At 43.3% G+C, this 71,224-nt stretch overlaps 4 protein-coding genes across 4 annotated transcripts in view; 2 read left to right on the top strand and 2 right to left on the bottom strand.

Moving 5' to 3' along the window:
* Positions 1–20,319: 20,319 nt before the first annotated feature.
* On the top strand, positions 20,320–22,917 carry dlx6a (distal-less homeobox 6a). The gene is made up of 3 exons (XM_056298697.1): positions 20,320–20,801; positions 21,434–21,627; positions 22,298–22,917. Exons 1-3 carry the CDS (start codon positions 20,495–20,497, stop codon positions 22,535–22,537), a joined length of 741 nt encoding a protein of 246 aa, XP_056154672.1. The 5' UTR covers positions 20,320–20,494; the 3' UTR covers positions 22,538–22,917.
* Positions 22,918–27,049: 4,132 nt separating this feature from the next.
* Positions 27,050–29,301, bottom strand: dlx5a (distal-less homeobox 5a). Its single transcript, XM_056297838.1, has 3 exons — positions 28,609–29,301; positions 27,840–28,024; positions 27,050–27,609 (listed from the first exon to the last, which is right to left on the bottom strand). The coding sequence occupies exons 1-3, from the start codon at positions 28,964–28,966 to the stop codon at positions 27,286–27,288; spliced, it is 867 nt and encodes a 288-aa protein (XP_056153813.1). The 5' UTR covers positions 28,967–29,301; the 3' UTR covers positions 27,050–27,285.
* A 1,625-nt stretch (positions 29,302–30,926) lies between these two features.
* Positions 30,927–51,820, top strand: ago2 (argonaute RISC catalytic component 2). Its single transcript, XM_056297837.1, has 20 exons — positions 30,927–31,137; positions 32,791–32,838; positions 34,867–35,047; positions 35,179–35,299; positions 35,450–35,631; positions 35,889–36,025; positions 36,121–36,255; positions 36,581–36,668; positions 36,967–37,114; positions 37,229–37,348; positions 37,559–37,681; positions 37,828–37,961; positions 44,909–45,093; positions 46,096–46,255; positions 46,513–46,603; positions 48,959–49,153; positions 49,370–49,504; positions 50,920–51,021; positions 51,273–51,472; positions 51,640–51,820. Exons 1-20 carry the CDS (start codon positions 31,119–31,121, stop codon positions 51,746–51,748), a joined length of 2,613 nt encoding a protein of 870 aa, XP_056153812.1. The 5' UTR covers positions 30,927–31,118; the 3' UTR covers positions 51,749–51,820.
* Positions 51,821–64,060: 12,240 nt separating this feature from the next.
* pals2b (protein associated with LIN7 2, MAGUK p55 family member b) overlaps positions 64,061–71,224 on the bottom strand; it is a 25,363-nt gene continuing 18,199 nt past the window's right edge. Inside the window, exons 6-13 of the mRNA XM_056298406.1 lie at positions 70,784–71,011; positions 69,434–69,565; positions 69,187–69,283; positions 68,764–68,832; positions 68,517–68,678; positions 67,198–67,400; positions 66,672–66,800; positions 64,061–64,361 (exon numbers count right to left, since the gene is read on the bottom strand). Coding sequence (XP_056154381.1) covers positions 64,185–64,361; positions 66,672–66,800; positions 67,198–67,400; positions 68,517–68,678; positions 68,764–68,832; positions 69,187–69,283; positions 69,434–69,565; positions 70,784–71,011 — 1,197 coding nt within the window. The 3' untranslated portion in view covers positions 64,061–64,184. The remainder of the gene's footprint in view (positions 64,362–66,671; positions 66,801–67,197; positions 67,401–68,516; positions 68,679–68,763; positions 68,833–69,186; positions 69,284–69,433; positions 69,566–70,783; positions 71,012–71,224) is intronic.

The raw sequence follows: 71,224 nt of genomic DNA, 5'->3' as shown, positions 1-71,224 counted from the left end.
ATTTTGCCTTAAATTTCCATCTCTCGCCCAACTCAAACCATTTAACATCAAGTGACGACCTTACAGCATCAAACAGACCTGATAACGTTGGATAGGTATGTCAGATCATGGTAGAAGTATGTCGTCGAGGCGGGTTGATATAACCTATTGATTCTGGTTTCTTCATTTTCTGCCTAGGGGAGAGAGGGCTGTGGTTAGGGGTGAGGGTGCCAACAGAGGCCATGTGATAGGCATTACCTCAGAAGTAGGGTCTGCGCAGATGATTATGCTTTAAGAGCGTTTTAATGCTCATTAACACTTCTGGCACTCTGGCCTGGGTTTCACTCCTGGCTACTACTTACTCCCTGTGGCTCGGAGAAATTTATATGCATGCACAACACATACACGTGCACACATGCAGGCATGCATGTTCACATGCATGAGCACATGCAGAATCCTGGTAGCTATTCAGCCGTGCACCCAGCCTTTGCATTGTTATTGTATTTATGTGGGCCTACAGTGAAGCACTGACAATAGTTGTTACTTAGAGGGCTTGAAAATGACAAACATTAGATAATGTCACAGACAAAAGTTGACGTGCACTATCCTCTAAATTGAAGAATAGGTTAAGTGTCACTCGTATAGAAATTTATTATTTTGGGGGATGTGGGTATGTGTCCTGGTCGCTGCACTCCTGCCTCCTCTGGTCGCTTCGCGGCGCCTGTTCAGGAGGAAGGCGGAACGCGGGGAATAGCGTGATCCTTCCACGTGCTACGTCCCCCTGGCGAAACTCCTCACTGTTAGGTGAAAAGAAGCGGCTGGCAACTCCACATGTATTGGAGGAGGTATGTGGTAGTCTGCAACCCTCCCCGGATTGGCAGAGGGGGTGGAACAGCGACTGGGACGGCTCGGAAGAGTGGGATAATTGGTCGGGTACAACTAGGGAGAGAGAAAAAAGGGGGGGGAGGGGGAGAAATTTATTGATTCAACCCTCAAATTTGTCAGTTCCTACGGAAACGTCCATGGACATCAGATATACATGGACATGTGTGCGTACAATTCTGACCCAGCTCAACGACTGAGCAGATGCCACAATCCCGAGATATTATCCAGACCCTCTTAAGCCTCCATAAACCAATACTTAGAAGCTGCTACTGGTATTTCAGTGAAACCACTTAAGTCAATGACTTATTCCACATTCAGCAAAATTTGTCACTAAGAACGTTGAAGGAAGGCATCGACTCAATGCGTCAGCAATAAGTATATCTCCCTGGTAACATAAGATTCAGTTCATTTTTTGGATGGTTATGTGACATTTTTGGGAAATATGCTACATGTACGAGATTTTCAGCTCACTATTCCTCTAAGTTAAAACATAATTTTTTGTGACAACCAACTTTCTTTTTCTATGAGCTGTCTGATAACCATGGGATCAGCTCTCTCTGTCTCTCTGTCTGTCTCTTGATCAACCGCCTGTCAGCTTCGGGATCTAGGACCCTGTCTGTGTTGTGTCCTGTGTTTCCTTGGTCACAGTCCCATCCACCCAGAGACCTAAGGTATCATTTGCGTTGTTCTTGTCCGTAATTGCGTTTACATCATTTGTTTTGGCAATGACTAATCTGCGACGCTGTCATCAGTTCTCAGGTCTCGTCCGCTTTCTCCCTCTGTGGGAACGCTGTGTCTGAGTCTGCCCCCTGTGTGCATGTGAGGTCTATTCTCTTGACTGCGTCTGTGGCGTTGCCTGATGTTGTCGTGGATGGTCACAGATTCACCAAATATGCCTTGCACTCTCTCCTTACAATGTGTATCACCCAATGCATTGAAATTGGCTTTGCTATAATCTATGTATTAACTGGATATATTGTAGCGAATTCGGGGGACAGTACGGGAAACGCCGCACCCGAGACACGAACCCGTATCTCCTGCACCGCGGGCGACAACGTTAACCAGTCGACTAAAGGATCCGACGAGTTAGCCAAGGCCTAAGCGAGTCTATTTATCCGTGCACGACACACTACCCCCCTCCCCCGGCCTCACGGTCGGTCCTTCATCCGTGATCGTTACATTGTATTCTACATTACATCTATGATGGTACATTATAATGTCTGTTACTTGTGTGTACTCTGTGCATTCGACACCTATTGCACGTCTGGGGTCCTTCCTCTGTTGCTCTTCCTGAGGTTTCTCCTATTCTTTTCGTCTGATGAGGTTTTTCTTGTGGAATTTTTCCTCATTCGAGTTGTGGGTCTAAGGATTGGAGGTGTGTTGTATATTGCACTGATTGTAGGGCCCTTCAGGACTACCTTGTGATTTTGGGCCATACAAATAAACGACTTGTTGTAAGACGCAAATGCTACACATTCTGAACGCTGCTTTGGGATGACGTATATGTAGCTGATTGGTGTGTGCTGTTGTCACTAGCGAAGCATGCTAAGAATAAAAAACGGGCATTTTCAGGAGCATCCTGGTGGCATGGCGGTCTATTCCGTTGCCTACCAACATGGGGATCGCCGGTTTGAATCCCCATGTTGGCTCCGGCTTGGTCGGCCATCCCTACATACTCAATTGTAGGGAATGTTGCCTCCGGCTTGGTCGGGCTTCCCTACAGACTCAAACTCAGTCTTAGGGTCGAAAGCCGGATGTGGGTCCGTGTCCTGGTCGCTGCACTAGCGCCTTCTCTGGTTGGTCGGGGCGCCTGTTGGGGGGGGGACTGGGGGAAATAGCGGGATCCTCCTACGCGCTACGTCCTCCTGGTGAAACGCCTCACTGCAGTGTTGCCAGGTCCGCGGTTTTGCATGCAAATTACAGTAATTGTCTATTTAAATAAAATAATTTAAAAATAGGCTACATTTTAATTTAAACACATTTCAAATTCAGCAATTTACACAACTATAGCACTGATGCGATCGTACTCAAATCCTAATCTTAACCATTAGTGAGAAACAAGCCAAACTGACTCCAGATCAGCACTTGCACACGTGGTCATGGGACACGCCCCTCACTGGTTGGCACACAGGGTGAGCCTGCGCTCCTGCCTGACTCCCACTCTGACAGTGACTTGTTGAGCTAACGGACGGTACGCTACCTAGCTATCAATCCGGGAAGAAAGAGATGACACCCGGTAAGTGGGCAAAATATGGAAAGAGATACAATAACGAGTGGGAAGTGAAAACGGCCTGAAGGATTGGATAGAACGTGTGGCCGGGGATGAACCCACGCTTTCTGTCGGTACTGCAGAACCGAGATTCGAGCGCATCATGGTGATCTCCAAACCCACAGCAAAACGGGTAATGGGTATTTTTTGGGCTAGCTTTAGGTGTCATTGGGCTAGTTTTGATTGGCCATTGGGCTAGTTTTATCACAAAGACCTGGCAACCCTGCCTCACTGTCACGTGAAAAGAAGCGGCTGATGACTCCTCATGTATCGGAGGAGACATGTGGTAGTCTGCAACCCTCCCCGGATTGGTAGAGGGGGTGCAGCAGCGACCGGGACGGGTCGGAGGGGGTAATTGGCCGGGTGAAATTGGGGAGAAAAGGGCGGGCATTTTCCACCATGTATGGATGCATAAATGCTGTTATGTAAAACAAAAAAGGAAAAAAGTGTTGGATTTACATTAAAAAAAATTATGTCCATCGATTGCACATATTAAAGTTGTGTTTTCTAAAAATAATGTATTTATGTTCAATAAACTAAATTCTTATCTGTTTAACAAACGTGATTTTTTTGTTAATTGAAACCATTTCTTTCACATTCAGGTTTTGTTTAAACACATGGTTTTGTTTGTTGTATTCTCGGTCTAGATCAGTGGTGGCTAACCATGTGCCATGGAAAGCCATGCGTATGCAGATTTTCATTCCATCTCGACTCCACACCAGGTGAGCTTTATTGGGCTTTTGTCTGTTTTAATGAATCACCGTCGTCCACTGCTTCTCGCATGACCAGCGACAAGCTTTTATCATCCAGAAACTGAATTAGCTCTGCATATGGCTCGGCATTTCTCTCCTCGTCTTCTGCTGGTTCCGCTTCCTCATCGTCGCCTGGCTCAATTAAAATGGTGTCCTTTAGCCCTTGCAGCTGAAGATGGCCCAAAATATTCGTCTCTCACAGTTCATAATTCTTTTCACCTCCGTCAAAAACTAGCCGAGACCAGCGGCTACTCGACTCGGCGGCTCGCCTGATGGTGCTAGCATAGCATGCTAACTCTCATCAGACACGCTGTGCGACGCGACTTTTCTCTCGGTGGTAAATCGCTTGGTAACTCTGGGCCCATAACCTGTTTGCAGAGTTGGATTACACAGCGATTCTGGCGTGTATACTGACCCGGTGCTAGACCCAAAAACAACCTCGGAGGAATAAGACACAGTGGGGAATCAGTCCTGTTTCGACCGGAACACGAGCGAAAAGGGGGTGGCCAATAATTCCGCTGCACAAGTTTTCGCTGTTGGAAGGGGGCGGGGCTTCCAAAGAAAACATAGCATCTTCATTTGTCCTTACCATGACTGAAACTTTTAGATTTTACATCCATCAAAATTAAAAGAATTCTACATGACTGAAATACGATCCGAGAAGTAACATAAATGAATCATGTCATACATACAAAAGGCATTTTTGTAAATTGTACAACGCCCCGCCTCTCCCCTTTTTTCAGTGTACTAGAATTAGAAGTAGCTTTATTGCCCTACTTATAAAACGACCACTCCTTATTTTACCACCATTCTAGTGTTCCTAGTCTCAATTTCTCCGTTCCACTTAGGCTTCATGCTTCCTATAGTACTAGCAACATAGAATAAATAATTTAGTGGTGGCCGCATACTTTGACTGCAGGAACATTTGATGGATGGAAAACAAAATTCTTTAAAGGTCCGTCCTATGTTGGTCAATACCTCTTAGCAGAAAGACCCTAAAAATGAGGGCCAAATTCTTGGTAGTGGTGTTAGCTTCTTAAATATGATTTATGATATCGTACTCGATGCTGAAACCTCAAGAGTTTTTCCCCGAGTCTGAGTTTATGGGTGCGGCCGTCTTTTTTTCTATCACCTTGAAAAATGGCGGCCTTGGCCTTCATATTTTGGTTTTCGGGGGACAATACGAGGCCTGTAAAAGCTGCCAGACCCAGAGAAACAGAGGCTAAAGGCTTAGCTAAACCAGAGCCACTAATCATTTGCTGCTAAACCAAGATTTGATAACTGGCATATTTATGAATGTGTGGAAACAAATAATTGCTTATGGTGTAATATTTTTATATCCTGGCAGACACAAGGATTCATGGTGTTGTCAGTCATTACTGGACTTAGCTGTCCCGGTGTATTAACGTCAAGTGAACATTTCAACACACCATCTCTTCCTCTTCCCTCCTCCTCTTTTTGAGTACTATGAGTGTGTATAAAAACTTTGGCGGCACCGTGGCCCAGTGGTTAGCACTGTTGCCTCACAGCAAGAAGGTCTTGGGTTCAAACCCCAGGCTGTCCCAGGTCCTTTCTGTGTGGAGTTTGCATGTTCTCCCCATGTCTGCACGGGTTTCCTCCGGGTGCTCCGGTTTCCTCCCACCATCAAAAAGACATGCATGTTAGGGTTAATACTCCTGTGCCCCTGACCAAGGCAATGGAAAGAAGAACTGGAGTTGGTCCCCGGGCGATGCAGCTGCCCACTGCTCCTATACAATAGGATGGGTTAAATGCGGAGAACAAATTGGCTTTCAATTTAAAATATCCATCATTTCCAGAACCCCCATCATTTCAAATTTAAAAACATAATGCACAATTCAGTAGCATCGAAAGTAAAATTCAACATTTTGATACCAAAATCATTTGCATCAAAAGTTCTTCACGGCCAGCTCTTCCACTGTGAGGGATTATTATCCCTTGCAGTCTCGATGCCAAACCGCTGGAAATCTCAACAGGAGCCGATATACTCGGTCAATATGGTTGATTTTCCTGTCAAACAATGGTTTATTCGGACAGCTATACAGCCGCCTGACTCTAACACATGGGCCCGGTAAAGCACCTTCCAGTCCTGATTAATTTGATTAATTGATAACACAAGCGAGGCGAGGCCCACCTCAGAAGATTTATTCAAGTCAGAGGCCTAATAAACATGTTATTGAGGAGCTGAGGTTAAAAAATGGCTAAGGGACACATTGGTTTGTTTTGGCTTCGGGAACCTTGTTCCATTCGGCACAGTATGAGCCGGCTTTGCAGACTACTGGTGTGGAGCCGCTCGCTTTTATTTGACTATGTGTCTCACTGTGAGAAAGGAAAGAAATGGCTTTGTATAATCACCAACCAGCCACACGGCCAAAAAAGTTTAAAAAAAATGCTGGCAATCTTTTTTTTTTTTGTGTAGAACATTAAAAAGAGAGCAAGAGCGAGAGGGGCAGGAGAGAGACGTTTCTGACCACAACTCATAAACTGCACTTTATTTAGACTGGCATGCACCCATTATTTGTTCACAGGGGCTTTTTCAGTCAGTCCGAGAGAAAAATGTTCCAGCATCTCGGTAGGAGGAGGGGTGGGGGTGGAGGAGGATGTGAGGGAAAGGGGTGGGGGGCGACGATGGAGGAAGGAGAGAGAGAGAGAGAGAGAGACGGACAGACAGACAGACAGAGAGAGAAAGAGACAGAGAGACAGAGAGAGAAGAAGATAGAGGAGGTGGGATGAACTCTTGCCAGGTGTCGGTTGTTGCCATGGCATTCCATCAGGCGACTCCGGTGCGGCGCAGCAGGCTCATCAGTGACTGAATGCCAATAGGAGGGTGGATGCTCTGTAGAGAAACCAGAAGTGGCTCTAAAGCACTCGCCTCCAGCCACCCCCCCAGGAGAATCTATAGGCTACAGTGCACCGTGTGACCCGTGCGTGTAATGCATGGCTGACAGGGAGAGTACATAACGCACTTAAAGACTTCTCTCCACTCGGCGTGTCACTGTGAATTCTGTGACATGCTGATGCTGAATGATGCTTCGCCTTTTGAATTGGATTTGATGACTTGAGCGTTGCACGGGTGATATGCTGGTGTGGAACCTTATGTGTAGGATTTTTTTTTTTTTGTTTCTGGCTAATGGTCTTCAGAGACAGGGATGCATGTCTTTGATTTGTGGGGAGAATGACATGCTCCATCTGTGGTGGTGGTGGTGGCCAGAACTGAGAGTGTCGTGTCTAACATTCATATGGCGAGACTTGTTCGAGATGTGCCTTCGGGGCTTGTCTCTGTATTGGTACCACGGTTATGATTGAATTAGATTATTATCCTCTCAACTCCCCATGGCTTTCAGCACGCTTTCTATTTTCACGGATAATACGTGGTATATTGTTAGAGATACCATACGATTATGACTGATTATGCAGTTACACACAAATATAAAACAGCCCTGTCTCTTTTCATCTACATGATGAAAACCTGAATAGGCCCCGCCATTGCCACAACTCTTAGCAACTGTTGCTATGTGCAACATTGTTGAACCCCACCTCTTGCTCGCTTTTCAAACACCAATGACTAATCCATGCATGGTGAAAGCTCTTGGTAAGGCCCCTTGCAGCCGCTCGACCCACCCCCTACCCCCACCCACCATGACCCTCTCCTGGATGTTTCCTCATTACTTTATAATGTATTCACACTTATGCTTCCATGCCGCTCGGCCTGGCCTTGCAACGGGAGGAAGCAGTGAGTGTGAGCTGTTCCAGTGTGTACTACAAGTGTATGGGCCAATTTACAATTGCATTTTATTAACGTTAAAAAAAAAAACGAGAAAGAAAAAGAAAGGCCCAGCTTCTGCTGTCGCCTTGCCAAAGCTCACCAGGCTCCAAAGTGCACCACTAACAAATTTCCTGCCATGTGACGACAGGATAGAGTGTCTCGGCACCAGTGGGGTACCTCCGCCAGGCCCCCGGGGATGCTGTCATTATGCGTGTTTGCAATCATGGGAGCTGAATACCTTGGCTGGAAGTGTGGAGAGAGGACTGACAGTGTTGCAAGGTAGAAGGGGAGAGAGAGGAGAGAGAGTGTTTCCGCTCCTCGGCGGTGTTTTGAGCGCTCTGAAAATTCATGCGCTATCATAGGCGGTGTTGTGTTTACCACAGCGGGAGGCAAACACAGAGTCACAGCGGAGAGGCGCGGAAACGCCAGACACAGTAAAATGAGCAAAATACATACATCAGGACCCTCTGTATTCCCTTCACACAAGCCGGGAGAGGAGGGAGAGGAGGAGGGAAAAACCTCATTTCAATATAAATGGAAGACAAGCGGGGAGTGTGTGTCTTTATATCGGCTTTTGAACGTCACTTTTTTTTTTTTTGCTCACCCCATGGAAATATCCACTGAAGCCCTGAGACAAGTTTTGCCGGGAAGTCAGGATGTCAATGTTAATTTTCTCCCCGTTGCTAAGGAGACCGTCTCTCTCACAGAGAGAGGGCCCGCGGCTTCCCTCCCCCATGGTCACTGCGTGCTCTGTCAAAGAGCCCTTTCTGTTTCCACTCTTCTCAGACAGCCGTGTTGTGCAATCAGACATGGAGGAACATCTCGAATCAGGCCGCCGCCTGGACCGGGACACCGCAACATCTGGGGGCTGTATTGATTTTCACTGGGAAGGAAAAAGGTCTCCCTGGCGTGCTCTGCAGAACAGCTATTGACCCCCCGTCATGCATGTCATGCACGTTTTTCAATAGCAGGGTACATTAGCACCCGTCTTACATAGTAGTAACATGAGCAACAGTTCAAGCTACTTTAAGATGTCAGTACCCCCCCCCCCCCAGACACACACACACATACCTTGAGCCAGTGACTTACCTTGTACAGTAGGTACCATCAAGGAAATATCGCTAATGCGAAGACAAGTGGCCCGGGTAGCACAGTAAACATTTTAGGCTGTCAACGCCTCATCAGAAGTGGACATCACTGACACAAATAGCTGTTGTGTGGCTGCCTCGAAATGAACCCTCTCAGCCTCCATAGTCACCTCTTTGACTGACACGCTGTGCTAGTTATCACGTAACACAACAGGAGCTGAAGGGCGCTTGGATGATATGCTGTATGGCATATACTGCCAGGCATAAAACACTTTCAGCCCTGAGACCCCCCCCCCCCACCCATCTCTCTCTCTCTCTCTCTCTCTCTCTCTCTCTCTCTCTCTCTCTCTCTCTCTCTCTCTCTCTCTCTCTCTCTCTCTCTCTCTCTCTCTCTCTCTCTATTTGATTGCATGGAAACATGACGGCCTGGGGTCAAATCACCTATCAGATCTCTAAGTCTGCAGCGATATTCAGTGCAGGTTTGTTGGTTGTTGGTAATGATATTTCACACTGGTAAAGCTAACTCCCATTTTTGATGCATTTCTCCGTAGGAGTTTCTGAAGAGGCGACGGCTGATATTGCTTGTACTGACTACCCAATGCTTTGGTTTTTTTTTTAGTATCCTAGACTAACAAACACGGTTATAACGGTTGCTTATACAAATAGTCCAGAAGAAGCCCAGATACGGTTATTGCATCGCTGTAACCTCCGTGTGAAGACAATGGAAATTGGACAGCCATTGGAGTGCTCCTCAGCTCCTTCTGCCAATGTAATTTTTGCAGGATGCAAATGTTGTGTTGCAGTGAAATGTTGCTTTGAGGTAACAGTGTTGTAAAAACAAGCCACTACCTGTGACTGGCATGAAACAGGGATTGTACACTGAATTTAGGCTATACTTCAGTACGGTCATATAATAACACTAAGGGCAAATTAATTGAGGCAACACAACTTGGTTTGCAGTCAACGTTAGCCTGTCGCACAAGCCTCCCAGTGTTTTTCCGTCTCCCTTTGAAGGGATTTGTGTTTCTGTGAAATATCTGCCGTTCCTCTCAAACAGGCGCTTGTTACATCACATGCTATCGCTATGAAAAATCACAGGCAATTTTCAAGAAAGACAGTATTCAAGAAAGCCAGTATTTTTTTCAGTGTACTTTATTACTCTTTTAAAATGCAAGAATCCTCCTAAATATCTCATTTTTTATATATATATGTAGTGTTGCCATGTTGCTACCGAGGAAATATATAGTTGTCTTGTGCAAACAAATTCAGCACATTTATTAATATACAATACTTTCATTGCACATTTCAGAAGAGTTAAAGATGACACAATGCAATGGTTATTTCTGAGCAGCAGCTCATAAAAATGTCAGATGCACATTTTGTTCATATGCCTGCCCTTTGCATGCAAATTGCCCGAGCCTTAAGACAGGACTGCAGACTGATTTGGTCTGAGTGCATATGCAGGGAACCCAGTTACCCAGCGAAAGGCTAAACAGGGAAAAGACAAAAATGACAGGGATTTCACCACCCAATCCTTTTAGCAAGGCCGCTGACACATGAATGAAGGGAAAGAGAAAACAAGGAGAGGAGAGGAGAGAAGAGATGGAGGGAGAGAGAGTGAGAGAGAGAGAGAGAGAGAGAGAGAGAGAGAGAGAGAGAGAGAGAGAGAGAGAGAGAGAGAGAGAGAGAGAGAGAGAGAGAGAGAGAGAGAGAGAGAGAGAGGAAAAAAGAGTAGACAACCAATTTGGGAGTAATGCAACTAAAAACTGACAAGTGTAATTTCATCCATCTGGGCCGATGTGTAAAAAGCGCTGCTCCGAACATTCCCCATGATTCCCCCTGATTGATCTTCCCCGGTCTGAAACACCTATTATTAGCCACGAGCCTAATAGCACCAGGATGGCTCAGCGCTCTCCCAGGGGCCAATTCTCCGGTCATCTGCCCCCTCACTCGCCGCAGCTGTGGAAACCAACCAGGGAGAGGGAGGGATGGGATGGGGGGGGGCAAAGAAGGGGGAAGGGAAGCTGGAAGTGTGTGTGCATGTGTGTGTGTGTGTGTAAGAGGTGATGTCGATGTGGGGGTGGGGGTGGGGAGGCGGGGCAGGTGGATTGGGGCATATTTAGGGGACAGGCGCATGGAGGGGAAAGGAGGGGATTGGGTGAGGAGGAGAGGATGTGCGGCGGCGGCGAGGGGGGCAAAGAGAGGGGGTGGGGGTTAAGGGAAGGGGGAGAGACGGGAAGAGTGGGGCAGGGTGGGCATGAAGAGGAGAGAAGCGGGGAGTGAGCGGGGAAGGGATGGATGGATGGATGGATGGATGGATGGACGGAGACTGGTGGTTGGACCTGGGGGATGGAGAACATGAGAAAAAGGTGGGTGGGATGGAAGGGAGAGAGGGATGTCGGGGAGGGGCGACAGAGAGAACAAAGAGAAGGGAAAAAAAACAACAGTTCATCATCAGATATTTACCTTCTCAGAAAAACGACGGTTTCCCCCTTGCCGTGTCTAACGGTGAACACTGAGAGGAAACTGTTGTAGCTGACAACTTTTCTATTTCCTAAATACGTCACACTTGCATTGTCTGTCCCTCAGTGCTCATTATCGTCGCTGAAATGGGGGACTGACATGGCTGGACAAAAGTCCTGATGCTGCATGGCCCACACTAAGCCGAAAGAGTTTGAATTGAGGCCCGAGTTCTGTACACATGGCCAAGGCTGTATTTAGTTTATGCTTTAGTTTCAGGTGTGTTACTGTATTCACTGTGTACGATATTATCTTGTTCCCTTTCCTGAATCACCATTTCCTGAGTAGTCGTGTGTTTAAACCTCCGCTGGCGCAACACGGCTGCTTTTCTTACCTTGAGCTCGATTTATCTGCATCAAGCTCATTTGTGAGCACTATTGTGGTATGGCAGAACTCAATAACATCCAAGAATGAGCGACGGCATAAAGTTAATTCCACCGTTTTGGCAGAAATCCTGCAAAATAATACACGATCCAAGTCAAACAACCGTCTAACGACAGTTTTGGTAAGAGGTTCGCTAAATGAAGCGCGTCGATCTGAATGTTCAGAACCAACAACGGCGAGGGTCCAAAGGCCTGACATGTTGTCCAGGGTTCGACGCCGGCGATGGGGGCGGTTTACGACTGGAGGCGGAATGAGGCCTGTTGCTAGCAGGGCTGCCCTTTGCGTAGTTGTGCAGCCGTGCATCGAGGTCATGTGCCGCTTGCTAATCGGCCCTCGGGTCTCTTTGTTTGAGCGAGGCCTTAGGTGAGGCTTAACGCATTTCCAAGGGCGACGATCGCGTAAAATTGCCTATACCTGCATTCCACGAAAATGGACCAAGTCCTGAAACCTCTCCAACTTTGGGAAATTGGCAGCTCACGGCGAATCATAATAAGAGCTACGGGGGCTTTCTTGGCAAAGCGTTAATAACTATGAAAATACAAGGCTGGCTATAGAAATTATCTCACGGACAGACCATTTAACTGATCCCGGAGAACGGCAGGCCGTCCTAGAATAGAGTATAGTTCACTCTGTTTTGCTAAAAAGCCGCCATATGCCAATTGTCAAGCCAATAGACACTTCCATATGGTCTAGTCCTGGTCAATAAAGTCATTGTAGAGCACTTTTTTTTTATTTTTATTTTTACTAAAGGTAACACTGCCAATAATGCCACAAATCTGTGGATTAGATGAAATCACATGAGATTTTCTCCATGCTTTGCCCTTGTTGTACCGTTTCTTGCTATCTGATGTCAAATCTGGGTGACGTGCGCAGAGCCTGTCGAGGCCACAAAAAAAAAATAGTCTCGACAAACCAACCAACCAACCAATAAAAGTGAATGGAAGGGATGAAAACACGCGTTATTTAGGCTGCTGTCAATTTCTCCTGACGTTTTCCTCAAAAGTGCGCTTGTTTTCAAGCACATCAAGTTTTTAATTTGAAGTGGTTGCCATGCATAACCCCCCCCCCCTTGATGTTTCCTAGCCAACAAAACAGCCGGGACACAATAGAAGATTTTGGGGGTGGTCTTAGATTACAACATAATATCACTTGGAGTGACTTGGCAGATGAGAACACAAAGGGAAGGAAGCCGGATTAATATCTTTAGCTCTCCTGAACAGTGTGTGTGTGTGTGTGTGTGTGTGCATGAAATTCACTTTTTAAAGTAGAGATGAAGGAGAGGTGATCCTTTAAAATGGTCTTTAAAATGATCCTGGCACAGGGGGCCACACAGACATGGCTGTTTGTCCCAACCACCTCCCATTCCTGCATTGCCTGTCGGGGATAATTTCTCAAAATGTCATCTTCCCTGATAGTGTAGGGTCCCTGTAGATACCATAGGCTACATCATATAACAAAACGTCAAACAAGACATCTAAGGTCTCGAAAAACACAATTGGCACAGGAGGAGAGGATGCGAGACGGACCAAAACCTGATGGGAAATGCAGTTTCAGGTAGGTGTGTCTGAAGGTGGGGCCGATAATGGTCCCCCCACAACTACCACCTGACAAACTCCTGCAAACTCTCGGTTGACAAGAACTTGAGCAGCTCAGCGAACGAGACATTCCTGTCCATCACACAGCTTTGGACCAGGTGTGACATTTTTTTTTCTCTCCACTTTCTTTTTTTCCACCTCAGCTCACCTGGTGCTCTTATGTTTCAGTCTCCCTTTATCTTGTGGGCAGTGTTGGCTATTGTGTGCACCACTTCCTCCGGTGGTGCATTCACTCCAGGTTCATTCAGGACTGCCTCCTATAGGAACCCGCACGGCTTCTTCTTCTCCTGTTATTAAAGCTCAACTGCCGGGAAGGAGGACGTTGGGGGCCTCTTTATTCATTTATTTATTTATTTTCAGGACTATAGCTATGATTTAATTGGGGGAAAAACTAGTGTTACAGTCTTAACAAATTTGATTTTGTGTTGTTGTTTGTGTTGTTGTTGTTGTTATTGTTTTTCAAAAGATTTCCAGATTAGCTTTTCATTCCTTGATTTTCACATTGTGCCATTTCTAAATTCATCCTCTCTAGATGAGGATATTTCAGGTTTTTGTTTTTGTTTTTGCTTCTGACCTTCTCACTCCATTTTTTAAATGTTTCTCTTCTCTGTTGTTTACTTTCTTGTTGTTTGTGTCCCATTAGACTGTTGTTTGCCTTCCCAATTGCAAAGTGCAGCGGTCACCATGGCCCCTAAGGCTTATTGCCACATGTTTACTTATCACTTATGGAGGTTACAGAGAGTTAGTCTGTGTGTTTACATCCCTGTGTTCAACCTACATGTAGGCCCTCCACAACAAACAAAACATGCAAAACAGTGAGGGGAAAATATTTAACACGTTTATGTGTTTCTATTTTGACACAAAGAAGAACATTTTCCTTTTTTTTTACCGTTTGGATTTTGATGGAGATCAGAAGTTGAATTGTGTTTGGCCATATAACGCCTCATCACAGCTCGTTTCTGTTCCACTGGAGTGTTCGCGTGTGCGTGTGTGTGCGTGCGTGCGTGCGTGCGTGTGATGGCGACGACGACAACGATGATGATGATGGCGTGATGAAGACGATAACAGCGACAATACTATCAACAACAACAGCAGCAATTTATATTTATTATCGTTTTATTATTGCTGTCGTTGCTATTGATAATATTGTTGTAAGCATTATTATATTAATATCATTATTATCGTTATTGCCAAGACTAGTAGGAGTATTACGTATTAACACAATATATTCTAATTGGTTTTTTTTCTTGGTTTAGAATACATTCATTTTCAAGGAGATAGCAAGACTAAAACTCAACCTATTTATTTCCTGCACGTAGTTTACATGTGTTATAATATCAGCTGTCGTTTGAGCGAGATAAAAACTCTTGTTTTTACACTGTAACGTTTTCATTTCTAAAGCAGGATCGGTCCTTGTGTCAGGCCTTTGTACCGTACTAACTGTACACACTGCCTCAAGCCACCTGTGTTCATTTACACCTATATATGTACTTAAATATTTCATAAACCTAGTTCCTGCGTATCATCAAGTATTTTAAAAAATTTCCCCCCTTTGGCACCAGATCAAAGAGCCCCTCGAGCTCCTCGCGGAGCAACACGGTGGCCCAGTGGTTAACACTGTTGCTTCACATGCAGAGGGACGTGAGTTCGAACCCCAGGCCGTCCCAGGTCCTTTCTGTGTGGAGTTTGCACGTTCTCCCCGTGTCTGCGTGGGTTTCCTCCGGGTGCTCCGGTTTCCTCCCACCATCAAAAAGACATGTGTGTCAGGGTTAATACTCCTGCCTGTGCCTCACCGGGGCATGGCGAGAACCTAGCTACGTGGCTAGGATGGGTTAAATGCAGAGGATGAATTTCCCCCAGGGGAGATTAATTAAAAAAAAACAAAAGACAAAACTTCTCCTCTCTTAATTATTTCAGGAGGTTCAAAAATAAATGTGTGTGTTTGAAGTGTAGACCTGGACATTGGAAACCAAGCGTATTATCTGCAACCGCTGAAGTGAACATCCCACTGACGAAGAAGAAAAAGAAGACGAAAAAGACGAAGAAGAAAAAGAAGAAGAAGAAGAAGAAGACGATCAAAAGGGAAGCAGTCCAACCAAGCGAGGAAAATGGTATCTTTGTTTACTGCCCTTTATTTATACCACGAGATTCCCTCTGTTTTTTTCCTCTTTTTTTCATTTTACTAATTCATTTCAATGGCTTTCAAACTGGAAAATGGAAATGTTGCTCCTGCCCTCTATTTCGGCTGCTGCGTCCTGGCAACAGAGCAATTTTCTATCATCAAGGATAAACGCCATCGAACAGTACATTCTGATAAAAAAGAAAAAAAAGAAAAAAAAAAGCCTATGATTGCTGGCCTTCCTGTCTGTCATCTACCCACCAAATCCTCTCCTTCAAGACCGACCACTGTGCTGTCAGACCTAATAATGTCGCGTATTAAGTCGAGAGAGGGAAAAGGCACGGAGGAGGGACGCCTCTTGTGCCTCACTGGTCCTCAATTTGTCACCAAGATAAAATTCATTTCAGTCTTCTTCTTTTCGATACAGCTCTTTTCTTATTCATTTGATACATGATATCTTGTCTGTGTGTACTGCCTTATAGTAGTAGTAGTAGTAGTAGTAGTTGTAGGCCTAGCGTGCCCTTGTTTCATATAGGCCCGAATTACGAGGTAATATAGGCTGCTGGGTCTTGATCGTAGAACAAACAGCGAACCAAAAAAACACAAAAAAACAAAAACCCATAGCGAAGCAATTATGGTGTGTGTGTGTGTGTGTGTGTGTGTGTGTGTGTGTGTGTGTGTGTGTGTGTCTTTTATCAGTAAAAGTGTTTTTTTGTCAAGTATGGCATCTATACAGGCCACAGCTCTATAAAAGGGTACGGACATCTTTTCTGTAACCAGTCCTTAATTTGGAATGCTGTGAATACATAAGAAAATAGGACCGCTTATAGTATGAGGTGATGAAATCGTAGCTGCTCCTGCAAAAATGAGCAAATAAATGCTAGAGCCACCTTGACATTGTGTGTTTTCAGACAAACCACGCAGCATCTTAATGACACCAGCTGCATCATGTCACCTCAGTGCAGTTTCAGCCGTGCACTAAACTGAATCCGTTATAGGCTTGGAGAGGCTGTGAGGACCAATTGGTGATTTTTTTAATTTTATTTATTTTGCAGTTATTTAGGCCACACCGACCACGCCGGAGTTTTTGGTAACGTTTGAAGGACCTCACTTGCACCTGGGTCCATGCATATGCCAATTTTCCTATTTGCTCAAGAGATAATGCAACCCCGTTTTATTATTCAAAACTGATTGTAAAATCAACCCGTGTTTTTCATATGCGTGGCCATGTTCTTCTTATCGCTAGACCGTAAATCTTGTTCTTGCACTCTCTGGTAAATCTACCCTAATTTGCATGAGGACATGAAAGGGTTGTGTAAATTGGGTATTCATTGGCGTATACTGTGCATAATCTACCCGCGTGCGCAAAAGCGTTGCGCCAATATTACACGAATGGATGGGAGTTGTGTATGTGGATGAGTTCTGCTGGAGCATTAAAGACTCTGTGTGTGTATGTGTGTGTGTGTGTGTGTGTGTGTGTGTGTGTGTGTGTGTGTGTGTGTGTGTGTATGACAGCTGATGATTGCTTATGGCATGAAACAGGCTTGTACTGTCTCATAAAGAATTTACTTGACTCACTGGATAATTTTGCTCCTTATTTGTTGAGCACTTTCCCTACCGTTGAGTGTTTCTTTATACAAAGTTATATATTATATACATATACATGCACACACACACACACACACACACACACACACACACACACACATATATGTGAGTGTGCGTGCGCTTGAGAAGGGGGGCTGCGATGGGTGCACTCACTAAATTTCATTACGATGAACCATGTTATACTGACAGCTGTGTGTGGTATGCATCCTACTTTCTCTCCCCATCGCTACCTCCCTTCACACACACACACAAACACACACACATTAGCAGCAGCAGCAGTGGAAAGTGGTCGACGCAGGCCAGCGCCGGTGGGTTTGCTGCTCCGGAGAGGGGAGACACGTCTAACGACCTCCCGGCCTCACACACTGACAAGCTCCGTTGTCCCCATGCAGCAGCTCGGCCACAGTCAGCGAGATGGCTTTCCATGCAAGCGACCCAATAGCTGTCAGACCGACCGACCGACCGACCGACCGCAAACTCCACTCTCACAGCGCTGAAATACGATCAACACGTGTTCGCCACACGCACGCCGGCGAAGTTTAGCCCGCTGCGCTTAACCTGCGCTAACGTGATTACAACTTGAATGTTTGCGTGAATCCTGCGCATTATGCGCGCCAAATCAGCCCGGATACTGATACGGGCCCGTAGTCACTCCGCGTCACCTATCATATCATTATTAAATTGATCGTGACTGCCCTGTGTTAATCTTACCGCAACATCGGGGTTACGCCAATAAATTGAGTGTAAAATATCCTCGGTTCGATTGTGTCCCAATTACGCAGACGCGTCAGTCGGGTTTCAGGGGAATCCCGGGCCCGACGAATCCACAGTGGGGTTTTGATATTGGAGTGATTTTAGAGAGTCATTCATCAGCTTTTATGGGACAGCTGGAAATAAAGACCTCTTCTGTTAAACCACCGCGGCCATTGATTGTGCTGAAGGTCAATCATCTACTTAGGAACGGAGTGATTTGTAGATCTGCAGCTGAACGCTGTTCAGTTCGTGATTGACATTTTGTCAAAGTGAAATGTAAAACAATTTCCCTCCAAATTACGACCGTGAGCCCCGTATCCACCACGCTTAACAGGCGCCGGTGAACAGCGGGCCTTGGTGCAGGTCAAACACTAATGTGCGACGTATTATTTTGGTTTTATGGCAGATTAAAGGAGCCGTTGTCTGGGTAATTATTAATGCGCATGCGGGTAGCAAAAGCACAATTTCGTTTTGTTTGGACTGATCAGCCTGCGTCCAATAATAATCAGTAATTTACAGGGTTTTTTTTATTATTTTATATTGATTTTTTTCTCCTTTTAGGTGCATACGTGCGCAAAGCATGCAATTAGGCACGGCTGTCACATTTTCAACATTTCCAAAGCACCAAAATCGAGTATGCCACGTGCTCCCCATTCAAACAAATCCGTCTTTTCATCGCTTGAGTAAATGTCAGTTAAGTGCAGAAAAAGCCTCCAAATAACGCCAGCAGGACAGCAAAACTTGCCCCCCCCCCCCTAACCTGACTGTTATCTCGGGGGGTCTGCATGGATGCGTGTCGGTGCAGAAACAGGTGGCGGCTCCCCGGAAGCTGATAAATGAAGACGTCTCAACAGATCGAGCGCGACGACGGAGAGGGGCGCGAGCACCATTGCGCTGCAGATCGCTGCGTCCTATATGCATAGCAATGTATGGCTTGGTGGTGCCATTCAAAGGCGATTGGGGGGGGGGAGATAGACCGGATCTGGTTTCCCCCTCGGCGTGTCGAAGTGGAACGCGGGCTGCAGGTTTTGCTCCTGTACATCACCGAGGCGTAACGGAGGTGTGCTGGTTTCTATACGCAAGATCATTCAATTTTCTCGCCTCGTTAAAAAAAATAAAATCACATGGTGATTCCCAGACACGGTGTAGTGATCACAGCTCCGTTGCAGTGGAACGAACGCAGAACAGAATGCAGACCACATTCTTACCTGCATCCCCATGCAGCTGATAAAAAAGTGCTCTGATATATATATAGAGAGAGATTCTCTTTCTCTGATTCCGTAGGTAAAGACAATCCCAATAACGAAGTCGGTCACGCAGATTATTTCACGTATATCTACGACCTGTCCCCGTGCCTCCCGTCTGGGCCACTTGCAGTAAAAATGGGTTTTCCAACTGGGGTTTTGCACTTTTTAAATCCCACAAAGTAAATAACAACCGTAACCGGCGATAATAGCGAGGTGCCCAGTTGTCATTAGCTGCAGAAAAGGGGAAAATTGAGACTAAACGCTGCATTTAGGCGACCTTTTTTTTGATAAGAGGATAATTGGGGCGACACTGGTGTATAATTAGGGGATAATTAACGGGCGAATATTTCTTAATTTTTGGGAGATTTGAAGAAATAGTGGTCGCTGGTCAAATAGGGTTTTCCTTGTTACTAGATTGCAACCGTCACCCCCCCCCCTCATAACCATTTTTTAATGTGCTCCACACCGAGCACCGTGTGGGGGGGGTAGTTTGAGAGCACTGCAAAAAAAAGAGGGAGGGGAATGCATTTCGTATTAACAGAAATTAGAAATGGGTTGCACGCATTTTTGGAAATCGAACATGCCAGTCGGTTAACAGCAAACTGCATAATTTTACATATATTGGAGACCCTATCCGGGCCCTTGTGTTCCAGCGGAGATAAAAGACACTGTTAATTCACCAGGGTATGCACCCTTTTCTCTGCAACATAACTTATTGTCTCTTGTAGCGCCTTTTTTGTGTGATGTGTGATGTGTATTAGTAATTTTTGCGTTATGTGAGAATCCTCAATCATACTGTCATTATCCCCAAGGGGAAAAAAACACCCTCGTTTTAAAATGAGACTGGTACTTGCGGAGAAGAGGGGACATAAAGGATGCTTACTCATTAGGCTAAATCAGCGAGCGCGCTTGTGCGCGTCATGCGTAATTTGGGGGGGGTGTTTGGGCCAAGAACAAAAAATCGACTCGGCGATTCCCAAAAAAAAGCACCCGGTTTACGAGATTAGCGCGTGTGATGTGTTTTGCCTGTAGGAATTAGGCAGCGTCTCTCCCCCACCATATATTATTTCCCCCATGGTCGTGGCTGCGGTGGGGAGCTGGTAAGGTGGGTTAACTCGAAACGAAGTCTCCGCGAAGCGCACACAGCGCTGATGACGTTGGGTTGAATGACCAATCGGAAGGCGCTGCCCTTTGGAGACAAACCATTTTACTTGTAGTGTCTGCATCAAGTCTGGAAGCGAGGGCTCAATTTTAACAGAATCCACCTTAAAAAAAATCTTTCCCTTAACTTATTGCCCACCTTTCGCCGCATTGAGTGAGAATATCGCGGGACAAGAAGAAGAAGGAGAAGAAGAAGAAGGAGAGACGCCACTGGGGGAGAAAAAAAAATATTCGAGCGTTAATAGAGGAGAATACATGTTCGCTGTGGAGAGGGAGAGACGACAGCACAGCGAGAGAAAACCGATTTGGACTTGAGAGCGGGGGTGAGGGCTCTCGAGGCAGAAAATTTGATGATGACCATGACTACGATCGCTGACGGTCTGGAAGCTCAGGACTCGTCCAAGTCTGCTTTCATGGAGTTTGGTCAGCAGTCTCACTCACAGCAGAGCTCCCCGTCGATGGCCGCCAGCCACTACCCGTTGCACTGTCTGCACTCGGGTTCTCACCCTCACCACCAGCACGACAGCTCCCCGTACCCCGGGACCAACTCCTACAACAGGTCGTTACCCTACTCCTACGTGAGCCATCCGCACCACAGCCCGTACCTGCCATCATACCACAACAACACGGGCGGCCAGACAAGGTTAGACGGCGCAGGTAAGACCCCCCTTTTTCAACCGTCGATGTGGAAAAAACGTGTCTCGTTTTTTGTCCACAGCGAGCGCTCCGCGTTGTCACAACCATCCACCCCAGCTGCGAGAATTCAGAGGACGCGATGATCGATGATCAAAACGCAGGTGGATCATTGAGTTTGGGATTTGGAGGGGAAACGGTGCGTAAAAAAAAAGGCAATGGATAATTCGGGAGCCTTTTCTCTCTCTCTCTCTCTCTCTTCCCTCTCGGTGTCAGTGTGCGTTTTGCTGTCCCCGTTTTTTTGCTGACCCTGAGCACTCCCCGCAGTTCCCACAAAAACCATTTTATGCCCGGGGTGTAATCACGACCATCAAATCCTCGCGTACCGTTCGCGGAATTAGGCAGCCCCGCTCGCCTCGAAAGTTGTAATTAGCATTTAATTGACGTGCCATTACGCGCAATATTCCCAGATATGACAGGCCGCTTGAGGATTTGTTGCAGCCATGGCGTCTGTGTGCCAGTGTTAGATCTTTTTACACGTTACTGTTTGTGTATATAATTCATCCTCCTTATATATATTTTTTTCTCTCTTTCGCTTCTGATGGCTGCATTGGGCTGCGTGTGTGCGCCGTGACATGTGCCCGTTTTTGTTTCAGAGCAGCAGAAGACGACGGTGATTGAAAACGGGGAAATTCGTTTCAATGGAAAGGGGAAGAAGATCCGCAAACCTCGGACGATTTATTCCAGTCTGCAGCTTCAGGCCCTCAACCACCGCTTCCAGCAGACCCAGTACCTCGCGCTGCCGGAGCGCGCCGAGCTCGCTGCGTCTCTGGGCCTCACGCAAACACAGGTATCTATATATGTATATGATATATACCTATCTGCCTGTCTGTCTGTCTATCGGTCTGCCTGTCTGTCTGTCTGTCTGTCTGTCTGTCTGTCTGTCTGTCTGTCTGTCTGTCTTATACTGGGTTCCCTTTAAATGATGTCCAGATTTCAAATGTATCCAACGTTGATCCTGAAAATACAACCGCGTGTATGTAATTTTAAGAGGGAGTCTTTGCTATTATTATTATTACTACTACTACTATTATTGTTATTATTATTATTGTTGTTGTTATTATTATTTGTAGTAGTATTATCGTTATTTTCATGAATATTCCTATTATTCTTAGTATGCTGTATTATTTATACCTATTATCATTAATATTATATCATCTGTATTATAGCTATTTTTTATCATTATTATGATTTCTTGTTGCTTCTATTGGAGACCCTGATTATTATCTTATATTTTCAGATTGTCTTGGTACGAAGGATGACTGGGTTTCTAGAATAGCATATGATATAGGATATAGCATAAGAACATTTTTTTTCAGCTTTTCAGAAAATGAAGAATCACGTCATTCATTTTCATCAATCGCATGTGTTCTCTCTCTCTCTCTCTCTCTCTCTCTCTCTCTCTCTCTCTCTCTCTCTCTCTCTCTCTCTCTCTCTCTCTCTCTCTCTCTCTCACGCAGGTAAAGATATGGTTCCAGAATAAGAGGTCAAAGTTCAAGAAACTGCTGAAGCAAGGCGGCAACCCGCATGAGGGCGACCCCATGGCCGGGTCTATCGCCCTGTCACCGCGCTCCCCAGCCATCCCTCCGATATGGGACGTCTCGGCCTCCTCCAAAGGAGTAAACATGCCGGCCAACAGCTACATGCCCGGCTATTCCCACTGGTACTCATCCCCACACCAAGATGCAATGCAAAGATAGACTGGCAGAGGAGAAGAGGGCCAAGAATCCTTTGGATGTCCATCAGTGCCCCCCCCCTCCTCACACGATTGATGTCCGTCAGCCTGCAGACTGATCCACGGCCTATCTGTATTTGGCTGATGTGCGCCCCCAGTTAAAGGCATGACTGCTCCTCTCCTTGAAGGACGAACAGCAGAGCAAGCCTCCGCGAAACGACACAAGGGGGGCCAACCATCATAACGGCATTATAGCGTGGCTGTGCGGCGCGCTCGGCTTTAACACTTTCATTCATGTCAACGTGTGACCGTCAGTAATACCAAATATATAAGGGACATTTCAACGAGTTCGGGCGAAAGACTGCGCACGTCCTTCCCGCACCCGCTGCGCCCAGAACACGAGTTTGCCACGAATCAAGGGGAAGGACTCCGACCTGCGATCTTGACTGCTTTGTCTCTTGAAAATGCAAAATCAAGCAATGTGTCTCTCTGTAAATATAATCTGCGATTTTAGTTGTACATACACTTTTTATGTTTTTGTCAGATTTGAGTAAACCATGACTCAAAACGGATGTCTGTTGTTACATGATTTAAGAGAGAATGAGATGCATTTAAAGGCTTCTTCTTCTTCTTTTTGTGGCCTGTCACCATCCATATTGTGGATCAACATATCAGCTAGCTAAAAGGGGCTCGTTGCGAGTGCGCAGTAAATTATTGGAGGGATAATTTGCAGCTCGAGGCAAAGACTGATTAAGACGGAGCCCACGCGTGCGGGTATGTAGCCTTGTTTCCTGCACAGGAGCCATTTTAAACACGCGGGACGGCGCACGGCCGCTGCGCGTGCCACCGTGGTGTGTATATAGAGAGATGCATGTCATGACAACGCGTCGACCGGCAAGAGATGAACTTACCCCGTATGCTCAGCTCGCGCCTACATTCACCCCCGAAAGACGTTCCCCTCCGGGTCCCGGGTCCGGCTCATCTCGTCATTTCAGCCTCCATTAGCAGAAGTATTGACAAAATGTTTTTTCCTCCCCTCTCTCCGTCCCGATGCAAGGCGTTAAATGCCAAGCTCCCCGGGATCGATCGCGAACAAAGCATCCAGCTGCAGCCGCGTTTAATATGAAGGAGATATTTGGGACAATTTGTGGGTTTTTATCCAAGTGAGGCTTTTTTTCCCTCTCTCTCCCGTTCTCATAAATGCAGGCATAATTAGGGTAATTTTTGATGTAGCCCGCTGATTACAGCGTTTTTACCGTCAAAGATAATTACCTGTAATTTTCTACCACTTTTAATACTAAAAGGCATCTTTATTTGGATTTGAGGTAGCACAGATGGAACAAAAGAGAAAATTATTCCGTTATTCATACACAAATCGCCGAGAGGAGTGAATGCATGGGATATTATCTGAAATTACAACATTGAAAAGCTTCGTGCAGCTGTCAAGTCGCGGATCCCCCACTGGCACACACACACACACACACACACACACACACACACACACACACACACACACACACACACACACACACACACACACACACACACACACACACACACACACACACACACAGAGTTAGAGTATACCTGGGATCCACTCTCTTACATTCGCAGAGAAGGCCTGTCCTTGTTCTGCAAAACAAACAATGTACCAAAACTCTTATGGTGGGGAGACAGACAGACAGACAGACAGACAGACAGACAGATACGTCTCAAAGGAGAGATAGACAGACATGCAGATAGATAGATAGATAGATAGATAGATAGATAGATAGATAGATAGATAGATAGATAGATAGATAGATAGATAGATAGATAGATAGATAGATAGATAGATAGACTGTCTCAAAGGAGAGACAGACAGACAGACGTGCAGACAGACAGAGAGACGGGGGTGGGGTGGGGGGTTATGTCAACCCACTGGCCAGTGTGGTATCTAGGAATAGCTGATGCAGGGTAGTCAAAGTTCCCATACGAAGCTAAAAGAAAGGCTGAGCATTGCAAAGAACAATTTTTTTATCACTCATCATCAGGGTTTGCAAAGAATGATAGGCTATATTCCGAATAATAATAAAAAAGGATCCAAAAAAAAGGGGGGGATCACATATTGCGCAACAATATTAGATTGGGTTAAATTGCTCTTCTTTTCCAATGCACGTCTAAAAAACGCCAAGGCTTTGGTTATTAAATAATAAAATGTAGCCAATGATGATTTTTAGCCTTGTCCTGCCGACAAAGGCCGAGAGAGAGAGAGAGAGAGAGAGAGAGAGAGAGAGAGAGAGAGAGAGAGAGAGAGAGAGAGAGAGAGAGAGAGAGAGAGAAAGAAAGAACTGGAGCTAAACTTACCTTCGTTTCTGTAAAACAGAATAAACCAAAAACACCGGGGACATGCGGCACCACAGCGACGGTACACGGTTTTGCTGCTCGTGGTTGAATAAGCAAATCCAGGTGTGAGAGTGTTTGCACACCCCAGTAGCTCTTATATATTGCCTGCAAAATTAGCTGTTATTACTGTCACTGTTTAGTGATGGCGATCTTGAAAAAAAAGAAAAAAAGGCCTCTGCAATCAAGAACCGAGCGCATCTTTGCAAATTATAGATAATTGTCAATGTCCAGATTATGATAATGGCGGCCTAATCCTGGAGAATAATTATTGTGGAGTGTTACAGTTGAAGCTGTCCAGTAAAGCTAACTGTCATTATTTAGACTCGATTTGCAAGGGGGAACTAGCTGAGTGGAAAATGTTCGGTTGGAAATAAACGGGACTCTCCATATAATGGCATCGCACGGTGCAGACTATGCATGCGTGTGTGCGCGTGCGCGTGCGCACGTAGAGGCCTTCGTGCTTGCGCTCAAGTGTGTGTGTGTGTGTGTGTGTGTGTGTGTGTGTGTGTGTTTGTTTGTTATTTTCGCAGGGCTGGGTAGCTATTGTGCACACGCTTGCTATCGGCTATGAAAATCAAACGTAGATTTCTCGAGTGACCTACTTGCAACGTAATTGTGGGACTGCCGGTGCAGCAGAAATTAGGTTTGAAAAAGGAAAAGAGCACGGTCTCGTGTTTTGGATTAGCGTTCAGCAAAGCATTTTATACAGCACTTTGCTCAATGATTGCAGCTGAGCATGATGCACTGCCTCCTCCTGCGTGTCGCTATAGTTTCTTACGGGGGACCGTCAAGAAAGAAGGGGGCTCCCGTCAGGTGGGACTGGTAACACGGATGTGTCGGATGATGTTACATTGTTTGGTGTATGTGCGGTTATGTTGGAGTTTGTGTTAGAAGTGGGAAAAATAGGAGGATGTTGAAAAAAGGCCTAATTATATGTATATATACATATATATATACATACATATATATATATATGTAGTATGTTGCAGGGGAGATTCAATCAATGCCTTATAATGCCTTAATGTTCCTCATAGTGGAAACGTTTGTTCGTGGTTTCCAGTGGCACCGTGGTACTGGCTGCTAATAACATGGTAAAATGTGGCGGATTTTATTTTACCCGGAAGGTGGGCTGCGGCCGGGAGTGGCAGAGCTCTGGAGCCGCTCTACCCCCACAGGAATGCGGATTGTCTCAGATCCCCGTGCCGCCCCCTCGCCTCCTCTCTGCCATTCAAAGCAACTAATTGTAGGGGACACAAAGAAAGCGAGCACGACTGTAGACTGTCTGCTGCAGGACCTGGGCATTTTTTTTCTTTAAGGGGGGGAGGCTGGGATCAGCTCAGAGACAGACAGACAGACAGACAGACAGAGAGAGAGAGAAGAGAGAGAGAGAGAGAGAGAGAGAGAGAGAGAGAGAGAGAGAGAGAGAGAGAGAGAGAGAGAGAGAGAGAGAGAGAGAGAGAGAGAGAGAGATGACGTCCCCCACTGAATCAAGTATGAATGAATGAGAGAACGCAAAATGATGCCATCTCCAAAACCAGCAACACCACCACTACCGATAATAATAATGATAATAATAATAATAGTAATATGAGTCTGGGTTAAATGAGCCTTGCTTAAGCAACGATGACATTCTTTTGGCCTGTGTGTGCAGCATATAAGATAGCAGGACTTCCACAGGAGTTTATGTGCAAAAAGAATAAGACGTGCTTTGATATGTCCGTTTAATAAAGTTGGAAAAGCAGCATGGGGATCGGTGGGAAACGTTTCCTTAATTCCTATTAGCGCAAACGTAAGCAATGCCCGCTGCACCAAGCTTTAGTCCCGTCCCGCCAGTCATGTGTCTGGTCTGCTCGCGAGCCTGTCTGTAGACACCGTGACCCTGATTTTCGCGGTATAAAGACACGTAGTCTTTTTTATTTATTTTTTTAACTAACGCATGTTTTGTCCAATCTAAAATATTTAGCAGCATTTGCACCGCCATCAAGATTTATGGTACGTAAGATATTTAATCGTAATTTAAAACAGCTGTGTGAAACAGCCCTGTGTGAAATTTTAGCCTTTAGTCTTACAAACATCTTTTTTCCCCTCACGGAAAAAAAGGATAGCCTGAAATGTCGAGAGCACTGACAGTTTTTAAAAGTCCGTTGTTCATTAAAACGTTTAATAGTCTTCCAAAATGCAATAAATTACATGCACACATTTACACATTTTACACATTTCTTCAATGACTGTCATCAAATACATTGCATATTCCTCTGAAATTTAAACACAAAGTCCCATAGAAGAAGAAGAAGAAGCAGAAGCCGAAGAAGAAGAAGAAGAAGAAGAAGAAGAAGAAGAAGAAGAGAAAAAAAAATAAAATAAAATAAGTAAATGAAAAACAGGCATTTAATATAACGTCCCCGCTCCAAGAGCCAAAGAATGTTGTATCGTGTTCGGGGTCTGAAGGTGGGAATTCATGGAGCCGCCGGCCGTGGAGGTGTACCATGACCCGGAGTTTTCCAAAAAACCGGAAGCGGTGGTGGCGTTGATGTTGGGGGGCTGCAGGCCCGCGTGCGGCCTGGGGGGGACCTGGCCGTCCCAAACGGCCGGGGACTGCGGGGAGTTGCACGCCATAGGGTCGCTGGAGCTGGGGCTGTGCTCGGGCGGAAGCTCGCCGTTCTTCATGATCTTCTTCAGTTTCGATCTTTTGTTCTGGAACCAAATTTTCACCTGGAGTGTGTAACAACAGCAACAACAATAGCAACAATGTTAATAATAATAATAATAATAATAATAGAGATGGCAATTGAAATGAAAGGAAAAAGACGCGGGATCGGACTCAATTAACGTTTATAAAACATACAAAGACAGGTGCAAAGACAGTGAAAACGGGGACAATCCTGATGTGTGTGTGTGTTTTTTGTTGTTGTTGTTTTTTTGTTGTTTTGCGGCCATCTCACCTGCGTCTGCGTGAGTCCCAGGGAGGCCGCCAGCTCGGCTCTCTCGGGCAGGGCCAAGTACTGCGTGTTCTGGAACCTCCTCTGCAGGGCGGCCAGCTGGAAACTGGAGTAGATCGTGCGGGGTTTTCGGATCTTCTTGGGCTTTCCGTTCACCATCCTTATCTCCGGCTCTGCAACATCCTTTTCTGTTGAAATGCGCACAAGGGGTGTCAACAAACGAACAAAATGAATAAATGTGTAAATGTAGTATAAATGTGCAGTCAATGAGAGAAATAGTCCGTCTCTACTTTCCTGCAATCCTACAAAATAACGCGCTTTGACGTGGTTTAGTGTTTGTTTTGTTTTTGTTTTTTCAAAAAAAAACGTTTTGTTTTAATTGCGCATTCCTAAGAAACAAATACAAATAATCTAATTTTCAAACACCTCCGAAATAAATGAAATTAAGCAACAACCAAAAAAATAGTGATAATATTTCGCAATGAATACGATCTTGAGGTGAATTACGATGGTATTGCACTGATTTTTAAAATCAATAGTAGAAACCCTGTGCAGACTTTAACTCACCGCACCGCACAGATTTTTTCATGAACACATTTTTTTAAGAATTGTTTTCTTGTTTAAAGGAAACAACCTGAGACAAATCCACAACAAGTGATGATATTCTCATCGAAATATTAGCTTGTTTTTTAACAATTAGCACGGCCACGTGATACATTACCAGCAGGCTGGTTTGGTGCTACGGACTATAGGGGAAGACACGGGCCCGTACCTTGTGGACTTGGCTGGGGCTGTACTCTGCTGTACGTCCCGGCGTACTGGTGGTAAGCGGAGGTCGTGTACGAGCCGTAGTCGGGGTAGGATTTTGTCGAGTAATTTCCAGCGGATCCGTTTACGCCATACTGGTACTGGTAGGCATTGAGAGGTTTCCCGTACGAGCCTGAGTTGGGCGAACAATAGCCATGGGAAATTCCACTAGGAGCGGGACTGTAGTAGCCAGAATCCGTGGCCGTCGACTCGGGCAGTGTAGGAGATTCCTGAGACGGGTGGTGCATGGCAGAAAGTTGAAAGGAGCTCTGGAAGTCGACAGGCTTGACACTCGGAATCCTTCGGTCGAATACTCCAGTCATGGTTCGGGGGTGGGGGGGTGGGGGAACGTTTCTTGTTGATTAAAAAAAAGAAGAAGAAGAAGAAGAACAAAGAAAAAGAAAAAAGGGGGGAAAAAGAGGGGGGAAAAGTAGGCTGAAGGTTACAAATCTGACTCCAAAGACGTCTGAAGACTACACTGGCATTGCGAGGACTCTCTCGCGTCGACGGGCTCTGGTTGAAGACTGTGAAGACTGCAGGCTGCCCCGCAGCAAAGACTTGGTTAAATGCTAACTTGCGCTCTTACGCACTGCAGGGAGGATCTGGTTCCATTGGCCAAGGCGCGCAGACAACAGCTACACCCAATTCAGCCGGCCACTGTGCCTATGTGCGGGAAAACGACTCGCACCGCTGCTATGTCTTAACTATCAATCAGCGGGGGGGGGGGGGGGGGGCAATTAAACTGTCACGTCACCGATCAACCGATCAGAAGGTCAAATAACGACCCAGAAGCGCAAACACATCAAGAAAAGCCTTGCCGCTGTTAAAATCGAGAAGAACAGTAGGACTGTCTCAATCGTTCAACCCTCAATATCTTCTCCAATAAGAAGAGACTCACAGACTCTGACACCAACATCGTTTTTGTCGACTTTTAGTAAAGCAAAATAACCCCCAAATGTAAAAAAAAATAATATATATATATATCAGTTGTTTAATCGCACGCCATGCAAAAAATACGAAATACAATTTAAATTAAAACAGCATAAAATGGCATACTTACTGGGCTTTATTTTCTGTTCTTATCAAGGAAGATTAGCTAACCCATAGCCAGGACATTTAAATGAAGAGGTGTAATATTTATGACGATGTAATACATAATAAAGGTTCTAATTTATGATACAGTACCTAGCTTACATCTCTCTCTGGAGTCACTTTTCAAAATATTATTATCATATTGGCCAGTAGGTCCACCGCTGGAGAAACTGGTTGAATGCCAAGTTATCAAAAATCAATTCACAGCACATCCTTGAACGTCGCTCCGTAAATCGACGCGTTCGACACATTCCGTGGTAAGATAGCGCCACCCAGTGACTACATTAGGTAGCCACAAACCCTGCGCCCGGATAATCTCTGAAAATTTGAATGAATGACACAAAGCGGGGGGGGGGGGGATTTTAATGAAACTTTCCCAAGTGGTAAAATCTAAACTGTAAACTGCCTGGCAATGACATACCAATCAATAATTTGACAGCAGCTTTCTGTAGATCCGTGTAGGCCAAATTCGTTTTAATAGCTTACATACTGTTGTAAACTATCGTTTTTCGGTCTTGCAATTTCACAAGTCGATAGAAAGTCAACAAAAATAAAATCACGGTTCAGGCAATGACGTGTTAAAGCTCATAACGTGTTGTATGTTATGTCAACATGGTATATGGTGCACAGCCTTCATGAATGCGATGTTGTCGCCAACTATTCAATCTTTTACAGTTTCCCCACCTGAGTAACTGAGTCTTACTGAAAACAATGATAAAACTGTACTTTAATTGAATTTGTATTGTTATAAGGCTCTCATACTCACCTTATTATGCTGGGTGTCTGTTTAAAATGGAGACAGGAGTTTTGAAAGAGATGAATAGCAACTACAAAGACTTGTGAAAAGTAAAAAAAAAAAGTCTCTAAAGTAATAATTTATTGGATCAATTTCGCACGGTACCCCGGAAATACTCTTCTCTTTAGCCAGCAACATAATTGATCTTCCTGTGTTTTCCCGTTTGTCGACAGTTATCGACGTTATATTTTTTTTTCTTCGTCTAAGCGGACATTGTAACCTATATAGTAGCGCAAACAGCTTTTATCCGCCAACTTTAAATTTCCATCTCTTAAAAAAAAAATCTAAAAAAACCCTTTTAATTCCCATTTCGACACCGAAAGGACCGTACGTCTGACGTCACTCATACGGTCGTTAGCGTCTCTCAGCTCTCGGTTTTTGTGTCGGGGGGGATGGTGCCATGTAGAGGATGAGAAAACACTCGTGGTCTATGGTCGGTTAACACAGTAATCTTCGTTTCCGAACTGGGAAGCTCAAGATATTTAGCATAGAAATACTATTTTTCGGCCACGTATGTGTTTTGGAGACATTTAGCCGCAACAGAGTGGAGTATACGTACGTCCACGGCACACACTTCAATCGACAAAATGTATTCCTCTGCTGGAGGTGAGTTGTGAAGCTAACGTCGGCTAGGTGATGCGGCTCGCTCGGGGAAAAAAAAACAGCTACGGCGTCAACGTTTCAGTTCCCAGAAAAAGTTGAAAAGCCCAAAAAGTTTCAGAGTTGTTATTCTGGGTTATTGCCTTTAGGAATACCATTTTTTGCCAATTTGCATAGGGGGAACATTTGGTCCCAAACAAAGTGAGAGCGTTAGCAGGCTTAGCTAGCGGCTAACGTCGCGCTCGTTAGCTTAGCCTCTATCCCCGACCTTGTTATTGTTAGCTAGTTCATCAAAACACCTGCATATTGTCGAATGGGTCCTTTACCAAGAGTCTGCTGAAAATGATGGGAATAACTTCGCTAAAATGTTACTTTTACATTGATGAAACCGGGTGGCGTTTGATAACCTAGAGGGAAACCGTTGTTAACCATGCATGATTTCTAATCTCGTCAGGTGGCGTTATCCTGGCTAACTTATTTAACTAGCTAACGAGTTAACCTATTCTGAATATCTTCATCTAATCGGTTTGTAATTGTCAAATGGACATCACTACGTATAACGCTAACTCCAATAAGCTACCAGTGAAAATACCAATGAATGTAGCGAGTGGTAGAAGCTAACGCTAATATTTACTAAGTAGCCAACACTAGTTGGGAAGTCCTTGAAATCGACTGCACATTAACCCAGTAAGTTGGTACATCATTTAAGGTCTTCATTCATCTAAATTGGCTAATTTAGCTGATCTCTATCAAAAACACATTTCAGAGGTCTTTGTCTTTACGTTTTTGTTTTCGAGTCATTTGCTAACGTCAGCCTTCTCATAGGTCTCAGTTGAGGTCTTTCGCCTCTTATTCGAAGTCGCTGTCGACATCAACTGACTAACTTTACTTGATTGATTTCCCTTCCGTTACTATTCAGTTTAACATTCCAGAGTCTGCATTAGTTTGGTTCGTGTTTTAACTGTTGCAGATGCTTTAGCCAAATATTTTGTTTGTTCTCCTTGTAATGTTAAAAAGCCTATGTAACATATGCTAACTTTTGGTGAAATTGTGACCATAGGAGGGTCAGATTGCCAGGGTGCTTGGCTACCCGTGTGTGTTTATTGATAAGAAGTTTAAAAGCCACTCCTTGTTGTGAACTATGGTGATGGGGTTTGGGGGGGGGGGTGTAGAAGAAAAATATATTTGCTATGTAAAAATAAAGAAACGTACAAATTATCTTGTGGTATTATATGTAAAGCAAAGAAAAAACCTGCACATTGGGATTTAGAGTTTATAAAGTCAGTCAACACTATACAAAATGGCACTCGCAGAGCATGAGGTACAATGCATAAAAGTTCAGCAGTATAGACCTTTTTTCAGTCTTTAGACTGTTTTTTGCAATAATGTTGACTTAATAATCTCTAAATCCCAATATGCTGGTTCTTGGCTTTACATGTACTCCTCTAATACCAGTGCATCTTGTAGTATCTGTTTTGACATTGTTCAAGGAGCAGCTCTACCTCTGCAGTAAGACTGCTATACGTAGACTGTTGACCTTAAAATGTTCATACTGTTTTTAAAAGCTGTTTTTAACCCTTCCACTTGGAACCATCTCCAGCATGTGTCAGGCCCAGTGGAATTTGTGAGAAAGCATAACATGTATTTTTTTTTCTTTAGCTGCTGAGATGCTTGAGGGACCCCATTCCTCTGGGTCAATAGGCTCTGGTAAGCTTTTTCCACATTTGGGCTTTAAAGTCTAATGCTTGATTTACTTTGTCCCACTGTAGCCGACAAAATGTTTTGTTTTGTTCTCGTCTCCTTCAAGCATCACAGCAGGCATTTATCTGTTTTAAATTAAAATCAATATTCATGAATTATGCAGGATATAGGAATACTTTGATTTGATTCGAGAGGATGCCTGAGGAGTGGAAAAGAAGTATACTGGTACCAATTTTCAAAAATAAGGTTGATGTGCAGAGCTGTAGTAACTACAGAGGTATAAAGTTGATCAGCCACAGCATGAAGATATTGAAAAGAGGAGTGGAAGCTAGGTTAATTAAGAAGAGAGGTGATGATTAGCGAGCAGCAGTATGGTTTCATGCCACGAAAAAGCACTACAGATGCGATGTTTGCTTTGAGAACATTGATGGTCAGAAGGAGTTACATCATGTCTTTGTTGATTTAGATAAAGCATATGACGGGGTGCCAAGAGAGGAGGTGTGCTATTGTATGAGGAAGTCAGGTGTGGCTGAGAAGTATGTTAGAGTGGCGCAGGATATGTATAAGGGCAGTGTGACAGTGGTGAGGTGTGCGTTAGGAATGATGGATGGGTTCAAGGTGGAGGTGGGCTTACATCGAGGATCGGCTCTGAGGCCTTGCTTTGCAATAGTGATGGACAGGTCAACGGACGAGATAAGGCAGGAGTCTCTGTGGACTTTGATGTTCGTGGATGGCATTGTCATCTGTAATGAGAGTAGGAAGGTTGAGGAGAGTGGAGAGGTGGAGGTATGCACAGGAGAGAAGAGGAATGAAAGTCAGTAGGAGCAAGACCGAATATATATATATGTGTGAACGAGAGGGAGGACAGCAGAATGATGAGGATGTAAGGAGTTAAGGTGACGAAGGTGGATGAGTTTAAATACTTGGGGTCAACGGTTCAAAGTAACGGGGAGTGCGGAAGAGGGATGAAGAAGAGTGCAGGCATGGTGGAGTGGGTGGCGAAGAGTGTCAGGAGTGATTTGCAACAGAAGGGGACCAGCAAGAGTTAAAGGGAAGGTTTACAAGATGGTAGGGAGACAGCTATGTTGCATGGTTTGGAGATGGCGGCACTGACGAAAAGACAAGAGGTGGAGCTGGAGGGTTGAAGATGCTAAGATTTTTGTTGTGAGTGACGACGAAGGACAGGATTAGGAACGAGTATGTTAGAGGGACAGCTCAGGTTTGGAGACAAAGCAAGAGGGGCAAGATTGAGATGGTTTGTACATGTGCTGAGAAGAGATGCTGGGTATATCGGGAGAAGGATGCTGACAATGGAGCTGCCAGGCAAGAGGAAAGAGGAAGGTCAAAGTGGAGGTTCATGGATGTGGTGAGGGAAGACATGCAGGTGGTTGGCATGACAGAGGAAGATGCAGAGGACAGGAAGAGGTGGAAACGGGTGATCCGCTGTGGTGACCCCTAACGGGAGCAGCCGAAAATAATAGTAGTAGTTGTCGATAGGAATACTTTGATTTGTGAGAATTTGAATGAAATGTCACATGTTGGGCCCTGGTAAATTTCCCAAATCCTTCTTGTCTATAGATTCTGAATGGTTAACCACTTAAACACAGTACATTGTAGTCAGTAATCAGCCCCTGATATTAACAGGGTTTATGGGTGTTGGTCTATTTGAGTTCACAGAGCTGTACCACAAAGATAAGGTGCCAAAGGGAGTGTGCTCTGAGAGAACCACTTCATGTCTGCAACATTAAAGTCTCAGCAATGAGGCGACGTGGCTCAACACAAGAAATTAATAAAACCTTCCATGCATTCTGCTAGAATAAAGTGTGGTTACACCCTAAGAGAGCAATGGGTTGATTCTAGTTTGGAGCAGATATAACTACATAAATATGGATTTGGATGAAAAAAAAAATTGTTTTAAGGTCATTAATGTATTCAGAGTTAATGTATTAGAGAACCCTGGCTAATGTGTCATGGTCCCAATATTGTGATCATAAACATATATTGCTTTTCTTCCCCTGACCACTCTTGATTTAGATCCCCCGTCTCCCCCAGTGCCAGAGTATGTGTTCAAGCCCCCATCACGGCCAGACTTTGGGACCATGGGCAGGACAATCAAGCTGCAGGCCAACTTCTTTGAGATGGAAATCCCCAAACTGGAAGTGTACCATTATGACATTGACATCAAGCCTGAGAAATGCCCCAGGAGAGTCAATCGGTATGCTCGGGTGTTTATTGCCTAGACCTAGAGGCTACCTTTTTACACTTGGCAATTGGTAGTCAGCACTGTTCACTAGGATATGATCTCCTAGGCAATGTTGTGATTGGATGTTTCATTTTGTGTCTCAGTGAAATTGTGGAGCATATGGTCCAGCACTTTAAAACCCAGATCTTCGGGGATCGAAAGCCAGTGTATGATGGGAGGAAGAATCTCTACACAGCTATGCCCTTACCCATTGGCAGAGAAAAAGTAAGTTGTGTTTTGCACAGCCAACCATACAGTTTTCTCCAGGGTGGAAGTTGCTTAAGCTAGTTCAGACAACTAGTAATATAGGTATTATTACGACAGCATTACAGCATTCACCTTATACTGCTATCTCCTAACTTTTCTGTCGATCAGGTGGAACTTGAGGTGACCATTCCAGGTGAGGGCAAGGACCGCAGCTTTAAAGTGGCCATCAAGTGGGTGTCTTGTGTTAGTCTACAGGCTCTTCATGAGGCACTATCAGGGCGGCTACCAAACATCCCCTTTGAGACCATCCAGGCCCTAGATGTCGTCATGAGACATTTGCCCTCTATGAGGTCAGCCTTTGCTTCTTGAACACTGTTGTACTTACTCTTCATATTCAGTTCAGTATTTCATGCTGCCATTCCCTATTATTATTCTTCAGTTTTATAGACTTAATGTAGACTTAATTTATTCAAGACTCAGGACGTGCATGTGTGGAACTCATTATTTTCCCCTGCCCAGTTCTGTAATGCCTTTCTCATACCTTGTGCTATGACCAGCATTTGTGCTGAGATGTTTTTATTCAGCTCTTTACCCTTCTCTTTTACAGGTACACTCCTGTGGGTCGCTCATTCTTCACTCCCTCAGAAGGATGTTCGAACCCCCTTGGTGGGGGCAGAGAGGTGTGGTTTGGTTTCCATCAGTCAGTCAGACCGTCTCTTTGGAAAATGATGCTTAATATTGATGGTATGTGTCATTATTTGATCACTGCTTGTACGAGTCATGAGGTATATCAAGGATGGTATTTCTGTGAGTGTCATTGCTGTGTAATTGTGTTGCAGTTTCGGCTACTGCATTCTACAAAGCTCAGCCTGTAATAGAATTCATGTGCGAAGTCTTGGATTTCAAAAGCATTGAAGAACAGCAAAAGCCCTTGACCGACTCCCAGAGAGTAAAGTTTACAAAAGAAATCAAAGGTAATTGTAATTTATGTGTTATCTGATAGTTGAGTCCTAGCTTGTCATGTTGACCTTGTATTCATTTTTGATTTTAGTCAAGAAAGTTGTATAAACCCACTGTGTTTGTTGAATTTCAGTTGCTCATTTTGGTAAGAGTTTGTTTTTCTGATTTATTGCAATGTTCTTTCTATTACTTCTCCTCACTGTTTCATCATCATGCCAAAACAAGTCTTTAGTTGAGACGGGAGTGCCTGGGTCAAACTAGACTCACCTTTTGCCCTCATTTATTTGTTAAGTTGGTTAACTACCTCTGTAATCCAGTGTTGTGATCCCCTCTGTCCAGGTCTGAAGGTGGAGATCACCCACTGTGGGCAGATGAAGAGGAAGTACAGAGTGTGCAATGTAACCAGAAGACCAGCCAGCCACCAGACGTAAGAGAGCTCAGTGGTTTTATTCATTAAAGAAACTTAGCTTGACTGTAAATCGGTAATATGCTGGTGCAAGTACTAACGGGTTGGTCCTCACTATTTGTATGTGTCTTGGAATGTTGGTTACATTTGATCTTGATAAATGTTGCCCGTAGATCTGCTTTAAAAATGACCCCTGTCAAGTCTTTGGCAGATTATTAATGGGCTTTTTTGGGTTTCAAATAAGTTTGTCTTTTTTTGAAGAAGACAACATTCCACTGTGTTTTCACCCCAATTAATTTTCTGCTGTGTATTCTCTTAGGTTTCCCCTGCAGCAGGAGAATGGCCAAACTATTGAATGCACAGTAGCACAGTACTTCAAAGATAAGTACAAGCTGATCCTTAGGTATCCCCACCTCCCCTGCCTACAGGTGGGACAGGAGCAGAAGCACACCTACCTTCCCCTAGAGGTAAGCTGCCACCAACCGCTCTGGTGTATTTATTTACATCATAATTAATTCAGCATTTACTTAAATGGAAAGCTAGCAGAATTTAAGTGTTTTGTTTCTTTGATGTCTGTCCAGGTGTGTAACATAGTGGCAGGCCAGCGCTGCATCAAGAAGCTGACAGACAATCAGACCTCCACTATGATCCGTGCCACAGCCAGATCGGCACCAGACAGACAGGATGAGATCAGTAAATTGGTGAGCCCCCCTGAGACACTGGTCTTTAATTTTGAGATGTTTACTGCTGATTTTATAGTAAGGGGGAGATTGTCTGATTAATGTGGTGACCTGATGATCTATCAGGAATGGTTTGCATAGTGGAGACTGGTTTCTCCCTTAACTGCAAATTGCCACAATGATAAATATGATTCTTAGCTCCCTTTCTCTGCTAATGGCTGTGTTTCCCAGATGAGAAGTGCCAACTTTAACACTGACCCTTACGTTCGGGAGTTTGGTGTGATGGTGAGGGATGAGATGACTGAAGTCAATGGCCGTGTCCTCCAGGCACCCTCCATTCTCTACGGAGGCAGGGTATGTTGATCAGAGCATGGATGCTGGAAGTTTGAATTGTGATACTCATTCCAACCATGTAATTACTATGAATTCATATGAGCTTGTCCATTTGTTTTCGTCGTAACTCACCATGAGTTTAAGTTTAGTTTTTTCATCCTTTGCAGAACAAAGCAATAGCTACACCAATCCAGGGTGTATGGGACATGAGGAACAAGCAGTTCCACACTGGCATTGAGATCAAAGTGTGGGCCATCGCCTGCTTTGCCCCACAGAGACAGTGCACTGAACTTCTCCTCAAGTATGTATGATCCGTTGATCTGCAGAGCACTTCTGCCCCTGAGTTTGTGCATATCTGTCAACTGCACATTTTTGAAAGATGCAAAAGAAAGAAAGGATTGTTCCATTGCCTACCAACATGGGGATCACCGGTTCGAATCCCCGTGTTACCTCCGGCTTGGTCGGGCGTCCGTACGGACACAGTTGGCCGTGTCTGTGGGTGGGAAGCCGGATATGGGTGTGTGTCCTGGTCGCTGCACTAGCGCCTCCTCTGGTTGGTCAGGGCGCCTGTTCGGGGGAGAGGGAGAACTGGGGAGAATAGTGTGATCCTCCCACGTGCTACGTCCCCCTGGTGAGACTCCTCACTGTCAGGTGAAGGGAGGTGGCAGCGACTCCACATGTATTGGAGGAGGCATGTGGTAGTCTGCAGCCCTCCCCGGATCGGCAGAGGGGGTGGAGCAGTGACCGGGACGGCTCGGAAAATAGGGTAATTGGCCAAGTAAAATTGGGGAGAAAAGGGGGGGAAAAGCCACAAAAAAAAAAAAGAGAGGAAAGAATGGATTGAAGGTCTCTTCTTTGGCTTGAAGATCAGGGTGGCATGGTCAGAGTCACTAAAGGTTAAAAAAGTGGTAATCTCATTTATTAAAAATGAATGGCCTTTTATAAATGTGTTATCCAAATAAGATCTTATAAAGGCACATGCATGCCTGTTGAAAGTATTCTTGCTGTTTCAAGATGGGGATACTCGGCGCGTGTGTGAGAATGCAATGCGAAAGCACAATCCATCACACTGTGGACTGCATAACGCAGTGTTAACAACGAAGTTAACCAAGTTGTGAATCTTAACTTGCTGCTTGTTTTTTTTCTTCTTCTTCTTCTTCTTCTTCTTAGGTTTGAGTAATGCTACAAAACACTGTAACCATTTGTAAGCCTTTGCATGCTGTTTTTTGCTGGACCAACTGTTCTAGCATAGCATTGGTTTGGAGCTTTTTAGTCCACAGGCAAGTTCATGTAAAGTTTGGTTATAACAGAGCCTGACAGTTGCTGTGGCAAGGCTCTACCGTAACCGAGCCCTCACCGGGCCTCACCTGAGGTCTTCCATCACAGACACGGATGACAATGAAGGGCACAATAGCCATTTTATTAAAACTGCCAAAGAATAAAAACGTAATTAAAACAGCACAGCAATATGTCTGCAGTCTTAAAATGGGAGAGATCATCCACATCTCTACAGTTATCACTCTGTGCCTATCCCTGGTGTGACTTTGTGGTGAGGTGGCCGTGATTTAAACTTTTAAAATCGTGTCCGATTTTGACAGATGTGACCATACCACTCCCACAAGATTACAACAACCACAGTCACTCACTTGCACATCAGTACAGGTTGCAACACTGCATGTTTTTGGGTCTTGGAAGCAGAGTAATCCAGATTTGGTCAACAGATACCAGGTTGCTCAAAAACACAAGGTTAAACAGTCGGATGACCTAAGGCAGGGTTCCCCAAACTTTTTCTTAGGAGGGCCAGCTCACTCTGCCTGGCTCTTTGGGAGGGCCGGAGTATGTCAGTAACATTAAATAGTACTGTGAACAATAACAGGTCTACCTTAGTTGAATATTAACCCATTACATGTAATGATATATTTCAATATACCATTGTTAGCTGGGTTTATTGTCAAAGTTGTGTATAAAACATAATAGGGAGGTAAGTAGAATTCAAAAATAAAATCAAACTAATTCTTAAACATTCTAACCGTCATCATTTTATTCAACTATTTTAGTTTAAGTAGTGAAATACATGAGTGCAGTATGCACTCTACGTGCTTTGCATGAACAATTCAACAAGTAAACAAGTGAAGGGAAAGACTTACAAGTCCCAAAATGAGTCCTTTAGAAATCCTATTAATTAATTAGCAACTAATTAACGATTTGGAGGAAATGCTTTGCCTTCCTTCTCATCTCTGACTGGCTGACACAACATCAGCATGCGTAAGGTCGTTGTTATCACATATGCCAATTGAAAAAACAGAGTTTACCTCCTCGTATTTCTTAGTGTGAACGGTGGGCTTGCATCTTTCTGATGAGTAGGTTGATGTCAGGCTCCATTCTGGTCACAGCCACTCTCAATGAATGGTGCAAATATTCATCAGTGAGTCTTGATCTTGTCGGACTTTTCAGAAGCTTCATGCTTGAGAACGTTTGCTCGCATATGCTGCCGAAGATTGTGCACATGTTGATACTGTGCATTTTACTGTTCGGATAAGTGTCATTGGGTAGGGCAGTATAAACTCAGCATTCGAGTCAGGCAGTCAATCAAACTGCCTGACTCGAATGCATTTCTCAGTGCATCACAGTTTTGTAAGTTGGCCAACTTGAGCTGAAGAGATGGCGGGGCCTCATAGATGTCTGCAGCAAATGGGTTCTGAAATAGACAAATGTCTTTTGCATTGAGATGAACAGTGGTGCTTGAAAATTTGTGAACCCTTTAGAATTTTCTATATTTCTGCATAGATATGACCTAAAACATCATCGGATTTTCAAACCAAGTCCTAAAAGTAGATAAAGAGAACCCAATTAAACAAATGAGACAAAAATATACTTTGTCATTTATTTGTTGAGGAAAATGATCCAATATTACATATATATAAGTAGCAAAAGTATGTGAACCTTTGCTTTCAGTATCTGGTGTGACCCCCCCCCCCCCCCCTCATGTAGCAATAACTGCAACTAAACGTTTTTGGTAACTGTTGATCAGTCCTGCACATCGGCTTAGAGGAATTTTAGCCCATTTCTCCGTACAGAACAGCTTCAACTCTGGGATGTTGGTGCGTTTCCTCATGAACTGCTCGCTTCAGGTCCTTCCACAACATTTCGATTGGATTAAGGTCAGGACTTTGACTTGGCCATTCCAAAACATTAACTTTATTCTTCTTCAACCATTCTTTGGTAGAACGATTTGTGTGCTTTGGGTCGTTGTCTTGCTGCATGACCCACGTTCTGTTGAGATTCAGTTCACAGATAGATGTCCTGACATTTTCCTTAAGAATTCGCTGGTATAATTCAGAATTCATTGTTCCATCAATGATGGCAAGCCATCCTGGCCCAGATGCAGCAAAACAGGCCCAAACCATGATACTACCACAACCATGTTTCACAGATGGAATAAGGTTCTTAAGCTGGAATGTAGTGTTTTCCTTTCTCCTAACATAACGCTTCTCCTTTAAACCAAAAAGTTCTATTTTGGTCTCATCTGTCCACAAAACATTTTTCCAATAGCCTTCTGGCTTGTCCACGTGATCTTTAGCAAAGTGTAGACGGGCAGCAATGTTCTTTTTGCAGAGCAGTGGCTTTCTCCTTGTAACTGCCATGCACACCCATTGTTGTTCAGTGTTCTCCTGATGGTGGACTCATAAACATTAACATTAGGCAATGTGAGAGAGGCCTTTAGTTGCTTAGAAGTTACCCTGGGTTCCTTTGTGACCTGGCCGACTACTACATGCCTTGCTTTTGGAGTGATCTTTGATGGTCGACCACTCCTGGGGAGGGTAACAGTGGTCTTGAATTTCCTCCATTTGTACACAATCTGTCTGACTGTGGATTGGTGGAGTCCAAACTCTTTAGGGATGGTTTTGTAATCTTTTCCAGCCTGATGAACATTAACAACGCTTTTCTGAGGTTCTCAGAAATCTCCTTTGTTCTTGCCATGATACACTTCAACAAACATGTGTTGTGAAGATCGGACTTTGATAGATCCCTGTTCTTTAAATAAAACAGGGTGCCCACTCACACCTGATTGTCATCCCATTGATTGAAAACACCTGACTGTAATTTCACCTTCAAATTAACTGCTAATCCTAGAGGTTCTCTTTATCTACTTTGGGACTTGTGTGAAAATCTGATGATGTTTTAGGTCATATTTATGCAGAAATATAGAAAATTCTAAAGGGTTCACAAACTTTCAAGCACCACTGTAGTGCATGGAATCTCACCTTAAACTCCATCGTCAACATTTTCAGTGCCTCTACGCACTTTGTGACAGGGAACGGTACCTGTGGGTCCTCGGTGGCTACATTTTTCGTTGTAGCAAGATGAGTAAAGTTTCCCTCACTCACCTGCCGCAAAAGCAGCTGTATTTTCACCTGGAGTGCCTTAATATGGGCGTACATTTCACAGATTAGTTTCCCCTTGCCTTGTAGCTGCAGAGGAGACCATTAAGACATTCTGTCCCATCAGTTAGAAAGGCAAGGTGCCATTTCCACTCTGGGCCTGTCAGCTCCATGACTGTTCTGCCTTTTGACTGAAGAAATGTGTTGACCTCAGGAAGCAGCTGATAGAAGCACTTCAGAACTCTGTCATAACTTAGCCATTGGATTTCCATGTGGTACATACAGTACATCTCTGTAGTCGTATTCTAGCTCAGACAGAAATTCTTGGAACTGACTATGGTTGAGTCTGTTTGCACATGACACCATGACTTTCATAACAGATTCCCACTAAACACTTTGCAGCACAGTGCTTGCTGGTGGATAAAGCAATGAATTTGCAATGGCTGTGTATGTCCTCGCTCATACATCTCCCTGTTAATGTGGCCAAGTAGTCCCCTTGTAGTGCCAGCCATGCTCGGTGCATTGTCCTCAGTGCATTGTCCGTTGTTATGCTCGCTAACTTTGCCCAGTCAAGTCCCAAGTTTCCAATGGTTTGACAAACCTTATCAAAAATGTCTCTGCCAGTTGTTGTGCCTTTGAGGCTTTGTAGTGCTGCAAGCTCCTTGGATACCTCGAAATTGGTCCCATCTACTTCCACGAATAAAAATTAACAGCTGCGTGGTGTCCTTAATATCGTTGCTTTCGTCAAGTGCAAGCGAGAAAAAAACAAATTTTTTAGATTTCTCTTGCAACTGATTGTGCACGTTGGCTCCCATCACTTCAACTCTCTGTGTAATTGTACTTGCCCTGTGTTGTGAGTTTTTCAGCATCTTTTTTATTGGGACACACCTCCTCTGTGATTGCAGTTAAACACTGTTTTACGAACTCTCCTTCGGTGAAGGCCTTTCCGTTCTTAGCTATCAGTCTCGCCACATGAAAGTTAGCCCATAGATATGACTGGTTCTGCTGAGCTTGCCTTAAAAATGTATTCTGCTGTGTAGCTAGCACATCCCTTAGTTTTCTTATCTTGTCTGTCCACACTTGTCCTTACAGATTACCACATTTGTCTTTGTGTTTTGTCTCAAAATGTCTGTGCAAGTTGTAATCTTTGAAAACCACTAACGATTCCTGGCATATCAGACACTTTGCCTTGTCCTTGCATTGAACAAAAAAATAATTATCAGTCCATTGTTTGTTGAACACCTGGTACTCATGATCAATTTTTCGTTTACAATTCATCTTTTGACATTTTCTCTGAAAATAACAGAAAATTATCAAGCTAGGCTAAAAAAAACCCACCTGTGACAATATTCTTGAGGCGTGAACTGCGGCGGGAGCCTGTGCGGCGCAAACGGTTTCTGTGGTGACTAAATGGCCGTCTAAATACGGTAGCCAGCAGAGGAAAAAATGTGGAATTCCAAGCAAAATGCACCTTAGGGCGGAAAGTCAAACTAAATAAACCAGAGGGCCGGATACAATTTATCACACACAATGCTGTGGGGGTGGGCCGTATCTGGCCCAGGGGCCATAGTTTGGCAACCAATAACGTAAGGCCTGTGTCACTGAAGATGACTGCCTGTGCCTTGTATTGCCAAAATTAAACAAAGGGAAGACAGGGAAGTGATTAATTTTGTGTTAAACTGGTCTTGTATATTTAGTTCTAGATAGCATTGAAGGGGTCTTAAAAAACCTGAAATTTGACTTTCTGAAACTGCAGACACCCTTGTCAAAGATTGGTGAGGGATATGGAATCAAGGAAGAGGCCATACATTCATGACTTCAGTTAGAGATCACAGAAAGCACCTTAGGGAGAGACGTGCAAGTTAAGTGCAAGGCAGTCAAGGTAGCAGCAACAGCCGAAGAACAGTGCATAATGCCATCTCAAAGTCATTATCCAGGTTAATGGGCTGAGCCGGGGCCTTAAGACAAAGGTTAGAATGAAAGTAAGAGAATTGCTGGATCATACCAAATGGAAATATAAAAAGACGTCTGGACCTGTAGTTATTAAACATTTCTGATCAGTCAGTCCTAACTGCCTGATTCTGCTTATGCACAGATCATTCTTTTTCCCACCAGTCAAAGAGAACTAGCACAGAAATAAGCTGCTTTCTATTAAATTGTTTGGTTTCTGGGAGGAGTTGGTCTAATAAATGGAACACAATGTTATTACCTCTTTTGGATAAGGATGTATTTGTGAATCTCAACCACGGCATAAACATTTTAGTGTGACGAATGCAAGCTATATGATAATGGATGTAGTTTTCAGATGGCCTGGGTCTACATGTGGCTCAAGGAGGCTCAGTGAGGATGAGTGCAACCACCTACACCCTTGATGTCACTTAAATGGTGACAAAGACCATCAACAAAAGTCCATCAATTTTATGCGGTCACCATGCGCACTGCACAGAAAACTACAACATGTCATTGTAATTTCATTTTACAGCTTGACAAGTAATAAAAGATCGATCGGTTTCTTTCGGGAGTAGTCCCAATCCTAGCTGAGAGTAGGGAGCTTCATAACTAGCTACTAATTCCTACTCAGTCCCAGTCACACTTTTAGTGAGATTACTATGGGTAATTTTATTTAAATGCTTGATAACTATGGTCTCTGGTCAAAACTCTTCAAGTAATTAAGAATATAATATAGAATTGCTTTAGTTTCTGTGAGAGAAAGTTACACAACTGCAAAATGACGGATATCTATTATCAGTTTTTACAAGCTGGGTTTTATAAATTTGAAGGTCTATTGTATTTTAAATCTGGATTTAGAAAAGCTCATATGTTTCCACCAGTTCTCAGTGTTCTATTTTGTACCTGTGTCTCTCAGAGCATTCACAGACCAGCTGAGGAAGATCTCTCGCGATGCTGGGATGCCCATTCAGGGTCAGCCTTGCTTTTGTAAGTACGCCCAGGGAGCTGACAGTGTTGAGCCCATGTTCAAGCACCTGAAGTACACCTACCAGGGCCTGCAGCTGGTGGTCGTCATTCTGCCAGGGAAGACACCTGTTTATGGTCAGTGATCCATAGTGCCTTGATGTCATGATCTGTGTTCTGAATTTTTGCCATGTGCCAAACAGTCTTACACTTTCACAGAAAGTTGAATCCGTTCATCTGGACACGGTGTTTATTGAGAGAAACGTTTCATCACTCATCTAAGTGATCTGTTCAGTGTCAACTGACTGCAGGTATCCCCACCCTTATAAACAATACAGTGGCATAACGACTGAAAACAACCATCAGTTCCATATGCAAATTGCTGTGACCATTAACTAGAGTTTTAATGGCCATGTGTCCAATTCACAGAGGATTGGAGAATAGTTGCAATCGCAGCATTGTAAGATGGTGACAGATGTACTTTTAGCCGCCCCCCCGGTTCAGTTCAGTGGTGGTCGTTCCCTCTTCACATAGATGGCCTCTGACTCTCCGTTCAAACGTGTTCCTCCCTATCAAGGATGTGCACATCCTCATCCTTGAAAGAGTGGCCACTGGCCTGTAGATGGGTGTAGACTGCAGAGTCTTGGCTTGATGCGTTAGCTCTTCTGTGTTGTGCCATCCTCTTGGCCAGCGTCTGTTTGAGGGGGGTCTAAGAGTACGTCTGTTGCCATCTTACAATGCTGTGTTGCAAACATTCCCAAATCCTCTGTGAACTGGACACATGGCCATTGAAACTCTTGTTAATGGTCACGCCTATTTGCATTTGAAACTGATCGTTGGTTTTGGTCGTTATACAACTGTATTGTTTACAAGAGTGGGGATACCTACAGTCAGTTGAGACTGAAGAGGTCACTTAGATGAGTGATGAACCATTTCTCTCAAACGTGTCCAGATGAACTGATTCAACTTTCCTTGATTTTCTTACCTGGATTATTGAGCATACATAAAGACAGTGTTACACTTCGATCATTTTTACTCACACACTTTGTTGTACATTGTTGATTATGCATATACAACATACACAAGTAGCATGTACAGCTTTGGCAAGCTGGCGTTCTGATTTTCCTGTTTGTGCTGCAGCTGAGGTGAAGCGTGTTGGCGATACTGTGCTGGGCATGGCCACACAGTGTGTGCAGGTTAAGAATGTTCAGAAGACTACACCCCAGACCCTCTCCAACCTCTGTCTGAAGATCAACGTCAAGCTGGGTGGCGTCAATAACATCCTCCTTCCACAGGGCAGGTTTGTCCATAGCCCACTGTCATCTCTGTCTGGAATCCTGAAATAAATTAGAATTGATGTCAGTGTGTCTTAGGTTAGGGCCTTAACAATGAAACTTTTTTTTTCTCCTAATATTGAATCATATTTGTGTAGAATTTCACTATGCATGCTGGAGATGTGTGTGTGTGAGTGTGAGAGTGAGAGACAGAGAGAGAGACAGACAGACAGACAGTCAGTCAGTCAGTCAGTCACCATTGTGCTCTGTGTCTTTGCTCCAGGCCTCTAGTGTTCCAGCAGCCTGTCATCTTCCTTGGTGCAGATGTGACTCACCCACCTGCGGGAGATGGAAAAAAGCCCTCTATTGCTGCTGTTAGTAATATGACTTTTTAACAGTATAGTATACAAAACGAACTGCTAACCTCCCCTATAAGCCTATAGGTATGAGTTTGTTAATTGATTTTCAGAATAGTAATTACATAATTTAATTGATTGAATCAATTATTCCAAGGAGCGACAAAATGAAGTTGGCTGCCAATTTTCAGCCTGTGGCTATGCATTCTATGACAAAATGGAAATTCAAAATGATCTTACGACAGTACAGCTTGAGCTTTCTGATGTTGCATGATCTTTTATGTCAAGAACCCTTACTGGCTTTAATTCCAATTTTGGAAGATTTTCTAATAAGTGGCCTTAAAAATACACTTAAGAAGAAAATGAAATAAGGCAATGGTCAGAATTGCTCTAAAATAAAGAATATATTTAGCCTTGTAAATATCTGGGAAAAGATTTGGCTTAGAATCCGTGACACTGAGGTGTAATGCAGCAGTAGAAGTAAATGACTTAATTCACTGTAGTATTGTATCAATTATTAAGATTTTGATCGTAATGGAGCTAAATTTCCATTTTGTGTAAATGAAAGATCAAATGATCAGAGGGGTCTCTACTAGATAAGACTAGCTATAAAGTCATGATGCATCTTGTACACAATGTTTAACACCAAAACAACCAAGGCCGTCATTTTGAAAGTTTTGGATTTTCAAAGTTTAATAACTTTGTGGGGAAAAAAAGATACAGATCTGCCGTCCTTTGAATGCTCCTAAAATTGCATATATTTGTATTAAAATTACCTTTAGATCAATTATATAAAAAAAAAAAGTTATGGTAAGATCTACCTGAAATGCCCATGAGCCATCAAAAGACGCTCGTAATTTGTGCGTGATCATGCGTGTCATGTCACTGTTTACAATGTGTGTTGGTCGCATAACTTCCTTCGCCAAGTTCATTGCTCTGTCCTAGAAACACACTAGTGTTCTCCAGTGCAGAGTAATAGTATGAACTTGATTTTTGATTATTGCCAACATGTCTGGTTACAGACGCCGTTTCCGACACACCATGACTACCACTGAGACATTGCAGTATTTACAGGCATTGGACAGTGGCCATTTTAAATTGTTCGGAAAATGTCTTAACAGACATACTAATACATTAATATCTCAATGGGCAGCGTCCATGAGCTATTTTTCGCCCTTCCCGAGCGGAAGTGGAAGCTTCGCAGCAAACTGAAGTCAGACATCGGATGCACTAGACTACATTAGAAGTAAGCAGTTTGTTGTAATTTTCTTTGTTTTTTGCATAATTTCATATTACCGGATATATGGCAGCATATATGGGTGTTGGTGTTGTAAAAACAGCCATGCTGTACTGTCTAATGTGCTCCGCATGTCTGACTTCCTGTGATACGTCCATAGCAACAGCGATGCTGATGCTGTGACATCACTCGGACGCTGCCCCATTGGGTATTTATCTTGACAGAATATAGAGTTTAAAAACTGTGGCGGTCAAAATGACCGCCCTCGGTCGTTCTATTAGTTTTTAAGTTCCGGACGTTGTTTGGGACTGTTCAATATTTATTTTCCGTTCTTTTTTTACATTTCACATTTTGTAGGCCTGTTAGATTAGCAATATGTGTTTTCCGTTTTGTTTTTCAGGTAATATTTTCACTTTTTCAATTTTGCTATTCAAGTTCGACCATGTCTCTCTGAAGTTTAAATTGTTTAAAATAGTGTTGTAGTTGTTAAAATTTTAATTTTTGTGCCTGTCGTTTCCTAATAGACATAACATATGCAATGCATTAATTTCTCAATTGGGTATATATCTTGTCAGAATATATAGTTTAAAAACCGGCGGTCATTTTGATTGCCCATGGTCGTTTTAGGTAAGCGTGAAATCCCGGTTGTTCTAGTGTTGATGTCTGTCAGACATGAGGTACTCGCGTAAAATTCCTTTGAGATTTGTTTAAATATTGGGTTATATGAAGGCTGCATGGTTCAGGTTCAAGGACATTTTGTGGTCTCCACTCATCAATTTGTATGTTTCAACGTATGAATCAGAATCAGAATGCTTTATTTATCCCTGTGGGGAAATTGAGTTCTATTACAGACACTCACGCGCTAATAACTAAAAACTAACAAGATACAAGATAAGAAAATAGGAACGGAAATAAAAGATAAATAAGAAATAGAAATAAGAACAAAATATATCAACAAGCGTGGTGCACATAACACCCTGTCTATACTGCACTACCGCAGCACACAACAAGCAGCACAAACAAAAACTCGACAGGGCCAATCCAATGACCATTAACTCAGAGTGTATGGTTCTACAAGATGTTTTCATTTAGATTTTCCCTGTTATAAACCAATATTTGCTCCATTTCCTCACCAGGTGGTGGGGAGTATGGATGCCCATCCCAGCCGCTACTGTGCCACAGTAAGGGTCCAGCAGCACCGGCAAGACATCATCCAGGATCTAGCTGCCATGGTTAGGGAGCTGCTCATCCAGTTCTACAAGTCCACCCGCTTCAAACCCACCCGCATCATCTACTATCGTGACGGCATCTCCGAAGGCCAGTTCAACCAGGTGATGCACATATATCCCCAAACTCACTATTGACAGGGAAAACAAAACAAATTTTGGTTCACAGATATAGGATTTTTATCTTCAGTGAATGATGTATGTGTTGAATTTATTTGTAATTAAACAGGTATGTCTTGCTAAAGGCCCTTTTTAGTTTTGGTGACTGACTCAACTGATGAACTTTTTTTCTTCTTTTTTTTTAATCTTGGTTCCATCCAGGTTCTTCAGCATGAGTTGCTGGCGATCCGTGAGGCCTGCATCAAGCTAGAGAAAGACTACCAGCCCGGGATCACCTTTGTGGTTGTTCAGAAGAGACATCACACAAGATTATTCTGTATGGACAGAAATGAGCGGGTAAGTAGCTTCATACACTTAGATAAGTGACCTCAATAAATAGATAATGCAGATGAATATGAGATAGTGTTATTGTCTTGTCTAAAAAGTGTTGTCTTCTATTTTTGACTAAATTGAGTTTTGGAATGTGAGTAACCCACCACACTTCTCTGTATTCGTAGCCAAAACTAGAGGAATGCACTCAGTAGAAAGCAGAGCTCCACCATGTGTATGTATCGTCCCTTCTCTGGTGTTTGAACTTGGTGACAAACCCTTTTTTTTAGCCTACCAGGAGAAGGGAAATACACAGACAGAAAAACCAATGTTTTTTCCTGCTATTATAAGACGTTTGTGCAGCGCCCAAGTCGATTGAATGGGGAAATATTGGGGAGGTTGTTAATATGCAGTGCCCAAGCTAAAAAAAAATCTGCCCAATGAAATAATTTTACCTGCCAGTCTGTGGATGCGCAGTCTCCTTGGCGGACCCTCGCATGAAAGCAACCAAGTCTGACATGAAATGACGAATCAAGCTATCATAATTTCAAAGCCCTTATTAAAAGACTTCAAATGTGTTTAACCATCACGGTTTTCATGATATAAAATGAATGAAGGCGAATAGCTGCTCTTCTGATTGACTTTCATTCATTCTAAAGTAATAAAGCAACAGTAAGAAAAGACTTCAAATGTGTTTAACCATCGCGATTTTCATAATATAAAATGAATCAAGGTGAATGGCTGCTTTGCTGATTAACTTTCATTCATAAAACAACGGTCAGCCATAGGAAATGTTTTATTGTAGCTACAGAGATGATTTCCAGCTGTGATCAGCAGTGAATGATTTGCTGGCTTGCGAAATACAATCCACTTCTCGTTTACTTTCAAGACTCATACCCGAATACATAATGTTTTGGTTTTGACACTGTCACTGCCCGATCTGACTCAACCATAAATGTGAGTCGTGCATGCACATGGTTGACTTAGATTGGGCAGTGATGGAGAGCAATGTTGGTCAAGCGAGCCAGAGAATTAATGCAGCGAGGGAGTGGTGATGGTGAGAACAAATCACCGCAACCTCATCATACACTCCATAACTGTACAAAAAAATTTTAGGCTGATAGGTCCAGTAGTTTGCGAGATTAGCTGCGGACAGATACACACACACAACCAAATGCATAATCCCCTCCAGGCGTAGATGATGAATGATATAATTTATGCTGAAATTGAAAATAAATTGTCTGATACCAATATAAAACACACTTGGGTGTCAAAATAAAATTTAAAAAAAATTTAAATAATTTGTGTGTTAGAATTTATGGCATTGTTAAGCTATTGGCCATTAGCTGAAATTACTGTTTTCAGCCATTATGAAACAGATTAAATTTTGATGCATCTCTAAAAAGCACTGTTTCTAATGGTTTGCCTGGGGTTTTCCGCAGGTTGGCAAGAGTGGAAACATACCTGCAGGGACAACAGTGGACACCAAAATCACTCACCCATCGGAGTTTGACTTCTACCTTTGCAGTCATGCTGGTATACAGGTAAGAAATGCATCAAATCAAGTTTTATTGAAGTGATCGCAGGATTTTGTTTTTTAAAATTTAACATTCATTTATTCCGCCATTCATTTATTGAATTTATTCGATGTAAATAAAGCAACTGTGAAAGATTTAGAAAATGTCAGGAAGAGTACTCAAAAAGTTAGATTCAGAATTTGGCATGGGGGGGGGGTGAATGGCTCTTTCTCCTAATGATTACGAAAAAGGCAATCTTTCTTCTTTCAAATCCTTAGGGTACCAGTAGGCCGTCACACTACCATGTGCTCTGGGATGACAACCACTTCACTTCAGATGAGCTGCAGGTGCTCACCTATCAGCTGTGTCACACCTATGTACGCTGCACCCGATCAGTTTCTATCCCAGCACCAGCCTACTATGCTCACCTGGTGGCATTTCGTGCCCGTTATCACTTGGTGGACAAGGAGCATGACAGGTGAGGAAGTGTACATAAATTTCCTTGGCTTATTAGAATGTCAGTTTAAACTCACACTTCTGTTCACACCTTTTTTAACCAACTTGGTGTCTGCAGTTTCTGTCAATTGAAAGTAAAGTAGTCAATTTACAGATTTCTTTAATTACATCATGTCTTCGCTGTTTCAGTGCTGAGGGCAGTCATACATCAGGACAGAGTAATGGTCGTGATCAGCAGGCCTTGGCTAAGGCTGTTCAGATCCACCAAGACACACTGCGGACCATGTATTTCGCCTGAATACGAACAGGCCCAAGCATAGGATGGATGAGAGCCCACTGAGATGAAGTCCACTCTAGCCCACCACCTCACGTTTTCTCACTGGCAGGTGTGGATGTCAACACAGTGGTATTACTCACTGATCCCCAACCCAACAGTGTTGTCACTTTCCAAAAACGCCCAACATTTTATTTTATTTCTTTTTGAGCCCACATGTGCAAGTCCCTGCTCCACCATAACCTTCCAAATATTAGACTGCAATATGTAAAATAATTCCTCTGAAAACGCGTTTTGGGTGATGCAGCGTGTATGCTGTGCTTTTGTAAATTTCAAGGGGTAATTTTGTTTACAAAGCATAAGAAGAGGAAAAAAAAGATTTTTACACTGAACAGTCGCAGCTTTATAACTAGAGGGCAGTATCATACATTGGAGGTTAAAGAGTCAGACAATTGGTCTACCGGTCTACCCCTGGTTTTATTTAATAGGGTGCTTGAAGGGAAGATGGGACTCTCAAGACGGATGTTCATTTCACAGTTAAAATGGCTAATCTTATAATTCTTCTGACAATTATTCATCAGCCAATTCAAGCAAAATGCACTGATCAAAATGGATACTTAAATCAGGACAGAAGTACTTAATGTTTTCTAGGCTGTGTCTTGAATTACACTTTCCTCACATACGGCACCATGTAAAGAAGTGTCAATAGAGCCTGCCATTGTCTTTTCATTTTTATGTACAGCTTGAATTAATCGACCCATATTAAGTGGGTTCTCAGTATTTTCCCTCAGTTGACACTGGTAACCAAGACATTTTTATGCCAAATCAGGTGACATCCTGGCAAATGATTTTTACATCAAGATTTGTATGCAATCCTTGGCTTTTAATATTGATGAAATTGAAGGGATGGCATTTTAATGCTCTCCTGCCTCCCCTCTTATTTGGAACTGAGTGATTTGCATCAGTAATTTAATTCCCTTGCTGCTGGGAAATAGACATTTGGGACTGGCTCCCTACCTGAACACCTTTTTAATGTACGCTGAGCCGGGTTCACATGATCGATAATGTAGAAATTTTTGTTGGGGAACAATTTTGAAATAATGTACGTCCCCATCTCTTTCTAGAGTCTATTTTAATCATTTATTAATGAATATGCATGTAGATGACTCACATGACTTTTTAGGCCTTTAGGAATTAGTGATTTTTTTTTTCTTAAGACGTATTAACCCTAGTTTTTTTTTTTTTTTTTTGGGTTTTTATTGGGGTGGCAAATTGTTCTTTCTGCTTTGTAAGCTGGATGTTATGGCGTCTTGTTGTCCAGGCATTTGGTACAATAGAATGAGACCAGCATTTGCTTTTGTTTCAACCTAGGGAATGGAGACAGATGAATGGCTAAAATTGTAAATGAATTGATACAAAGGTTCCCAAATAGCTTTTTAAGTATAGTAGTTGCTCCATGAATTAGGTGAACTTGTTGCAAAAAAAAGTTTGGGTTTCATGAAATTTATTTTTGTCTTTATAGTATAGTATTGTTGGTTATAGGCTATATTTTGAACAAGCTTTCAAGTGAGGCTGTTGCCAATGTAGAGGCGATTTTAAAAAACAATATTGGCCCATATGTAGTCTAAATTAACATTGTCTATTTCTATACACAGAATTTAAATTCATATATTTTATTGCCTTCCAAGACTGGCGCAGAAGTTTTATTAACAACTCCACTTGCAAGTCAGTTGGTGGTGGTTCTTATAGTCTTGATTGGGGGGAATAATCTATATTTTCTAACTATGCATAATTTTTAACCAAAAGATTCAGCAGTGAGATTTCTCACTTGAATTTAGGTCATTTACAGAGGTAGCTAATTAGGGCTTTTTTGTTGTCGGTTTTTAGCATGTTGCATTTATTAGTATTTCTTCATGCTTATCAGAATCCTCATGGCTTTTGTAATGGTATGAGGGATTTTCTGATGGCAATTGGTATTATAGATTTTATAGCATAGAAAAAATGGGTAGATTGTTTTGTAACACACATCTTTCTTAGCCAAACAAGATTACAAACTTGTACATGATGAATATTTAAAAGAAATGAAAGCACAAAAGGACATGATGCTAGGTGCTAGACATTTTCACTGTAAAGCCACCTTATATCCTCAGTGGACTGGTCCAAGAGTCTTTTTTAACCCGCCAGTTATATGGTAAAAGATGCTCAAGCATTTTGATGATCTCTTTCTCCCTTAATGAACTCTGTGTTACCCTCGGTACTCTATCTGTAAACTAACTAGAGATCTGACTGACTGTGTTTGTGGGGCATTCTGAAAATCATGTACTTGATATTTACTGTTATGATGTCAATATTGTTCTTATCGGTGCTGGTCTCACAACATGTAAATTTGGTTGCACTTTTGACGGCATATAGTTGGTATGGTATGAATTCAATAGTTTTGTTTTTCAGTGGAAGAAGCAGTTACTCTATCGTACTGCATAACACTGGTGTAATTGTGTAGAAATGGCCGTGTGTTCTACCTCTTGTTACCTGTTTAAGTGTTATGGTAACATTGCACCACTGGCCATTTCCTCATAATTACCCCTGCTAATATATCTAATTGGCATAGTCTTGAGTCTTGCATTGACATTTGAGATTTAACTGCTTGGTGTTCATGATGGAGAATGTGCTTTCTCGAATTATGTTAATGTTATGTGATATTCTGGGATTTTGAGCATCGACCTGCACGACCAAATTCTTGACGTGCTTTTATGTTAATAATTAGCCCCCCCACACACACACACAATTTTTTTCGCCTATGGAACGGCAGTAATTCATTTTTGACATCCTGTTTTTTACTGCCTGAGAAGCACACATCTGGATAACCACAGTACGGTCACTGCTTTTCCTCGAATTAATGCACTCTGTCATGACAGACTGTTGTCCACAGTTGTTTGAAAGGGTTTTTTTTTAAGTAGATCCCTTTTTTTAACAACAACGAAAAAGGGGGGGGAAATACGGATGGTGCTCTTGCAATCCATGTGAATAGATGTAGTGTGCGAAGGATGTACAAAAAGGCCTCCTACCAATTATTTTTGCTTCCACATTGAGGTATCCCAATCTTGCATTTTTTACCCCCCATTCAATCATGAGTATGCTTTCTGAGCAAGTATGGTCGAATTAAAGTCACGTCAAGTTTATTGGCTTTTGAAAGGTTTGCTGACGGTGTCCTTGTTAAGTCCTCATTCAGTCGGAGCCCCTTGTTGGTTCTGGGCATTGAAACAGGAAAGATGGTAGGACAGGAGATAATGCTGGCCTTAAAACAGCAGCGAGGTATCACACTTGTCAAAATGCTCAATCTTTAAAGCTACAATCCTGTAGATTGTCGTTTTTGCTGAATTCAGTGACACCTACGGTGATACTGGTAATTGCATTGGTGTTGACCACTCTAAAGCCCAAAGACACATTTGCAATTAAACAAAATAATCTGTGCTGTTGTGTTGGTGCCTTCCTCACCATCAAACTAAAAAGTACAGTTGAACTTGAGTTTTGGCTCATAATAGACGTTTACCAACAGACACTACATCACTAGTGTAGATTACCATATCTGTTTGTAACAACTTCCTCTTCCGACTAACCTACCTTCTGCACTTGATTCCTAGAGTGAAGACACAAAACGCTATGTGCTATATTTGTTTTGCCAAGGAAAGTCCTATCAGGAAGTACCTATAAAAATGAGGAACCACTAAGACGTTCATGATCTGGATAGTCATGGATCAGCTGTCGTCATAGATATGCCAGAGGTTGAAGGTATCAAATAGGACACCTGTTGTCATGCAAGGCTTCAGGATTGCAGCTTTAAGGAGTTTCTTAAAAGAAACCCTGGACATTTTAAATTTTAGTTCATGGTGGTGCTTCTGCGGATGACTGCTCTATTGTGGGAAAACCTTTCTATAATTTCCACTTGGTTTCCCCAGACGGCTCATCTGCGTCGGTTTGAATCCTCGTTGACACCAAAGATCACTGCTGACTTTACTGAGAAAAAAAACTGCCAAGAAAATTCATAATGTCGAGAAATTATTTTTTCGTGCATTTTTTTTTTAACTTGTTACTGCTTTCTCTTGTTTTACATTACCTATACCAGCACCTTAGACCACCAAACCTGGGAAAAAAATTCAACATTTGATGTAATATTTGCACTAAATGGACTTATGTAGCTGTTGCAGAGTTGCAAGTCTAGCATTTGTTAGATGGCAGAGTTATCCTTATTGCAAAGGAATGAGCAAGGCAGTTAAATAAAAATTAGTGAACCAGGAAATACTGAGGCAGCACATCAGTATGAAAGGATCAACAGCGCAAAGTTGTTAAAGGTTTCCCAGTTCACTTTTGTTGATGTCATGACAACTCATAAAAGACATCCCAGTAATCAAGGCTGTTATGAACAGCCTCCAACTTGGGATCCACCAAGATGACCCGTGTGTGTGTGTGTGTGTGTGTGTGTGTGTGTGTGTGTGTGTGTGTGTGTGTGTGCGTGTGTGCGTGTGTGCGTGTGTGCGTGTGTGCGTGCGTGCGTGCGTGCGTGCGTGTGCACGACATGGAGAGTCATCTCGCTCAGCCAGTGTGTGAGAATTTCAGTATGTGTATTACCATTTCTGATAGCAAAACCTATTGATCAATAGAGATTCCAGCTAGCCAATCAGTATACAGTGGATGACTTATCAGAAGTAGCCTGACACCTTTAGTATTAATGGTAGTGAAAATTTCCACTAGATTGTTGTTGGTGGTGTCTTTGTACTTTGGTTGGGTAGAAAGGTGCTTTATGCAAAAACAAATGAAACTGAAAGGATAACGGATTGATCAGCTTCAGATGTTTGAATGCTCATCTTCACACTTGCTTGTAAGACAAACAATGCCATACTAGTGTGAAGAGGCAGAGTGCTGAAAGATTATGTTTATTATTGTCTCAGTCCCCTTTCAAGACTGCAATGTGCATAGAAAGAAATAAGACGGGCTTAACGGCAGCATAACATGTCAGGTACAACTATCTACATATCAGAATTGAGAAGCTTTGCCTTTCGGAAACAAGTTTCAGCGCTGAATATATCGAGTTATTGTGAGCAAAACCAAGAATGTTTATGCAGTCGAAGATTGGTGGCCATAGGGATCTCCTCTGTAAACGAACATAGCATCCCGGATGAATGTCACTGCCTAGGTACCCCATGTACCTTAGACACAATCATGTCAAAAAAACCTGAGCTTCGTACCCTGATGATATGTTGATTATGCTTGTCCCCCAGTCCGTTTTTCAAACACATTTATCACTATAATTTTTTTTTGTCTGTTTCTTTAATATTTTTGAATGACAGAAAAAGCATGCCCTACAGATTAGTCGGATTGTCAAAGTAAACGGTGTATCGTAGGCTAATTGAGCTGACCAGATGACCTTTTTTTTTTTTTTCAACATTGACATAGGTTCAGTGCATAAGGTTGGGGAAAAAAACCCAATAATCTCTCTTACATTATAGTTATGTTTAAATGTTGTCTTTAGAGTTGGACTTAATTTCTAACAGCGTGAAGTTCAGCCTTTTTCAAGTAGATCATCAACTTAGAGAGGGGCCTTTGAGTGAATCTGCCCTCATATCAAATGAAAACCCTTAGGAAGCATACTGACATCTAGATAGAGCAGTTTTGTGTCCATGTTATTCGCCTGTACAGTGACTCTCCTCTCTGCCTTTTCTCCATTTACTCTTGAAAAGCTACTCCCGACATGAAACGCTCATAGGTTGACCTATTTTCCTATCTCAAAATGTCATGATGAATGTACTTGGAGCCAGCGTGTTTTGTAATATTATATAGGCTATCCATCCAGGACTTTTCTATTCTTTATTCACTTTATATGCACGGTCCTTTGATTGACATGAACACATTGAATTTAGCCGTCTTCCTTTTCTGATTTCTTTTCAGTTATTTAGTCTTGTTTGTCTGACCTTAATCGAGGTCTAGCGTTGTCTTTCCCTATCTTAGTAGTGTCATTTAGTATCATCCTCATAGAAACTGATGTAACTATTTTCATTTACATACAATACATAAATCTACCTATCAAGTATCTCTCCAGATGTAGGCTACTGTACTTTACCCGAGAATAAGTTTCACACTGGTGCGAAGAGTGGTCCCGTTTTCTGTTGTCATGCTAGCGTGAGGTGCTGTATCATAAGAGCTGTGTGTGTGTGTGTGTGTGTGTGTGTGTGTGTGTGTGTGTGTGTATTCACATTGGTTGCAGTGTAGCGTGATCTTGTTTGCTGTCAGATTTTTTTGGCTTAAGCTTCAGTGTTTGATCTGATATTTCTCCACGGTCTTTGCCGAGTTGTCCTTATGCAAAGTCGTAAAATTCCCTCGTCGAGTTCAGCAACCCATTAGTGACATTGATAAGATATTGATTGGTTGTCTGCTAGTGACCGCACAACATTGAAGCCATAGAAGTGATGTGTTTTAGAGTGCGTTTTCTTTTTAATCACAACTTTGGTTTGTACTTCTTTCTCTATTGATTGTACCGCAATGTAGTAGTTCTGTTTCTGACAACCAGAAATGCCTGGTAATGATTTCTATTACGGTATGTGTTGTCTACTACAGGCCCTATACCACATAAGAAACCCATGAATTTTGCTCTTCCCATTCAAAATCTTCATTGTTTTGGTTGAGTATGCTCAGTTGTCATGCCAGTCCCCCTTTTTTTATAGCCATGAGCCTGGTGGAGGTTCCTCCAAGTCTTTGCAACTGAAGTTCTAGCTACAGGTCCTGATGTATTGAGCTCAAATTGGTAGGGGGTTCAAGCAAATAGGAAGAAAAAGCCTGTAGGTTGTGGCTTTGGTTAATCTAACTTTTACTGATACAAAAACTGTCTGAACCTTACTGAATTAGACCAATGCCATACCAGCTTGTATACACGCATCCAGTCATGTAAGACTAGTTTAAGGATAGGATGGGTCTTCAGAAGGACTTGGCTGTGTAATTGCCACCTTAGAAAAACTACCTCAGAGTGGTGTCGGGTACTAACATCGTATTAGCCCGTATTGATGATGGTGACAAAAATCAATTGTAGTGACCAAACAATTCAAGCCAACACTATGTGAGCATGTCTTTATGCATGCTCAATAATCCAGGTAAGAAAGTCACAGGAAGTTGAATCAGTTCATCCGGACACATTTATTGAGAGAGAAACTAGAGTTGCTATTGTAACTCTAGATAATGCTCATGGAAATTTGCATATGAAACTGATGGTTGTTTTCGGTCGTTATTCCCCTGTATTGTAGAAAAGGATGGGGATACCTGCCGTCAGTTGAGACTAACGAGGTCACTTAGATGAGTGATTAAATGTTTCTCTCAATAAACGGTGTCCAGGTGAACTGATTCAACTTCCTGGGACTATGTGAACACACTTTTATTTTTTCTTCGTTCTTCGACCTTTACACATGGAGAAATTTGAATGATGGACGACTGGTTGGTTGTTTTTGTTTGGCAAGTTAAGGGGACCAAATTTTGCAATTGGCACTCAAGTCTAATTTTTGCTTGCAAATACTTCGTTTTTGAAAAACACAGCAATGACCAAAATTACCTAACTGATGCTCGATAAAATTTGAAGTTGCAACTTGTTTTTTTTATGGCAATATAAACTGTAGCCATGACTGGATGATATATACCAGCAAAAGTGCCATCAAAATTGCCATTTATTACAACAATGCATTGCTATCAAACTTCCGGTTTAACCCTATTGTAGGATGTTGGCTGTGGGTTAAAGAAGCAAAGGCCTGTTGGATAGTATGTAATCTGTATAGCAATAATGTCTGGGTGTCAGTTATGATTCAGTAATGCTTCTCTGGATGTCTGTACATCAGTTCGTCTGCACAAGCAGGTCAAAGCAATTCTCTCTGAAGCATTGGACTTAGATTTAGCAGGAAACAACCTTTGCAAACGGGTAGAATAACCTCGGTTCAATCCTGTATGAAATCACATGGCTGATTTCTAGGACGTATTTCAGTAGGCAGAGTTTTGAGACACTGTGTTGTGTCAGTGTTGTGTTTGGATTTTTTCCCCTTAATCTTTGGAAATAGCTTATTTTGTTGTTCCTTTACCAGAATGTAGGCCTGCTAAGGTTGAATACTGGATAGAGCCACTCCAAGTGATCAAATGCCTACGATTCTCTGCCACATTAGCCAGTACTGCAATAAAATCAGGGGCGCTGTCCCTGACTCACACTTTCTTTAAGCTTTGCCCCAGAAGACAAAACGATAACTACAACTTCGCATATGCAAAATCATTTAGATAAGATTAAGTTTTTCGTTTTGATTTGTTCCGTTTTTTTTGTGTGCATGCGACAATTTACAAAGGGAATATAACAAATTTTAACATACTTTGTAATGTATCATACCATTGTGTCATCAACATAAGGTACATATGAGGTTGTGTGGTGATTAACTTAGGAATCCATGTCATTTTTGTTTAAGCTGAAAAACATCCAGCTATTTTTCCTGTAGTTGTTTTCTGTGTGCCTTTTGTAGGATCGATTTTCCACCGCCCCCAGTGTTGGGTTGTCCAAACTTTTTAAATTTAGGACTGACCAGATATACAGTGACATACACACATACATACATACATACATACACAATTTCCACTTTAATTATCATGCAACCTTGAGTGTAGATGCTGCATAGAACGATCAGTATTTGTGTTTTGCACTTTCAAAGCAGTCTCAACATGGAAAAAAAAATCGCCCGTTTGAGGTCGGGCAGAAAGTAAAATGAACTGACGAGGTATTTTATGCTATCAATAGGAATTATAAGGAAGAATATGACTTTGAAGAGCTTTTCTAAAAAGGTAAAGATATATCTCTATATATTCATGAAGTACCTCATAAGCCTGATATATGCTGCATTGACTTTTTTCATTTATTATTCTCTTCTGTAGCGTACTTCCTATTAATGTCCAATTAAATTTTGATTTTTTTTTTCCCCCTTTGGGAGGTTTGAATATCACGTCAAGCTGTGCAAATGCCACGACCAGTTACCTAACTGAGCTCTTCTCTGCCATTATCAGCTGTAACAAAGGAATATGTCGGATCTTGTGGCCAAATGATAACGTGTCTTTAATACAATTTTCCAAACATGTTAAATGTCATCCGAATTTATCTCAATTGTAGCCAAGCCACTTTTCTATGATGTTTTCTTTTTCAGAAGTTGTGTTTGTGCGTGTGTGTAGCTTAACACATTGGGTTTTGAAAATGGAGAGTTGATGCACAACAATCTGGCGAGACTATGTGGGTTAATGTGACTGTTGACTCCAGCGTTGCCACGAAAGGGCTGTATCTGCTTACCGTGTCCCATCCCTATTCCCCTCACACCTCTGTCTTAAACTAGCCTTAGACCTTCACGTGAGGTACTCTATGTCTAATCTATTTGGCCTTAACATTTGAACAAATTATGCACTAGTAGTCCACACACTTGTCAGAGAGCTCGAATCCCATGAAGACACCTTTTTCTTTTCTGTAGCGATTGCTGTCGTGTCGTTGCCATGTTATCTACCTCCTATGAATGTAGGGGTGGTCCTGGAGTCGACTGCAAAACTTTTTAGTTCTTCCCCTTTCCTAGAACTCATTTCACTGAGGGAAAACGCTGACAATCACCTCTCGATCATTTTCCCTTGGTGGCAAAATGCAAAACGTTTCCCTGTTCTCCAAACACACTTTCCAGGACACTCCACTTTTCTATTTTCTGCTTCATTGGCCATTTGTGTCGTTGCTTCTTTCATATTTTAAACCTGTCATTATAAGCCATGGTGGAGAAGCAGAGTGACCAAAGTCTCTTGGCGAAGGCTGCCCTGCACAGGCGCGTGAATTCAAACCTCCCCACATTTGTGTCATTTGAGCTCAGTCTCTCTCGTTGAGCTTCTTCCTTATTTAAACACAGCATGCCAAAACTGAATTTGCTGTCATTCCTGTTAGGGCAAGGGTCTTTATGTTGCTGATTTTAATTTGTTCAGATCCACGGCTAAGCTTGTTGTTGTTCCTGTTGTCATTAATGTGTAAGCTTTGATTTTCCGTTTTACATTTCCTTATTTTTGTTAACAATTTATGCTTACAAGACACAAGATATGCTGTAAGCCCTGCTAGGACATAATGTGAATACGTATCACTTAATATAGATCACTATTTGGCTTGACTGTAAGTTGCGTTAATTAATAAAAATGTAAAAGTTTCTCCATTTGTCTTGTGGTCTTTTGTGTTGTATTTAGTGACAATTGTGTGGCTAAAAATACAAGGATTGTGTTTCTGGTTCTCATGGTTGGAATTTGGTGATTTTAGATATTCGAACTGAATATTCACAAATTTATAATTGGTTTCTGAAATTTTGCTTAAGTTGCTTCAGCAATTTCAAAAAAGTCAGTCTAAAAAGATTTATTAACCGGTTTGTTTCCAAGAGCTTTTTTTTTTTTGGCGGCATTTTCCGCAAGAGCTGACTCCTTTAAATCCAGTTCCGGACACAAACTGAGCATTTCCCAAGTCTCCGTCTCCAACGCCATTTTGTAATAGGGGCGTGGTTTTAGGGCAGCGGTTTAGCACGCGGAACAGACGAGAGTCCTCGTGACGGCTGCGTACTACTCCGTTGCTAGTTATGCGGCGTTAAAAAACACTGAGGCATCCCGCCATTTCTCATTTCCTGTTCAGAACCTTTTACTTCCTTTACCGCAATTTCCTCCGACGGCGGACACCAAGCCAGAGTTTATTGCGCCGAGGTATTTCTTTTTACATCATTTCATTACACTTTTTCAACATTATTCTCACTCATCTTCAAATGGAACGTCAACGTCTATTTTCCATATTGACAAGCTAATGCCGCGTCGATCTTCGCTAATCACTGAACATTACCACAAAAGCAAACTAGTTCGTGAGTTTAATTAAACTTTATTCATTCAAATATTACCTGTAGAAACAAAAGATAGAAATTGTTTACATGGGTGGACGTGTGTTCTAAAATAAGGGCCACGGCTTCACGGGAAACTTGAATTTGAAATGTTATACTGCCAAAAAATCCATCCAAAAAGTCATTCCGCATTCTGTCCCAACACGGTGTTTCTCCAAAAACAAACCGTGGGTAAAACGAAAGCTCTCAATTTATTTATTTATTTACAGTCCAATTTCAATTTTCCGTGAAATGAGATGACGCCTGTCATATCTACATAATGTCATTTCATGTTTCCCTTAGAAACAAATGAGGTCATATCCCGCCATTTGTAGTTTTTCATTTTCAGACCTGATACTGAATGACATGTATTTCTGTAGTGTGTAGGACATTTTACCAATGGCTTTACTTGAAGTAAATTCAAATTATACAGTTTCATTGCTTATTAATTATAATATAATGGTAGAATTCAAACTTTATTTGGGTTACGGTTAGGGCTTTGGCATACTGTACACACTGTAAAAAAAGGACCGTAGGCAGATGGAGGGTTATGCCACATTCAGAAACGTATATATATATGTTTTTTTTAAAAATCAAACAAATTGGCTTATGTAGAAAATGAAGGTGATGGGCAGTGGTATCATGACTGCCACATTTCAGACAGAGATCGCTCAGTGATGAGGACGTTTCAAACAAGCCAGGGATTGTGGGTGACAAACTATTACAATAAACTAAAGATATTACCATAATGACATAAAGACTAAGAAGTAAGAAAAGAAATCGAGACAAATATTAAGATGGACATAGACATAGTTTGATCCCGAATTAAATCATCAACATATCAAGATTTTTTTCCTTTTACAAACGGGACTTGTAAAATAACTTGAATGGAAACCGTCATATGGGCTTCGATGCTAAAATATTAAAGGACAGGTTGCGTTAAGAAGACTTGTGTGCACTTTATAAAAAAAAACAAAAAGCTTCACAGATTTTTAAGACATGGCAACGATGAGTGAAACTGGTTTCTTTGGCCGATCAGACATCTGGATTATCCACTGCCACTTCAATCTGGAGCTGTGAGGATGACAAACATTTGCCACGTATTGATGAAGGACAAATGACAATATTTGATCTCAGTGGGAACAGCTAGAAAAATCAAAACATAACAGCAATAAATTAATTCCAAAGTATGGCCTATGTTTGGCCAGACTTTTTTTTTCCTCATCAGAATCCCACACTGGTGTGGATAGAAAGATTTTTTTTCCTTACAAAGTGACAAAACAATAAAATAAATAAACACTCTTTCCCTTTGAGTAGAAAAACAGTTCGAGAAAGAAATAAGAAAGGAAGGTTTTATGTTGGTTTTTTTTTTCACTTTCCAGTATTTCCGGCGATAAAGCTTCCGTCTTTCACCTTTGTCCTCGGCCTCTGTGGTCAAACACACACACACACACACCCAGGCTGGCGGGGCTCTGAACTAGTCAGAGTGGTGTGTGTCTGTGTGTGTGTGTATGTGGCACTGTTAGTCCTCAGTACACCCAGTTGACCGGGACCCACTGGGGCTCGGTGCACAGTTTCTCCACGGCAGCCTGTAACGTCTCGAAGGCCTTGTCCAGGTTGTCATTGATGATGGTCAGGTCAAAGTAGTGGTTGTAAGCTCTCTGGATGCGGGCGCTCTCATCCACCGTCTTCCTCAGGTCCACATCCTGGCCAACACATAAACACACACACACACACCAAAGACAGATTGATGTGTGCAGATGTGATTGTCAGTCAGAGAAAAAAATAGTCCTGTGGTGTAAAGACATTTAGACTCTACTGTAGCTCACTGGTGAACAGTAAGGGACCCCATATGGACTGAAAGCATGTGAGCCAGGCCAGATCAATGCATTAACCATTATATTTTCTGTGTAGTACCATTACGTTTTATGATGCTGTACTGACCCAGTTTCCCTTCAGGAATCAATAAAATTCCTTGCATTTCGTCAGCTATACAGCCATAAAATGATCAGCTGCCTACCAACATGGACTGCATTTTATACTGCTCAAAAAAATAAAGGGAACACCTAAAAACACAATATGGACCTCGATGAATGAAATATTTCAGCTGAAAATCTTTATTTATTAGACAGGTTATTTTGCTCTAAACACATTCCTCTAAGAATGATCAATGGAAATCAAAATCATTAGCCCATTGAGGTCTGGATTCAGAATCATACTCAAAATCAAAGTGGAAAATGAGAACATAGGCTGATCCAACTTCTGTGGAAATTCTTCAAGACGATTCAAAATGAGGCTCAGTAGTGTGTGTGGCCTCCACGTGCCTGTATGCGCTCCCTACAACGTCTGGGCATGCTCCTGATGAGACGACGGATGGTCTCCTGAGGGATCTCCTCCCAGACCTGGATCAGGGCATCGGTCAACTCCTGGACAGTCTGTGGTGCGACATCACGTTGGCGGATGGTACGAGACATGATGTCCCAGAGGTGCTCGATTGGATTCAGGTCTGGGGAACGTGCAGGCCAGTCCATAGCATCAATGCCCTCGATATACAGGAACTGCTGACACACTCTGGCCACATGAGGACGAGCATGCATGAGCAGGAACCCAGAGCCCACTGCACCAGCATATGGTCTGACAATGGGTCTGAGGATCGCATCCCGGTACCTAATGGCAGTCATGGTACCTCTGGCTAGCACGTAGAGGTCTGTGCGGCCCTCCAAGGATATGCCTCCCCAGACCATCACTGACCCACCGCCAAACCGGTCATGCTGGAGGATGTTGCAGGCAGCAGAACGTTCTCCACAGCGTCTCCAGACTCTCTCACGTCTGTCACATGTGTTCAGTGTGAACCTGCTCTCATCTGTGAAGAGCACAGGGCACCAATGGCGAATCTGCCAACCAAGATGTTCTCTGGCAAAGGTCAATCGGGCTGCACGGTGTTGGGCTGTGAGCACAGGCCCCAATTGTGGACGTCGGGCCCTCATACCATCCTCATGCATTCTGTTTCTCACTGTTTGAGCAGAAACCTGCACATTAGTGGCCTGTTGAAGGTCGTTTTGTAGGGCTCCGGCAGTGCTCCTCCTGTTCCTCCTTGCACAAAGGACCAGATAGCGGTCCTGCTGCGGGGTTGTTGTCCTCCTGCGGCCCCCTCCACGTCTCCTGGTGTACTGGCCTGTCTCCTGGTACCTCCTCCATGCTCTGGACACTGTGCTGGGAGACACATCAAATCTTCTTGCCACAGCACGCATTGATGTGCCATCCTGGATGAGCTGCACTACCTGAGCAACTTCTGTAGGTTGCAGATACCGCCTCATGCCACCTCTAGTGGTGCGGGCACTAGCAAAATGAAAAACTAACCAAAGATCGGCCAGAAAAGATGAGGACAGGCAAATGGTCTGTGGCCACCACCTGCAAATCCATTCCTGTTATAGGGGTTGTCTTGCAAATTGTCTAATTTCCACCAGGTGGAAATTAGACAATTTACCAACAGGTGAAATTGATTCACAAATCAGTGTTGCTTCCTAACTGGACAGGTTGATATCTCAAAAGTGTGATTGACTTGGAGCTACATTGCATTGCTTATGTGTTCCCTTTATTTTTTTGAGCAGTGTATATAGTGCTTTTCTACCTGCAGCAGCCACTTGAAGTGCTTTACACTTAATTAATATCTCACATTCACCTACACACTGATGGCAGTGTCAGCCATGCAAGGTAACAACAAGCTCATCAGGAGCAGTTAGGGTTTGTCTTTTTTACTAGGAGGGGTCAAGGATCAAACCAGAAACCCTCCAGTTACCAGACGATCTGCTCTACCTCCTGAGCCACTGCCACCTCTAGTTTGAACACTAGTGTGAATTCTATAGTATCCTGGCTTCTTATGTTAAAACTTACAAATGCGGTGGTTTTCCAGAATTGCTCTGCCTCTGCAATCGAGGCTTTGATCTGTTTTATTTCTGATGCACGTGCGTGTGTGTGTCTGTGTCAGTGACAAATGTGCAATGGTGTTAACTGACCGTAAGTTGCTTGGTGGTGATGCCTGCGTCCACCACGGCTTTGTGCATGGCCTTGAGCGTGTCAAACTCTGGTGCTGCGATGAACACCACGTAGGGCATGAACTCGGCTGTCTTCAGTACCTTCAGAGCCTACAGACGCCCATTAAATTATGTAAGAGGCAAGAGAAAACGGTTAAAGTTAAGTTTGCATTCTTCACATTCTCCTCCTATCACTATCAGACCAAACTTTTCTTGAGCCTACACTGACCATTCAAGGCTGCAAATCATTTCCACCGATAAAACCCATCTCTTGACACTATTAAATTCCTCAATTCCCCTCGCAGTCCAACATTAAACACTGCAGAATGTTGCCTCTGACGTTTGTCCCCAACAATGTTGAGACAAGTCGCCCCTTAGGTATGATGTTCCTCTTTAAAGCCACTCGGCTCTTTAAAATATCATTCCCACTGGTGCACTCTTAGGTATCCTTAAGTGCCGAATGTGTCAAGGCCTAGAGCGAGAGTATGTCACTTCCTCTGGCTCTGACCTGTGGGTTGACATCCAGGATGCAGGTGCGTCCTGTGGCCACCACCTCATGGATGGAGTCGATCTTGGTGCCGTACAGGTTGCCGTCGTACTCGCCGTGCTCCAGAAAGCGGCCGGCCTTCACGTCCGCTTCCATCTCCAGCCGAGTGGTGAAGTGGTAGGAGTTGCCGTCCAGCTCATCATCACGGGGTCGCCGAGAGGTAACTGGAAGGGAAGGTGATTGAAATAATTTCTTTTGCATGACATTTTTACTTATTTTTGTTCTTTTTTTGCCCTCAGCATTTATGTAGCTGTATTTTTGTAGTTTAATAGGTATTGTCAGGGGTCCGCGGTGGTGTAGCGGTCTAAGCATCGGCTTTGTGTCGATGCAGTTGCCCACTGGGGACCGGGGTTCGCACCCCGGTCTCGCCAGATCCAACTATGGCCGGATTTGATGAAGCAGCAATAATTGGCAACGCTGTCTTCGGGAGGGGGGGCGGAGTCGGCTTGTGTTCGTCACATGAATATGTCGCTGGGTGTGTCGGAAAAAGCAGTGATTCGGCCTGGATTCGCCTTGTCACGGAAGTGGCGAGGTGTCTCCTTCGAGACTGCCGGCCGGAGAGATGTAGTTGGCGAATGCATACAGTACGAGGGTGGGTGTTTGAACTAAAATAGGGATCGATTGGCCACTAAATTGGGAGAAAATCAGAAATAAATTTAAGAAATAATGGGCGTTGTCTTAGGTGTCCAGGTAGCATAGTGATTTATTTTGTTGCCTATCAACACCGGGATCGCCAGTTCACATCCCCGTGTTACCGCCGGCTTAGTCGGGCGTCCCTACAGACACAATTGGCCATGTCTGCGGGTGGGAAGCCGGATGTGGGTATGTGTCCTGGTCGCTGTATTAGCGCCTCCTCTGGTCGGTCGGGGCACCTGTTGAGGTGGGAGTGGGAACTGGGGGGAATAGCATGATCCTCCCACTTGCTACGTCCCCCTGGCGAAACGCCTCACTGTCGGGTGAAAAGAAGCGGCTGATGACTCCACATGTATCAGAGGAGGCATGTGGTAGTCTGCAGCCCTCCCCGGATCGACGGGGGGGTAAACCAGTGACCGGGACAGCTCGGAAGAGTGGGGTAATTGGCCGGATATAATTGTGGAGAAAAAAGGGAAAATGCAAAAAAAAAAAAAAAGCCATTGTCTTAAATGGCAAAATATGATAAAATATAGATTTTTAGAAGCATAACAACAACAAAAAGACAGAGGGCAAGACAGACAAGCAGACCGAGGGAAAAATGAGACTGAGATAATGTCTGTCAATTTTTCCCGAAATGATGTACTTACAAGGAATGGTGGTGCCAAAGCTGCTAGGATTGAGGACCACCAAACGGTTCTTCAGGCTGCGCCGGCCCACTCCCTGGGCACCAATCAGAACCAGCGTCTTTCTCTGGAAGGGGGGCATCTTGGCCACTTCCTCATATATCTGCAGCTCATGTCTATCAAACTCTGCCCAATCACAGTCCCAACCAGTACTGTTAGCCAAAGACAGGATTTTGAAAAGCTCAACAATGAGAGATAATAATTTTCTTGCCTGCATTCTTGGCTGTGAGGTACATCATCTTTTTCTTCTTCTTTCCACTTATTGTTCCACACAGGATCCCTGCAACACACAAATAGAACTGATGTGACTTGACGCCGTTTCACCTGTATATCTATGCCACTGCACCAGTTGTCCAGAAGGTGGCACCCTCCACCAATTTTCTAGGACAGTTTTAATAGCTACCAAGGCTAACTGGTATGGACATGGACAGGCGATAGCGCCACAGTGGCTGTTCTGTATGTGCAATATAAGGCCCAGGCCACTCTCACACATCAACATTGGGTTAGATAAAGAGGGCAGCAGAGTAAACCATAGAAACAGCAAGCACAAAAATCATAATTTTCAGTGGTTAAAAAAAAAAAGCGAATCGAGGCTAAAACAATTCACCACCAACAAATGTGTGCAGTGAGGTACCTGATCCATCAAAGTCTCTTGGCACAAATGCTTTCCTCTTCTCCTCCAAGAACTGACTGGGTATTAGTCCAGTGGTGCCTCCCACCACATGGCATGCCTGTGTGAGACAAAACACAACATACATCTCGGTCTCCATGCCTTCAATCATCTGCATCATGTTCACAAAGGAAGGAAACGGAGGAGAGGACTTGGATGTACCGGGATGCAGCCAGTATTAAACCACGAAGACCAGCATGTGTCAACTCACCTGCCACCAGTTGGGGTCCTCTCTGTTGACAATCTGAAGGATGTCACCTCTCTTGAACTCCATGCCCGCCTCTCGGCATGGGATGAGATTGTCATTGGTGGGGTTATAGTCAAAGTGTGGTCGCACGTACACCTATGAGGAAGACATAAGTGACTTGGGGTCAATGGTGCATCTTTGATGCGCTCTACTCCTTCATACCCTGATTAAGGTGATAGTGGAAATGATACAAATAGGGTAAAACTGATCAATGGGTAAAGCAAACATGGAATGGACCCTGGAGTATGTACGCAGGCCTGTGTTTAAGGGGAGTCGCAAACATACACACAAACGGGGTGAAAGTCAAAGTCATGCCATCTCAGACATTTGGAGACAGTCACGGTGACACATTCACACCCTGTATATCGGATGTCCACTACCACACCCCACAGAGTCATTCACACCATACGAACAGTAGTGGCATTTGCCAGAAGCAGTGAGCAATTTTGGCCCACCTATCAGCTCCTCGAGCAGCCAGAGGAAGCTATAAAACAAGCCAGTAAAATAAACGGTGTAAAAGAGAGTGTGAGGAAACTCTGTATAATGTCCCACTCAGTTTTACTGCCATTTGTTTAATTCAAGACTTAACTTATTCTGGTACATATGAAGAAAAAAAAACGTTCATCAAAAATACGTCACATCCTTGGAATGTCCAGCTTTGATTTATTATTTTGGAATCGTATGAATGATGAAGGTATGTCTAATTTTGAGGAAGGGACAGTTAAAATATATTTGTATGTCGGAAATGACTACAGTCTATTTGAGAGATTGCATGAGAGTACAGTAACCCTGTGTATGTGTGTGTGTGTGTGTACGTGTGTGTGTGTGTGTGTGTGTGAGAGAGAGAGAGAGAAAGACAGAGAGGCTGGCCTAGATAACTTGTGGAGTGTTATTAATAGGGCTCCCAGGATTCACATTCCTTCACCAAGGATTGTGGGACGGCCGTAGGACATGGAACCAGCTCCATACCACCACCCCACATCTGTACCTGTCAAGTAAGTGGGTGTGTGCACATGTGATTGCTGATGTTTGCCTCTACACGCGCACATTTGTCCTAGCGTTATGTGCACTTGTGTTTGTAAATAACGTGGTGTGTGTGTACTTGTATTTTTTTGAGGATCAATTTTAATTTTTTAACCATCTGAATGAGGATATTTTTGGGAAGTGAGGGCCTAATCTAATCCCAATTTTTCAGTCATGACCGTGGAATTAGGATTAGATTAAGGTTCAAGTCTAGGGAATGGGAATGTAGTCTATGAGGGATCCTCACAAAGACAAATGCAGATGTATGTGCATGTGTGTTTGCATGTGTACCTGCGGTGGGGCCGGTGCATCCCGGTAGCTGGGCAGTATCTTAAGGGTGATCCCCCCACTGCAGTCCTTCAGCATCTCCTGCAGCTCCGTGGGATTGCTGCCCACATCCTTCCCATTCACCTCCTTTATGATGTCGCCCACATGGAGCAGTCCCTGCCTGTCAATCATCCCCCCGTGGAGGATCCTGGCGATGACCAGGTCATCCTTCTCCACGCGAAACGTCACACCCTACAATAACAGAATGTAAGTATTGAGGCCTCTGCACACCAAGTCTGAATTTTTCTTTTTTTTTTTAACCGTGGTTGTGGTCCAAACAACTCGGGGGGGGGGGGGGGGGCAGAACTTATTGATCAAATCCATTCCAAAAATGTTTATGAATGACAGACAACATTTTTGGAGCTGGTGACTAAAGTTAATGGACAAAACACGAGGTCGTATTTT

Source organism: Lampris incognitus, chromosome 18, assembly GCF_029633865.1.
Source record: "Lampris incognitus isolate fLamInc1 chromosome 18, fLamInc1.hap2, whole genome shotgun sequence".
Taxonomy (NCBI): Eukaryota; Metazoa; Chordata; class Actinopteri; order Lampriformes; family Lampridae; genus Lampris; species Lampris incognitus.
Note: the sequence above shows the minus strand (reverse complement) of the source record. Positions and strands in the feature narration are given on the sequence as shown.

Bases quoted from the DNA above. Each gene is read 5' to 3' on its own strand.
- dlx6a (XM_056298697.1), top strand. From the start codon at position 20,495: ATGATGACCATGACTACGATCGCTGACGGTCTGGAAGCTCAGGACTCG. The intron at 20,802-21,433 runs GTAAGACCCCCC...TTTTTGTTTCAG, and splicing joins GACAAGGTTAGACGGCGCAG to AGCAGCAGAAGACGACGGTG. The intron at 21,628-22,297 runs GTATCTATATAT...TCTCTCACGCAG, and splicing joins TGGGCCTCACGCAAACACAG to GTAAAGATATGGTTCCAGAA.
- dlx5a (XM_056297838.1), bottom strand. From the start codon at position 28,966: ATGACTGGAGTATTCGACCGAAGGATTCCGAGTGTCAAGCCTGTCGAC. The intron at 28,025-28,608 runs GTACGGGCCCGT...GCATTTCAACAG, and splicing joins GCCCCAGCCAAGTCCACAAG to AAAAGGATGTTGCAGAGCCG. The intron at 27,610-27,839 runs GTGAGATGGCCG...TACACACTCCAG, and splicing joins TGGGACTCACGCAGACGCAG to GTGAAAATTTGGTTCCAGAA.
- ago2 (XM_056297837.1), top strand. The intron at 37,962-44,908 runs GTATGTATGATC...TGTGTCTCTCAG, and splicing joins TGCACTGAACTTCTCCTCAA to AGCATTCACAGACCAGCTGA. The intron at 49,505-50,919 runs GTAAGTAGCTTC...GGTTTTCCGCAG, and splicing joins GTATGGACAGAAATGAGCGG to GTTGGCAAGAGTGGAAACAT.